Below are 71477 nucleotides of genomic sequence, written 5' to 3'. Positions count from 1 at the left end.
CTGTGGAATCTAAAACAAAAACGAAAACCACCGAACTCACAGATGCAGGGAACAGACTGGTGGTTGCCCTTGGGGTGGAGCGTGAGAGAACTGGGTGAACGTGATCCAAAAGGCCAAACTCTCAGTTACCAGGTAGACAGCCCCAGAGGAGGTACCCTACAGCGTGGTGGCTGCAGTGTGTGGTGTGGCATGTGTGTATTTGAAAGTTGCTCGGAGGGTGGATCTGAGCAGTTCTCATCAGGAGCAGTTCTTCCCCCAAGAACGGGGAAGAATGTGGTCTCCACACGACTGTCCCCCCCCCACCCCCCGCCGCCCCACGAGGGGCATCAGTTTAACTGCATTCCACGCTGCAGTCACTAGAGCATCACGATGGACCGGAGGGGGTCCTTGGTACAGCTGGCCAACCAACCAAGCTCTTAGGCTTTCCTTCTGTGTGTGCCCTTGCTGTTTAACCCACTTTGGGTGGCATTTTCTGATATTTTCTTTCTTGCTTCTTTTCTTTTCACTTCTTTTTCTGTAGGTGGCGGGATTAATAAGCAAGCGTTGTCTTGGGCAGCCTAAAGACGGTATATCTCCACATCCACCTGCCAAGATCTTAAAGAGTTTTTTTCTTAATGATTTTTATTTTTTCCATTATAGTAGATTTTCTGATAGCTTCAATCAAAAGCAAACTGACTGAATCAGAAGCTGCCCACAGATGCGAAGGGGAAACCCGTCTGTTTCAGGATGGGGCGAGTCAAAACTCTAGCCTCCTCTTTCTCCTGCCTCATGCTGCGAACCTAACGAGCAGTGTGTTCTCATGCCTGGGGGCGATGAATGAGGGCTGCTTGCTCCCGGCAGGGATGTTCCCCTTACTAAGACAGTTTCTTGTTTTTAGATGCATACCACTGACACTAGGGCAGGAACTTTGTTTAGCAACTATCAGGGGAATGTCTTGCTCTCCCTTCTCTTCCTCCTCCTTTAATTTTTAAAAGTTGACACATACCTTACAATATACTGCACAAGGAGCTCCCTGGTGGCCTCATGGGTTAAGGACCTGGGGTTGTCACTGCAGTGGTGCAGGTTGCTGCTGTGGTGCGGGGCTCAGTCCCTGGTCCTGGAACTTCCCCATGCCACGGGTGCAGCCAAAAAAATATCCGCGCTGTGTGCACATCTTCAGTGTACACATAAACGTGTGTGTGCTTACTCTCAGCCACCCCCGTGAGGACAAAATTAGCAACCTCCTGGAAGGTGCCTGCTTGCCTCCTTTAGTCCGTGCTCCTACTCCTTTTCTGTCACCGTAGATGACAAGGACCTGTCCGTGGGCTCCATAGAAAGAGATCACAGAGCTTGGACCGTTTCACTTGTGATTTCTCCTGCCTGCCACCACGTCTGCGGGAGTCTTCTGTGTGGGTGTGTCCATCATAGTTTATTGCCTTATTGCCTCCCTGGTGTGGGCTGCTCCATGCTTTTTAAAAATTTTTATTGGAGCAGAGTTGACTGGGACGTTATGTGAGTTACAGCAAAGTGCAGCAGTTACACATATCACGATTCTTTCCTCCCGTCCAGGTTATTCTAGACCATTGAGTAGACTTCCCTGTGCCAGACAGTAGGTCCTTGTTAATGACCTATTTTATACACAGTTGTGTGTGTGTGTTATTCCCACCCTTTATCCCTCTCACTGCTCCATTCTTTAATATCCCATTACTTTTTAATGCATCCGTTCTTCCATCAGGCATTTATTTGGATTATCCTGTTCCAGGGGGTTATAAATAAAGCTGCTATGAGCATCCTTGTACCCATCTTGTGGTGGGTCCGGGAGTGCATGTGTGTCGAGCAGACACTTTTAGATTCACACACACACGAGGGGAGATGCTACATCATGACACGTGCCTTCAGTTTTGGTGGAATTTCCAACAGTTCTCTGGAGCGGCCACCCCCATTCCTATCCCACTGGGACCGTCGGCATCTTTGAGTTGTTTTACTTCTGCTTGGTTGGCACCACGGCCCTTTTAACCTCAGCCTTTGGTGCAAGTATAGGGATGGTCACTGCAGCTTTAATTTGTGCTGCAGTGATGACGGAACTCGACGGCCAGCATCTCTTCAAGACTCTTTGTCTGTTGGGATGCTTGTTAACGGCCTGTTCAAGTCTTTTCCTCATTTGGTGAAGCAATAAAAATGAAATACAGTTGGGCTGAGTTTTGTTGCCATTTCGTAGAATTCCTTGAATATTCTGAACCGAGTGCTTCATCAGACATACGGATTGCGAATATTCCTGGCCTGTCCGTGATGAGACGTTTAGCTTTTGCAGTGTCGTCTTTTGTTGAGCAGAGGTTCCTTTTTGTTTTTTGGGGCTTTAAAGTTTTTTTTGTTTTTTGTTTTTTTTTTTACTAGAGTGTAGTTGACTCACAATGTTGTACCAACTTGTGCTGTACAGCAAAATGACCCAGCCCTCCATACATATACGTGCTTTCCTCACATTATCTTCCATCACGGTCTATCCCAGGAGACTGGGTAGAGTTTGCTGTGCTGCACGGCAGGACCTCGTTGCTTGTGCATTCTAAATGGAATAGTTGCATCTCCTAATCCCAAACTCCCCATCCATACCGCTCCCTCCCCCTCCCCCTTGGCACCCACAGGTCTGTTTTCGACATCTGAGAGTCCATTTCTTGAACAGAGCTTCTGACTTTTAATGAAGATCACTTAATCTTTTCCAGCACGGCTATTGCTTTTTGTGTCCTATTAAGAAATTTCTGCCCACTGATAACCCTACAATTTGGGTGCACCATAAAAGACCCCCACTAGCCAAAGCAAGTTTGAGAGAAGAGAGCAAAGCTGGAGCTATCAGGCTCATTGATTTCAAGCTATGTGATAAGGCTAGAGTCACTAAGTGCATTCTTTATGTAAAAAAATCCTGACTTTGCAGATTTTTTGTTCCATGTTGTTAACAGATATCTGGCCCCCTCCCTCCCCGTGTCATCCAGTCTTATGAGCAGCAGAGCTGAGATCCTTCTTCTCCATTCGCCTCGTACTTCGGTATCATCTGTCAGAGGACTTCTTGTTTACAGCTCTCAGGGCAGGGATCCAACCTGCAAAGCTTGCCCGACTTTTTAACTTCGGCATGATGTCTAGACTTGGTGAAAATTCTGCGGCACATGCACACGGTCCAGTTAAGACAAGATGAACAACGAGCCTTGTCCTTGTTCCAAGTTCATTATTCCTGCCTCCGAACAGGATGTCATTTCCCTGCCTGCTTGCAGGCTTGAGATCTTCCCTTTCTTTGGCCAACTGACCGACACACTCTTGTCTGTTTTCTGACCTTCAATATATGCGGAGAAATAGTACCTGGGAGTGAGTCAGAGGAAAGAATGAGTATAACATGCTTATCGGGGTACCAGGTGAAATAAATGCTTAGTAAGTGGCAGCCATCATTGTCTGCTCAAAGACGATGCTTGTGTCCCTTTGTTCTAGAAAAATGGGTGCGGGAAGGAGGTGCCTCAGCCAGTGCTATACGCTTTGTCGCCCTAGCCGCATGGGATGGCCCCGCCCTTGAGATGTGGCCATCTGAATCGAGGTGTGCTGTAAGTGCAAAATTACCGCCAGGTTTTGAAGTCTTAGTTTGACTTTTTACAAAAGAAAATAAAGGGAGTTCCCATTGTGGGGCGGCGGAAACGAATCGGACTAGGAACCATGAGGTTGCGGGTTGGATCCCTGGCCTCGCTCAGTGGGTTAAGGATCTGGTGTTGCCGTGAGCTGTGGTGTAGATCACAGGCGAAGCTCGGATCCTGCATTGCTGTGGCTGTGGTGTAGGCCAGCAGCTGTAGCTCCGATGAGACCCCTAGCCTGGGAACCTCCATATGCTGTGTGTGCCCCTAAAAAAAAAAAGAAAAAAAAACTCAATAGTTTTAATATTAACTACATGTTAAAATAATGATATTTTGGATGTATTTTGGATGTATTAGCTTAAAGGACACAAACGCGTGAAGTTACTTTTACCCCTTTCTTTTTACTTTTTTTAATGTGGCTACTAGGAAAAAAATGAAACTGGGACTCGCCTATAGCCCTGGTTAAGGACTGGTTGCGGCGATGCCACCCGAGACTTGGGGGGACGTGGGAGGCTGCGCCTTCCACCCACGCACCTGTGATCGCGTGAAAGGTCACACCGCCCAGCAGAGTCAGCCCCGCGCCCCCGCTTTGGACTAAATACCGTGTGTTCTTGCACTGCGTGGTTCAGGCCTCAGAGAAGCCCCCTTTTACATCCTAATGTGTGGAAGGTGGGGGCCCCCTGCTGACTCCGGCCGTGGACCTTGCTCCAGATTACTGGGGGCAATCGAGGGCCAGGATGGGTGGGGGGATTAGGTTTTTTTTTTTTTTTAAGATTTGTAATTTTTTCTATTATAGTTGATTTATAATGCTGTCAATTTCTGCTGTACGGCAAAGTGACACATGCATTGCATATATATATATACATTCTTTTTCTCACATTATCCTCCATCATGTTCCATCACAAGCGACTGGATGTAGTTCCCTGTGCTACACAGCAGGATCTCATTACTTATCCACTCCTAAGCAATAGTTTGCATCTATTAACCTCATGCTCCCAGTCCATTCCACTCTCTTCCCCATTCCCTTGGCAACCACAAACCTGTTGTCCATGTCCACGAGTTTGTTCCTCTTCTGTAGAAAGGTTCATTTGTGCCGTATATTTGATTCCAGATAGAAGTGATATCATATGGTATTTGTCTTTCTCTTTCTGACTTACTTCACTTAGTGTGAGAGTCTCTAGGTCCATCCATGTTGCTGAAAATGGCAATAGTTTGTCCTTTTTTATGGCTGAGTAGTATTCCACTGTGTGTATGTACCTCATCTTCTTAATCCACTCATCCGTTGATGGACATTTAGGTTGTTTCCATGTCTTGGCTAGTGTGAATAGTGGAAGGAGTATTTTGATAAAAGACGACTAACTCAGCAAAGGCTTGCTCTCAGTGGGCCTGTGATGGGTTTGGTGTAACATAGCATCCCTTCCCAGATGAGCACTGTGCTGCCCTCCTTCCCGACCTCGGTCTGTACCGATGGGAATTGCACAGATGCTCACCGGGCGGAGGAACCTGGTGATGCTCAGGCCCCCAGACACCCTTCCCAAATGCATACTGTCCCCCGCCTGGGCGCTGTGGCCATGGCAGGTTCTCACACCTGGCAGGTTCTCACACCTGGGACCGTCGCTGACACCAATCCTCTGGATCCTGGGGGTTCCAGAGCCCCCACAGATGTGGCCAAGGCTGGACTTGACCTAATGCAAGAATTTTTAAATTTACTCAATGGATTTTATTACATTTATAGTTGTATAGCAATCAGCACAACCAAATCAAAAATGTTTTGCAATATTCAAGTGTGTGTGTGTGTGTGTGTGTGTGTACATAGCATGTGAAGCAGCTATCAGCTCTACGTTAGCAGCTAGACAGGCATCAAACACTAGACTTGTGATGGCTTGACTTTTGTAAATATTTAGTATTTATATATGTATATATCTCTACATCCTTTTTAATAATATTTGATATTAATGAAATTTTGGAAAGAACAGGATTTTCGGCTTTATTTTGGATTAAACATTTTGATATTAGCTGACTATAATTTATATCTTGCCTTTATTTATTTTCATTATTTTTTTGTCTTTTTATCTCTTTAGGGCCGCGCCCTTGGCATACAGAGGTTCCCAGGCTAGGGGTCTAATTGGAGCTGTAGCCACCAGCCTATGCCACAGCCAAAGCAACGCCAAATCCAAGCTGCATCTGCGACCTACACCACAGCTCATGGCAACACTGGATCCTTAGCCCACTGAGTGCAGCCAGGGATCGAACCCTCAACCTCATTGTCCCTAGTTGGGATTCGTTAACCACTGAGCCATGACGGGAACTCCATTGCCTTTACATTTTAATGGCTTTTTTTTTTTTTTTTGGCTGCACCCACAGCATGTGGAAGTTCCTGGGCAAGAGGTCGAATCTGAGAAGCTGCTGCAACCTAAGCCACAGTTTTGGCAACATCGGATCCTTAACCCACTGTGCTGGGCCAGGGGTTGAACCCTCATCACCTCAGAAACAATCCTGGATCCTGAACCCACTGTGCTACAGCAGGAACTCCAATAGCTAATTTTTATAATTATAACAAAACTAACAATTTTGGAAAATGTATATTTAGGTAATTTAGTTTTTTCTTTTCTTTTTTTCTTTTTTAGGGCTGCACCTGCTGCATATGGAGGTTCCCAGGCTAGGGGTCGAATCGGAGCTACAACTGCCAGCCTACACCACAGCCACAACCATGCAGGATTGAAGCCGAGTCTGAGACCTACACTACAGCTCATGGCAACACCGGATCCTTAACCCATTTCGGGGAGGGGGGGGCAGGGATCAAACCCACAACCTTGTGGTTCCTAATCAGCTACGTTTCTGCTGCACCACAACGGGAACTCCTAATTTTTTCATTTACTCTTCATTGTAATCACATCTATTTAAAATTTTCACACTTTGACTACAATTACACTTTATTTTTTATCCTTTAGATGATTATTGTGGAAAAATACAAAGTGTGTAAATATGGCTTGATAAAAAACTCGAATAGTGATGTTTGGACTTGAGTCCAAAAGATAAAATAAAAATCCTGCTGTGCGGCGCTGGGAACTCTGTCTGGTCCCTTATGATGGAGCAGGACAATGTGAGAAAACAGAATGTGTATATGTGTGTGTGACTGGGCCACCTTGCTGTGCAGGAGAAAATTGACAGAATGCTGTAAACCAGCTACATGTATATATAATTGAAAAAAATCATTATATGTATAAAAAATAAAAATCGTAACTCTGCACGTATTTTTCTATTCTTCTGTTATGAAGCTATATTGACAAGGCAATGGATAGAACATTTTAACTCTTGATTTATGATTTTGAAATAGTGGATGAGCCTCTGTTCCCTTGACTGCAGATCTGTACATATCAACTCGTGCCAGTTTGCAGGCTAGACAGACTATTGACTTTTTTTTCTTTTTAGGGATGCATCTGTGGCATATGGAGGTTCCCAGGCTAGGGGGCACATTGGAGCTGCCGCCACCGGCCTACGCCACAGCCACAGCCACGCGAGACCTGTGTTGTGCCTGCCTCCTACACCATAGCTCATGGCAGTGAGCGAGGCCAGGGATCGAACTCACATCCTCATGGATCCTAGTCATGATTGTTAGTTGTTGAGCCTCAAAGGGAACACCCCTATTGGTTTTTTAAGTCTGTCCCATAAACTGTTTTATAAAGTGCATTAGGAGGAAACAGCTCCTTTTGAAACGCCTCGATACTTCCTTGGGGGGTTGGTGCCTTTCTCCCCAAATTCCTACTTGCCTGATCCACCTGCCTGATCACTGCCGTCGGCATCCTGAGTCATGTTGTCAGGGGTGTCCTGGCGGTACATTGGAAATAGCAAGGTATAGGAGTTCCCTTTGTGGCTCAGTGGGTTAAGGACCCGACATCGTCTCTGTGAGGATGCAGATTCACTCCCTGGCCTCGCTCACTGGGTTAAGGATCCAGCATTGCTGTCAGGGGCAGTGTAGATCACAGGTGTGGCTTGGATCCGTTGTTGCCACGGCTGTGGCACAGGCTGGCAGCTGCAGGTCTGATTCGATCCCTAGCCCGGGAACTTCCATATGCTGCAGGTATGACCATTTAAAAAGAAAGAAAAAAGAAGGGGAGAAATAGCCAGGTGTATTTCTGAGAATGTGCAGTGCCTACATTATCTTGGTAATAAATTCCCCGGGGAAGCTACTTTGTGGTTTCTCCTGCTTCCTGACGTCTGCCCCTTGACAGCACACCTGTGGCTGTTGAGGGGAGCACGAGGCAGAAAGCCCGGACACCTGACCTGATGCTGCGAAGTACCCCCATCTCGCCCTGGTCTCATCGAACCCCTGCAGGCGCTCTGCCTGTGTACGCAGGGTATTCGGTGGAGTCATTGCTCCATCTTCTGAATTGTCCTTGTTCGAGGCCCCCGATTTCTAAGCTCCTTGAATTGGGAAAGCTTGTTACCTAAGAGATCCAATCCTTTTCTGATACATGGTTTCTTGCCTCTCGTAAGATAACGCTTGTCTCAAAAGCTGTGCAGCCTTGTCCTTAAAGGGATACCCGTTATAAATATCAAAGTTTAGGCAATAACGCATGAAAATATTCCAGCTCAGGGCTAATCACAGCTGAAGCAGAAACACTGACAAGCCCTTAGGGAAGTATGTCGTGAGCCTGTTTCTCAGAGGCGGCCCGATCCCCTGCTTTTAGGCCGACGGTTGAATGGTTATGTGGTCACCGTTTTCCTTCCATAGGCAGTGAAAGTCACGGGCCAGGACAGGTAGCTCATGATTTTTTTACCCGAGGTACTTGCCCAGTGACCCTTCCCAAAGCATCCCAGTAAAAACGATGTATTATCATAATGGCCACTAGCCAGGCGGTGGCTCCCGGATGTGGCAGGCTTTTCCTCCGTCCCCAGGTGCTTTGTGACAACACGCACGTGCGCGCCAGCCCGAGGAGAGTGGCTCCTTAGAGAGATTTGTGCGCAGGTTCGTGGGTATCTTCGTGGGCGTGTGATTTCGGAGAGGAGTCCCTGTTTGTTTCGAAGCATCTTCTTTTTGAACGTTTTATACTTGACATTATCCTGAAGGCTCACGTTGAATGTTAACAGACACGTGTCAGCTCAGGTCTACGGGTAGAATCAGACCTGACACTCCTTTTCAGAGGGAACTGCAGGCCCATCATTCAGCAGGCAGGCCTGTCCTCTCCCTGGACCTGGGGCCCCTTGGAGCAGCCTAATGACTCCCCATCTCCCATCAGCTGCAGCACCCAGGGAGCCCGGGAGCTGCCTCTTCCTCTGCTGGAGGGACGCCCCAGGCGGGGTTCCCCAGCCTATGCTTGGAAATGAGGAGAGTTTTACTGGGCATTTAATGATGCCATCTTCCCCAGAGGCAGGGGCAGCCACAGATGGCCCGAGGGAACCTGCCGGGCAGAGTGATGAGGTTGTGCTTTCAGGGCCGGCTCAGCCTCTATTGCCCTCAACTTCCAGGCTATGCTGTCTCCAAATGCCGCTTGCATCCCAGAGGACGCATGTTGAGGCAAGAGTGTAGTGAATGAGACGGGTGTTTTTTCTTAACACATTTGAACTTAATAGAAGCTTGCTGGGTTGCTTTGGTTTGGTTTGGTTTGGTTTTACGGCCACAGCTGTGACTTACGCCACTGTGCTGGGCCAGGGATCGAACCCTCAATTCTGCAGCAACTTGAGCCACTGCAGTTGGATTTTTTTTTTCTTCTTTCTTTTTAGGGCCACACCTATGGCATATGGAAGTTCCCAGGCTAGGGGTCAAATCAGCTGCATCTGAGGCCTGCACCGCAGCCATGGCAATGTAGGATCTGAGCCGCATCTGTGACCTGTTCTGCAACTTGTGGCGACACTGGATCCTCAATCCACTGAACGGAACCAGGGGTTGAACCTGCATCCTCATGGAACAGTGTGTCACGTTTGTAACCTGCTATGCCGCAGTGGAAACCCCAGAAGCTTACTGTTTAAGTCTCTTGGAGTTCCCTGGTGGCTCATCGGGTTAAGGATCCAGGGTTGTCACTGCTGTGGCTCAGGTCACTGCGGTGGCGTGGGTTCGATCCCTGGCCTGGGGATTTCTGCATGGCATGGGCGAGGAGAACAACCACCACCACCCATCTCTTGATGTTTCTCCCCCTCTGAGTGATAAGTGTGCCGTGTTGTGACAGGTCCCCAGCCCGTATCTCTCACTTGGTACCTTCTTTTCTCTCCAGTTTGAATGAGCCAGTTCCTGGCAGATATGTCTACCACAGCTCAGTAAAGTGGATTCAAAAAAACAAGTGGTTTTTTTATGATCAGGCCCAGGATCAGGATAGCCTCCTCTTCAATTAGATGTTTAAAATGATGTGTGTTTTCATCTTTGATTAGTTATCATTAACAAATATAAAATTGAGGGAGTTCCTGTCGGGGCTCAGAGGAAACAAATCTGACGAGCATCCATGAGGTTTTGGGTTCGATCCCTGGCCTCGCTCAGTGGTTTAAGGATTGAGCCTTTCGGTGAGCTGTGGTGTAGGTCACAGATTTGGCTCGATCTGATGTGGCTGTGGCTCTGGAGTAGTCTGGTGGCTACAGCTGCGATTGGACCCCTAGCCTGGGAACCTCCATGTGCGAGAAATGCAGCCCTAAAAAGACAAATATATATATATATATATATATATATATATATATATATATATAATTTAAAATTAACTCTTATGATTTTTTTGAAATGTTGTTTAACTTATAATAGCTATTTTTCCACTATATCATTATGTATTCATTCCTGACTATTGAATATAAATGCTACTGTGTAGAGATCTGAAATTTTGGATGAAAAAGCTATTTTCATATTTGAAATATGTCAGGAGATACAAAAGTCATAGTTTGGAAAAGGTAGAGAAAGGTCAATAAAATGAATGATTTTTCTAGAATTATTTTCAGAGTCCAAATTTAAAATATCTAGGAAAAAAATAGATCGAGTGAAAAATTTTCTTTTTTTCTATTTTATTACTATATACACTACGTGTGTTTTTGTGTATGCTTTACTTTGTCAATGTACAATACGTTCTACTTTATATATAATATAAATACATAGCTATATAATAAACATATAACCGCATAAAATAGATCACAAATACATCATCTTCAAGTCAGACCGGGAAGTCACATGTTAATTATATGAATTTTATACTCAAAAATATACCAACTTTGATCTTGGTACCTAATGTAGCTATGTATCTAAATAATTGACAATCTGAAATAATTGTTTAAAAAAATCCTTTTTAAAAGGTCCATTCCTACAAAGAAGATTAATTGGGAGGGTCAGTTCCTGTCACAGAGAATTCATTACAGAGCATCTTTAAATAGTGCTCTTCACAAATACAAAATTCAATTAAAGGTTAAAAATGAGATCGTTACACACCTTTTTAGGGGCGCATACATCATTTCAAGAATGTCGGGAAAAGCTAGTGCTAAGAGGCTGTGATGAAGATGGGTGATGAATTTTCTGCCTCATTAAAAGGCAACTGGGGTTTTCTTTCAGAGAAAGGCAGCGCCGTGAAGCCGTGTGCATGTGTGAGTGGATGGCAAAGCTGATTCACAAAGACGCGAACACCGTCCAGCTTTTATTCCGTAAGGATGCTGCTCGTGGACACTGTTCACGGGGGTGGAGTGGCGCTGAGTTGAGACCTCCGATTCCATCTGTAACTTCGTTCTCAGACTTCCCAGAATTGGTGAGGATTGTAATCCCGCCCAGGGACACGGAGGCCTTTGAAGCAAGGCTAGACTGGGCAGCGGGAGGTCGTTTCTGCTGGGCAACTGATCGGTCCATTGCACGGGGGTGGATAGAAAACCGTGGTTGTGGTTGGCAAGCGTTGATTTTGGTGGGAAAAAAGGCCATCCCGCGTAGTCTGCGTTGGCGTCTTGTATGGCTGAATCGGAGCCTTCAGTCACCGTGGTTTCCAAAATAAAAGGAAGCAGAAATCAAATGTCTAATTGCTACCCCTTCCCTCTCCCTTTTGTAGAATTTTCTCTTCATTTCAGGGCTTTCCCCAATGACAGGTTTGAGTGCTTATCTGTTGGCGGGCCCACGATCTGCAGAAAGCCTCTCCCCTTAGAAGTCTTATGCACAAATAAGGCAGAAGGAAGTCGCTTCTTCTACAAAAAAGCCGAATACGAGAAAATGAAAACTTCAATCACGGGCTGTCAGGCTGAACTAACAGCCTATTATTTTGGGCAATGGTGTTGAATTGCCTGGTGGCGTTGAAAATGGTGCAGCTGTGGGTATGAACCGGTCCAAAGAGAGAGACGCACAAAAATGCTATGAAAATCAGCACACGTGGGGACCCCATGACAAGAGCGGAGAACCCACAGAAGTTTTCCCGAGGGTTGGTTCAGCCTGAGGACTAGACATCCTGGTTTGGCCTCATCACCCAGGCTGGGAAACATCTCCTCTGAGCGAGGATAGGCCGTGTTCACGGTACAGTGTGGGCTCCAGTGGGTGCGAGGAACCCATCCTAAGTTAAGGAGTGTTTCTTAGGTAGCACACCAGCATCCATCTTTGCGGGGTTCTGCTTTTAAGATTAGTTTATGTTGAAAACTCTGAATAGGGGATACAGTTACAGGGTTCAACCTCCTGAAATGTAAGAACCTAAAGGATGCAAGCCACCCTCCCACCTCTGTCCCTTGGACATCCAGCCATCACCACCTGTTGCCTTGGTCCCCTAGTCAACCATTGAGACAAGTTTCTTACCTGCCCTCTCAGAGTATTCTTTTTTTTTAAATCTTTTTGCCTTTTCTAGGGCCACTCCTGCGGCATATGGAGGTTCCCAAGCTAGGGGTCCAGTTGGAGCTGTAGCCGCCAACCTAAACCACAGCCACAGCAACGCGGGATCCTTAACCCACTGAGCGAGGCCAGGGATCGAACACGCAACCTCACAGTTCCTAGTCGGATTCGTTAACCACTGAGCTATGGACGGGAACTCCTCAGGGTATTCTTTTTTGAAAATTTATTTTATTGAAGTATGTTTGATTTAGAAACATTGTATTAGTTTCAGGTGTACAACAAAGTGAGTCAGTTACATACACATATATATTCATATTCTTTCCCATTATGATTTATTGCAGGATATTGAATGCTGTTCCCTGTGCTATATGGTAGGACCTTGTTCAGAGTGTCCTTGTTTATCTATAAACCACTGCAGATCCATATATTCTTCCTTTCCGCCCCTTTTTTGCTTTATACAAACAGTAAGCACTATGTATCCTCCTGAGAACTTGGCCTTTTTGCAGAAACATTTCCAGGGAACATTCTGCTGTCATTATACAGAGCCCATTCCTGTATAGTGAATACAGGATGCATAGTGAATCAGCTCATCAGCTCTTCCTTGTTAGATGTTTGGATTGTTTGGGGATTTGGGGTTTTGCGGTTTTGCTTTTAAAAACAATACGGAGATGGAAAGCTTATATAGATAGAATTTTGCACTGGTGCAGCTATGTCTGCAGAATAAAGAGCCAGGAATAGAACGGCCACGTCAAAGATGCATTTGGAATTCTCATAAATGTTGGAATTCTCGTAGACGTTGGAATTCTCGTAGATGTTGGAATTCTCATAGATGTTGGAATTCTCATAGATGTTGGAATTCTCGTAGATGTTGTCAACAGCCTGCTCTAGAGCTGGTATCAGGTTACTCCTAAGAGACCTGTATGAAACTTGCTTTGCCCACAGGCTCATCAGGAGTACTTCAGAGTATTTCTGTTTTCCTACCAGATAAATGGACAGTGATTTCTCAGTGTTGTCTAATTCGCATTTCTTTTATTGCAAAAAAAAGTTGAGCATCTTATGTTTAAAACTCTTTTGGATTCCTTTTTCTGGTGTCTGTTCTTCTGGTCCCTTTTCTGTTGGGTTGTTGGTCTTTTTTTTTTTTTTATGGCTTTCTAGGAACTTATTATTTTATCCCCACTTCATCTTAAGCCATTACTTCTAGTCTTTCCATAATATAGGATTAAATAATTTTTTCCTGACTTCTGGATTTTAAGTTATAAATAGAAAGACTCTTCCCACTCCATCATGATAACAAATTCCCTTACATTTACTTCTAATACTTCCATGACTTCATTTTAATGTTAGTTTATTTTTAATATTTATTTATTTATTTATTTTTCCTTTTTAGGGCTGCACCCACAGCATATAGAGGTTCCCAGGCAAGGGGTCAAATTAGAGCTACAGCTGCCGGCCTACACCACAGCCACAGCAATGCCAGATCCGAGCTGTGTCTGCAGCCTACACCACAGCTCACCACAACGCCGGATCCTTAACGCACTGCGTGTGGCCAGGGATTGAACCTGCAACCTCATGGTTCCTAGTCTGGTTCGTTTCCACTACACCATGACAGGGACTCTAACTTCCTTTTTACATTGAAATCTTTTATTGTATCTAAATCTTTTCATCATTTGGAATTTTTCCTGGTACATGTTAAAATGTGCAGCTGTTTTCCAGAATGCTACCTGCTGTCCCCAAATGATTTATGAAATAGTCCTTTCCCCCCACTGGTTTGAGATACATTTATTGTAATTTTTCATAAGTATGTATGTATATTTTTGCACTTTGGTTTAATTTCATAGGTCTTTCTCTTCATGGTCTAGTACCACAGCTTTTTTTAAAAATTAGTGATAATCTTATGTTTTAATATTTGCCTTTTTTTTCAGTGTTCCCCTCCTATTCTTGTTTGTTTTTCACCACGAGCCGTAAAACTGGTCTGTTTCATTAAAAAAGGAGCAGCAACAATAATAGCAACACGACATTAAAAATACTGTTGGCCTTGAACCTGCGAATTCACCAAGAACGAACTTGGTCGTGATGTTGAGGCTTCCCATCCGAGTACATGCATGTCGTTCCATTTAAGTCCGCTTTCGGGGCTTTGGAAGCGTTCTTTATAGGACTGCAACCCCCAAAATGGGTTTTTCCTTTTTCGTGGCTGTCGTGCTTGGGTGCTGTATCGGTAAGGGCTCCCGGAAGGAAAGAAACGACCCCGTTTAAGTGGATAACTCGAGGCCTTGAAGGAGAGAAGGGTGTTGGCTGTGGGAGTGAGAGGGCAGAGGAGTTAGAGCCTCTGGGTGGGAGCAGCAGTCCTCGGGGCGTCGTTGGCACCCCAGGGGGCAGTGGTGGAGGGCAGGGAGGAGCAGGTGTGTCCCCCACACAGAGGTCCTCGGTGGAGATAATGACCTTGGGTCGGAGGCGTGACTCCGCGACGTGACAAAGAATGGAAGGAAAAGACGGGCACCAGAGAGTGGCTGTAGACGGGCAGTCTGTACAGAGTCTTGTGACTCTCTCGTGACCCTTGAGGCAACACGAAAGAGGACAACATCAAAGCATGTGGCATCTTGAAAACAAGAAGCACTGATGCTGCTGATGGGAAACCATCCGCCCTGACCCTCTCAGGGCTGGAGCCTTGGGGGATTTAGGGGAGAGGCCAGAGATGGCTGGAAGCAAACAACAAATTACGGCACTTTGTGTGCTTAGGAATGACTGTCCTGGCATATCTTGCTTCCAATAAGTTTGAAGTAAAATACCGATGTATCCCCTGCATGTACAAGGAAGCAGAAAATAGTAGATAAAAACCGTGCGTGGGCTCAGAGGGTGGCTATTGCCTCTGGAAGGCGGTAGCCGCGGGATCCCCACTCTATTTCTGTGTCTCTTGCTTCTTATTTCTGACGAGCAGGCCTTGTCAACCTTGGACCAGGGACCCCACCGTCCTGCTGTGATCCCACCGAAGACAACGCGGTAGAAGAGGGACGGAATACACCCCTCCCCCTCCATCCCTTGCTGGGCTTTCCATGGGCCAAACCCAACCAGAGGCAAGAGGCAAAGTGAGCCCATTGGTACAGAGCCTCCCTGGGCGGAGTCAGGTGCTTCTACTGACTTTTCATTTTTCCGTCTTTTTATGGCCACACCAGTAGCATATGGAGGTTCCCAGGCTAGGGGTCTAATCGGAGCTGTAGCCCCCAGCCTACGTCATTGCCACAGCGAGGCTGGATCCAAGCTGCATCTGCAACCTACACCACAGCTCACACGCAGTATCCTTAACCCAATGCGGGAGGCCAGGGGTGAACCTGCATGCTCGTGGATGCTAGTCAGATTCTTTCCACTGAGCCACAACGGGAACTCCCTACTGGCTTATTTTCACATTTGAAAGATGCTGATTGCTAGATATGGATTTGGGGGGCATCTTTTAAGGTAGATTTGGGGGAGTTTCCATTGTGGCTCAGCAGATTGAGAATCTGACATAGGAGTTCCCGTCGTGGCACAGTGGTTAACGAATCTGACTAGGAACCATGAGGTTTCAGGTTCAATCCCTGCCCTTGCTTAGTGGCCTGGGAACCTCCATATGCCACAGGAGTGGCCCTAGAAAAGGCAAAAAGATCAAAAAAAAAATCCGACATAAATAAACAAACAAACAAAAAAAAACAAAACCAAAATAGAATCTGACATAGTGTCCCTGAGGACACAGGCTCCATCCCTGGCCTTGCTCTGTGGGTTAACAACCTGGCACTGCCACAAGCTGCAGTGTGTGTGGGTCACGGATGTCAATTGGGTCTGGTGTGGCTGTGGCTGTGGTGGAGGCCTCAGCTGTAGCTCCTATGCAACCCCTAGCCTGAGAACTTCCATATGCCACAGGTTTGGCTATAAAAAGGAAAAAAAAAGAGATAGATTTGTATTCAATAAAATTCAAAAATTGCTATGATTTTGGCAAAATAGGCAATTATGCAAACCCCACTAAAATCAAAATACTGCTATGTACTCATTTAATTATTGATAGGACTTATTTTGTTTGCCACTTTTTTTTTTAATCAGATCTCCCTCTTTTTAATGGCCACACCCGCGGCCAAGGACTGAATCTGAGCCACAGATGCAGCCACACTGGTTCCTTTAACCTACTGTGCGGGCCTGGGACTTGAACCTGCTCCACAGAAACCAGATTCTTAACCCACTATGCCACAGGAGGAACTCCGCATCCCATCTTTTTAAATCACTCTAGTCCTTTTTTTCCTGCCTTTTATTTTTTAATTTTTATTTTTATTTTATTTTTTTGTCTTTTTGCCTTTTCCAGGGCCACTCCCGTGGCATATGGAGGTTCCCAGGCTAGGGGTCCAGTTGGAGCTGCAGCTGCCAGCCTATGCCACAGCCACAGCAACATGGGATCCGAGCCTCGTCTGCGACCTACACCACAGCTCACAGCAACACTGGATCCTGAACCCACTGAGCGAGGCCAGGGAGCGAACTTGCAACCTCATGGTTCCTAGTCGGATTTGTTAACCACTGCGCCACGACAGGAACTCCATGCCTTTTATGTTTTTAAACAGATTTTTTTTTTTAGTAAACTGTTTAATTATTGACTTTTTACTAATTTGATTTTTAGTGATTGTCCTAGGATTACAATATTTGTTTTTTAATGTCATTTTCCATTATTTAGTGTTAATATATAGAAATAGAATAATGATTATAGAGTCTTTTAGCCCTGATGGTATCTGGGGCTTTGCACCGTCTTCCTGAGCTCGCCGCCTTAGACTGCTCCCTTATTTGGCACTTTTGTGGTGGCCAGGGTTTATGTCGGGGGGTGTCACGTTCAGGGGCCTTAGTGCCATTTTATTGTATTTTATTTTTTATTTGTTATAGCCATACCTGAGCATGTGGAAGTTCCCAGGTTAAGGGTCAAATCGGAACTGCAGACTGAGCTGCATCTGCAATCTACGCCACAGTTTGAAGCAATGCCAGATCCTTAACCCAAAGAGCCACAATGGGCTGCACCTGCCGCATATGGAGGTTCCCAGGCTAGGGGCTGAATCGGAGCAGCAGCTGCCGGCCTACACCACAGCCACAGCAACGCTGGATCTGAGCTGCATCTGTGACCGACACTGTAGCTTGTGGCAACGCCAGATCCCTAACCCCCTGAGTGGGGCCAGGGATGGAACTCGAATCCTCATGGATACTATGTCAGGTTCTTAATGTGCTGAGCTGCAGTAGAAACTTCTTTAGTGTCTTTTAAAAAAGCTGCATATAGGAGTTCCCGTTGTGGCACAGTGGTTAACGAATCCGACTAGGAACCATGAGGTTTGCGGGTTCAATCCCTGGCCTCGCTCAGTGCGTTAAGGATCCGGCATTGCCATGAGCTGTGGTGTAGGTCACCGATGCGGCTCGGATCCCGCATTGCTGTGGCTCTTGCATAGGCAGGTGGCTACAGCTCCGATTAGACCCCTAGCCTGGGAACGTCCATATGGCGCGGGAGTGGCCCTTGAAAAGGCCAAAAAAAAAAAAAAAGCTGCATATATATTTATTCCCAGAAGATGCATTTTTCTCTCTCTTCTCTCTCTCTCTCTTTTTTTAAGAGCATAATGTTCCAGTTTTCCTTATGTTGCTGCCTTCGTTTGCAATCCAGCCACAAAAACCCTCCCTCATTTTCACAATCTGTCAGCATCCGCTCAGCTTATGGAAGCTTTACCTTGTAACTGAGATTACGTGTCTGAGATAACAACCCGAAGCAGATGGCCTTAATTATAGACCATGGGGGGCTGAACCCATCCCGCAGGGCCCTCGATTCTGGCCCAGGATGTCGTCAGTGTATGGATGAGTGAGCGAGAGAAAGAAGGTATTTAAATCTGAATTCCATGTTCTGTGTTGTGTAAAAGGAAGATCCCAGCAAACATATGAGATGCTTCAGATATGACGTCGAGGGGTTCCCGTCGTGGCTCAGCGGAAACGAATTTGACTAGCACCCATGAGGATAAAGGTTCGATCTCTGGCCTCGTTCAGTGCGTCAAGGATCTGGCGTTGCCACAGGCTGTGGTGTAGGCTGGTGGCTGCAACGCCAATTTGACCCCCAGCCTGGGAACCTCCATATGCAGCCCTAAAAAGAAGCTTTTAATAATGATATGGGAAATCATTTCATTATTTATCCATTTCATGATGAAGACTACACAGCAATAGAGACCAACTCCTAATACCCGGTATCGGTGAATCTCAAAAACAATACCCTCAGCGAAGGATGCCCGGCACAAGGCAATAGATATTGCAGGATTCTGTTTTGTTGAAGCCCAACAATAGTCAGCATTCATTTGTGGAGATGAAATCAGAATAGTGGCTGCTTCTGGTTGGGGAGGAGGAGAGACTGGAAACAGACTCAAGGGAGCTCCCTGCTCTGTGTCTTTATCAGGGTGATAGTTACATGGTGTTTACACTTGTCAAGGCTTATCAAACTGTACCTTTAAGACTTGTGTGTCTTGGAGTTCCCGTCATGGTGCAGTGGTTAACAAATCTGACTAGGAACCATGAGGTTTCGGGTTCGATCCCTGGCCTCGCTCAGTGGGTTAAGGATCCTGTGTTGCTGTGGCTGTGGCGTAGGCCGGCGGCTTCAACTCTGATTCGACCCCTAGCCTGGGAACCTCCATATGCCTCGGGAGTGGCCCTAGAAATGGCAAAAAGACCAAAAAAAAAAAAAAAAGTTTGTGTGTCTTACTGTAGGTGATTATACCTTCATATTTTTTGGCCAAGCGCATGGTGTGCAGAAATTCCCAGGCCAGGGATCTAACCTGTGTTGCAGCAGTGACGTGAATTGCTGCAGTGACAACACCAGACCCTTAACCCACTGCGCCACCAAGGAACTCCCTTTTCTCCCTTCCTTCCTTCGCTTTTTAGGGCCAAACCCGCAGCATATGAACATTCCCAGTCTAGGGGTTCAATCTGAACTACAGCTGCCGGCCTACACCACAGCTCACAGCAATGCTGGATCCTTTACCCACTGAGGAGGGCCAGGGATCGAACTTGTGTCCTCATGGATACTAGTCGGGTTCATTACTGTTGAGCCACAGTGGGAACTCCCTCCCTATACTTTCATTTTTAAAAAGATGAGGCGTTGCCTGGTGGCCTAGTGGTTAAGCATTTGACTTTATCACTGCTGGAATATGGGCTCAATCCCTGGCCTAGGAATGTTCATCTGCTGTAGACATGGCCAAAAAAAAAAAAAAAGAATTGCATTATTCAGTTCCCTTAAGGCTTTATGGGGGAATTTTCAGTTTACTAGGAAGTGTTTTCGTAAGAGCAAGCTTTTTCTCTGAAAATTTTCCTTAATGTATCTCATCATTATGAACACATGGAGAGGCCAAGGAAAACGTGTCAGTTTAGAGGGAAACCCCTTTCAACCAGCCATGTGAATCTGGCCAATGTGACGTGATGCCAAGAGCTGTGCTTTTGTCCCACGTATACCGGGGAGGAAAAGCGAGAGATCGCGGGCCTGCTGAACTGCAGACTGAACTACACACCGGAGGACCCGAGGCGCACTGCTGGTGCCCAGGGAAGGGGGGCTATAGCCCTGGGTACAGCCAGGGAGCACGCAGGTTGCATTTTCCTACAAGGGCAGAGTTTCGGCTCTAAAGAAATCTGCTTTGTGTCTGAAACGGTCTCACAGAGATCCAGGGGTTTTGTGTACTAACGTGGTGGCTCACCTCCAGGCTGGGCTTGGCAGAAGGTGGAAATGGAACTCTCCCGACCTAGATCAGAGCCTCCTCCGAGGTCTTCTCACAGCTCCACGCCCCTCTCCACGCTGCCGCTGGACGGTGCCTCTCAGAAGGCACAGGTGCTGGGCTGGCCCCGCTCCCACCCATCCTGTCCGAGAGTTCCCGCAGCCCAGAGGCTCCCGCTGCCACGTGGGCCAGCAAGGCTCGGGGCTGGCCCACCTTTCCTGCGTCGCAGGCTCTCAGCAATGAAACTGTACTTTCAATGTCTGTCACTTGATGCTGTCGACAAAACAACACTTGGGGCACCCAGGTAAGGCTGGCCCACCGACCCTGGAGACTTTAGACACCCCCAAACCGGGTAGTCCAACAGTCATGGGTACCACGAATTTCATGAGGGCACCGCTTTCAGGCACAACTGCCAATCCTCCACCCCTGCCTTTCCTCCCCCTTTCTTTCAAAATAGCTATAATTTTAAACTAGATTCACTCTTCACAATATCCTGTTTACGCAACTACTATTCACAAAGGAATATTTAGTGCCCCGTGAATATTCTTTTCGTTTTCCTGGAGTCAGTAATTCCCTGGCTTATCCACCCATCACCCATGTTCCTCATTGCCTCCAAAAACCATCTGCCGAGGCCATGAAGTTCCGGTGGTTCTTGGCCACAAGCCTCCTTGGGGTCTCATGTCCTCCTGTTGGGGTGGCCCTGCTAGGGCTGCTGCAGCTGTCACCTGGTGGGTCCTGCCCTCTTCTGGGTGCACCCTCGGCCCCCGGATCTCATGGCTTCCTCATCTGGCTTTCGTCCCTGTTTTGAAGGAGCTCCCCTCCCGGGGCGCTCTCGTTAGGAGCAGGTGCATAGGCAGACATGATGCTGAGCAACCAAGCCCCAGGGCCATGCCGCCTGGCTCCATGCCGGGAGCAGCGTCACCCTGCATCCCCACAGCCCTCCCCAGAGAGCCCTCTGCTGCTTTTCTGTCTCATCCAGTTACTTCCTCATTTTGGTGGAAGACATCTTTAAAATAGTTCCTATCTGTGTTTATTTTAGAAGGGAAACGGGGGCTCCAAAACCAGAGGACACTCCCCCTCTCAAGCTGGCACCTGCTGAGCTGGACCTCAGACCTGTGCCTTTTCCTGACCTAAGGGATGCTCTAACTGCAGCATCCCGGGGAGGGGGAGCTGGCAGCATGTTGGTCTTGGAGACATGGACACTGCTGAACGGTGCAGTAAACAAATTTAGCGCACGTGCAAAAGCACAGCCACTAAGGGAAAGCTTATTAACGGCACCTGATTTTGCTCATTAACCTACGTCACCTTCCCTAATAAAAGGCGTGTGGGCTAAAGCCTAGGCGCCTTGGTTCTGCAGAATGGAGGGCCTCCTGGTCCCCCACTTTCTAGATGTAAAAGAGGCTTGTGTGCTTTAGTGTGCCGCACCATCCCTATTCCAGGATCTCCCATGGCCCTGCAGCGCTGGCTGCGCCATCTCGGGACCAGGCAGCCTGATGGCGTGGGGCTGAGGACATCTGGGCTAGGCCCTGGGTCAGCCATGTGGGCTCCCAGAAGTCGTAGGTGACTTGTTTTTGTTTTTGCTTTTTAGGGCCGCACCTGTGGCATATGGACGTTCCCAGACTAGGGGTTGAATCAGAGCTGCAGCTGCCAGCCTACACCACAGCCACAGCCACGCCAGATCGGAGCTGCTTCTGCAACCTACACCACAGCTCACAGCAATGAGAACTGAGCAAGGCCAGGGATCGAACCCACATCTTCGTGGATACTAGTCGGGTTCTTAACCCGCTGAGCCACCATAGGAACTCCTGTTTTGTTTTTGTATATGCTGTTTTTAAAAAATCTCTTTGGCCACACTGTGGCATGCAGATGTCCCTGGGCTAGGATGGAACACCAGCCACAGTGGCAACCTGAACCATAGCAGTGACAACGCCAGATCCTTAACCCACTGACCCACCAGGGAACTTCTGCTTTTGTATTTGTAGTTGGTGATTTGGAAAAGGGGATTATAGTAGACTCGCACTTCAGCTCTCGGATTTAGCTGTGGTTGGGTCCCAAAGCAAGGATGGCTCCTCATACTTCCTTCCTTGGCTCAGACTCCAGCATCAGGGCCACCCCACTCACCCCATGGTTCACTGTCATTACCCATCTCTGGGGTAAAGCAAAAGGGGGAACCACCAAACCACACGGGCCGTTCCAGTGACAGCACCACTTCCGTGCAGCGTTCTTTTATATTTTTAAAGGAGAATGTAGACAGGGATAAGATGTGGACATACAAGTGGCTGAAAAGCAAGGGCGCTGGACCAGCAGACGGAAGCCCTTAAGGGCAACGTGGACCTGCATCCTGCACCTGGATCTTGTATGTTCACCTCTTTCTGCGTTAGCATATTTTTTCTACTGTAATTTTTATGACCCTGTAAGTGCAAGAGGGCTTATCTCAACGGGAAACCTAGAGGGAAAAAAATAAGCATGTGGTACTTGGAGCAGCGTAGCCAGTTTGTACAGCCCATGGACAAACATCTTCTTTAAAGAAATACGGCTTTTCTTCCCCTGTTTCCTCTATGTGTGTGTGTGTCTGTGTGTTTACTGCTCAGATAATTTATCTATTTTCTGCCTTCTTCTTCAATCAAGGATGAAATCGAGAGGAATCTCGCCTGCATCAACACACAGATTATTTTAGCAACTTAAAGACTCAGTGACTTCTTTCAGGGGATCCAGTGACCCTCCTCTTCTTAACAAAATTTGGGGACCGGCTCAAAATGTTGGAATGTTTTATTTGAAAGGGACACTGCCAGGAAAATCTAGAATGTGGGGCTGCCAAGAAAAGAGAGAAGAAAAAAGGCAGGGCTCGTCCAGGTGACTTTAGCATGAGTGCCATTTTCCTGTGACCGCTCTTCTTTGCATTTATACTGATCATGGTATTAATAGTAGCTGATATTTATATCAGCGCCTCCTCTAGGCGGAGCCTTGTTCTAAGCCTTTACATGTTAATTGATTTGCGCCTCGGAGCAGGGTGAAATGGGTTCCACTGGCATCCTCATTTCACAAGGCAGGAAACCAGGGCACAGAGGGGTTAAGCAACTTGCTCAGAGCCACACAGCGGGCTGGTGGCAGGGCCTGAAGTGCCGCCCCCTAGAGGCTTTCCGCCTTTTCCATCTCCCCGGGTCTTCTCACCCTCCTCGGTCCCCTCCCTCTCTCCTACCTCCACCTCCCCCAGTCCAGTCTCGTCTTTCAGGATATCGTTCAAATATCTCTGCCCTGGGAAACTTGAGTGGACAGAAGAGCTTGCCCAGAATTTCCATAACACTCACCTGTACGCACCTTTTGTCTATTCAGTGAAGCCTTCGAAGTGAGCACACTCGATGCCTGATGTCTTTCAGACCTGTGGGCCATGGGTGGTCCCTGCCTGCAGGGACCCACAGTCTGGGGAGCAGGGAGGGGCACAGGGGAGCCAACAGGCGGTTGGCATTGGGGTTGGTGCTGGGCCAGAGGCGCAGAGGGGAGCCTGGCTGTGCCACTGCCGGGGTGGGTGGCTGTGCTTTTTTAGCTGACCGGGGCGGGTGGGGGCGGGGGTAAAGGGTTTTCAGGCATCGGGGCCCCCACGCCCTGCAGGAATGTTTGGGAAGTGAGCTCACGCAGGGCAGGTTCAGAGAGAGCCCCCAGCCACAGGCTTGCTGCATATCCCCAGGATGGGCCGGTGGGAGTTTATGCACATGGCCCACTGGGCCCCCAGATCTCTGGAGGCCTCCTGGGGTGAGGGTCTTGGGACGGCAGCAGCCTAGTGAGATCCAGCCGGCAAGGGGCCCTCGGAGGATGGGGGGGAGGGCCAGTGAGGGGTGCAGGTGGTGAAGGCCTGGCTGGGAGCCCTGGCTCACACCCCCACTTCAGTCCACCAGCTCCAGCCACGCTCCATCCGAATCTGGATCCATTTCCTCCCGCTCCCGGGACAGGAGGATGGCTGTCTACACCAGGGAGAGCCTGCTTGCAAAGTAGCTGAGTAGCTCATGGGCGCACTCCCAGCCTCCCCTCAGCCCCTGTCCACCGGCAGCCCTGCCCTCTTGGTGCAAGATGACAATAGGACTGCTGTGCTCCTTGTCCCCAGGCTCCTGGAAGTCTGGACCTCCAGTGCCACGGGTCTCAGGGATCCATGCGCACCTCCCGGCCCTCCACGCTCTACCGTGGAGCTTTTGCTCCGGACTCTTCCATCGGACTCATTGTCCTTTAAAGACAGGTCATCTAATGACTCGAGCTGGGGGCAGCATTGGGCACCAAACCAACATGGATGCTCTGTCCAGGCCCAGGACGCAGGGCAGCGTCAGTGTGTCCCACATTCTGAGAGTCCTTTGTGAATACACTATTGGTATTTCTCCGTAGTAACCCCAGCCAGGAAGCAGAAGCCCAGGTCTGCTCCCCGCAGAGCTTCTTAATTTCTGAAGCTTCAGTTCCCGGGGGAAGGTCACGGACACTCAGTGTCTTCTCCTTATAAGCTGATGAGTATGGAGAAACCAATCCTACCTTTTGAAATTTGTAAATCATTTCAATAAATGTCTTTTGAGCATGCGTCAAGTATTCTAGGAGCTGAGAATGTAACAACAGAAGAGTCAAAAGATTTGTCTTCGTGGTGCTTAGTTCTAGTAGCGGGGAGAGGGAGTGAGCAGACCAGAAAACAAACATTATGTCCAGAGGGGGTAGGTGGGGCAGAAAATGTAAATATGAACCGATTGTGCATGTGTGTGTGCATGCATGTGTGCATGCGTGCGTGTGTGCATGCACACGTGTGAGTGTGGTTAGTTTACAACTGTCAATCAGGCTCATCTCTGAAAGGGTGACAGTGGCCTGGGGACCTGAAGAAAGTGAGGTGAGCTGGGCTGCTCTGGGGGGAGAGTTCCAGAAGGAGAGCCAGAAAATGCATGAGGCAAATCGGTGCCTTCAGCTTTCCATTTCCATTGCTGAGTCTTTACTCAGCCCGTAAACACCTCCTAACTGACTGTGCATCCTCCTGTATTCCAGAAACAGAAAGGAATGAGAGCAGACTCCTAACGTGTGAGTTCATACTTTGCAAAAGGAAGCTGGTGATGTGTCCACGGACCCAGCAGAACAAGCCTCTGCACCTCTCTTCGGAGCAAAGGCCGCAAGGTAAAAGCGCTCAGGGAAAGCCTTCGAGAGCTTTCTCCCGTCAGGCAGCCCAGGAATCTTGGGCCTCATGGAGCGGAAATCGCAAACCTCAGAGCCATTACTTTTTTTTCTGAAGTGAAGTCTGGGGATGCTGACCTGAGCACCTGCTGCAGGTGACCGCAGGGGTTCCTCACTGGCCGGGCACTGATACGTTTTATCTCCACTCACATCTCCTGTATGAAAACACCTGTGTCCTTTCAGGACGAGTTGGCTGTCAAGGATGACATCCTTGCCTATGTGTTCTGGGTGGGAGGTTGAGGATTTATGAAAGAATCGAAGTGACTTCCGCTTCAGCAAACCAAACAGACAGATGGACAGACAGACAGGATCAGTTCATGACGACAGACCCAGAGTGCTGGGCTCTCCATATTTACAGTTTAAGGGGATTTCAAAAGAAAATAAGATCAGTTCAGCAGCACAGGTCACTAACTCTTTGTTGGGCTGACGCCGGGGAGTGAGCTAGCCTGAGGGCGTCGTCTGAACTTTTGCGAAGGTGTCTGCAATTCAGAGGTCCTTCAATTTTAGGTTCAATGCCAAGAAAGAAAAAAACAAACCTTAAAGTTAGAAAGTCAAGGAGTTCCCGTCGTCACTCAGTGGTTAACGAATCTGACTAGGAACTATGAGGTTGCGGGTTCAGTCCCTGGCCTCACTCGGTGGGCTAAGGATCTGGCGTTGCTGTGAGCTGTGGTGTAGATCGCAGACGTGGCTTGGATCCCACCTGGCTGTGGCTGTGGTGTAGGCTGGTGGCTACAGCTCTGATTCAACCCCTAGCCTGGGAACCTCCATGTGCCTTGGGAGCTGCCCTAGAAAAGGCAAAAAGACCAAAAAAGAAAAAAAAAAAAGTCAAGCATCTAAAAAGGCTTCTGTAAATGGGCTGAAAAAGATAAAGGTGATTTAAACAGAAAAGGTGCACGCTAGAAAGACAGACCATCAAAAATCTGAAAACCTGGTGGAAGAGACGGGTGAACCCCTGCAGTGGGAGCCTGTTTGGGGAGGCATTTCCCCTCGCTGCTCCCGCCGCTCCCAGCTCAGGTGCGCACACCTGCCTTTTGGCTACAGGGCGGGTCCCCCAGTCTCTGCCATCAGGCTGTGAATTCCCGCAGAGCTGGAGCTTGTAGCTCCTAGCTCGGTTCCCATGGACGGCGCCCAGACTCTGGCACAGGGTTTGTGCGGACTCGATGCGTATTGAGCGAATGAGTGGAGATGGACCGTGAGCAAACAGCTCTGTTAGAGGGTGTGCTCAGGGCCCATTAACTGCCTATCAGAGTGAGTAAAAGTGTGCCCGTGTGTACAAGGCAAAGTGGATATAAGTAATCCCCTTATTCCCAAGAACAGGCACAGCTTAAAAATCGAGCCTGTTCACAAAGGATTTCAAGAAGCTAATGGGTGATGGGTTATCTGAAGGAAACCAGGACAGGAAAAGATCACACCCGTCACTCAGATACGTGGATCCAGAGAGGTGACAAAGGTGATGGTGCCAGGTATGCAGAAGGTGCTCACTAAGAGCCTTCCCACCTTCCTTTGTGGCTAAGGGCGAATAGCCTGAGTCAGCTGGACGCCCTTCCCAGCCGCCGCCGCCTCCTCCTCCTCCGGAGCAGGAGCAGAGCCAGCGAGCTCGGTCCATGAATCTGCTGACTCCCCTGCCAGGGGCTGAGCCGCGCAGCATCAGTTCCTGGATGGGCAGCAGCTGTGCTTGTTTTGCTGCTTTCGGTCCCGAGGCTGCCCAGATCGGAGTCCTTACCTCCGACCTCTCGGACCACACCACCAGCGCCTCTGGGGGGGCGGGTAACAGCGGTCCCGGGATCCTGTTAATCAGAACTCCTCTGCCTTGAACTATCGGCTCCTTTGAATCTGGTGCCATCACCTCTCCCCACTCTTGGGGTCCCCATTCCCACCCTGGCCTTCTCCCCACCTCCCCTTCCAGGGCTGGTGTCTAATCCCTCGCGTCTCCAGCGCCTCCCCTCCCCACCCCACCCCCCTCCCTGGCCCCGCCCCCGGCCCCACCCCCGCCCCCCGCCAGCCAAACACCCTCCCACCCCCCCCATCCACCTCCACCCTCCACCCCCGCCTCGTCATCTAGGGGAACTTTCAGGAAGAAATCTGCCCTTCCTCAGCAACCTCTCAACCTTGCAAATGTGTTTTATAAATAAATTCCAATTTACGAATGAAGTATAGGCTGCGATTCATATTGCAAGTGGAGTCTTGGCCTTATAAAGCAATGTTTGACAGAGTTCTTTAAAATGTGTCTTCTTTGGGTGAGAAATTACCCTTTTTCAGTGAGATGTAATTGGCATGTAACAATGTTAGTTTCAGGTGTACAACATAGTGATTCACTATACATAGATATTGCAGAATGACAGCGGCAATAAGACTAGTTAACATCCACTGCTGCACACAGTTACAAGTTTTGTGTAATGCAAAACGTGGCTTTTAAAGCCATATTGCAACAATTTAATTTACAGAATTTAGATTTACACATATATGTTATCTTCCCACTATTTTTTTTTTTTGGTCTGTTTTTTAGTGCTGCACCCTCCGCACATGGAGGTTCCCAGGCTAGGGGTTGCATCAGAGCTGTAGCTGCTGGTCTACACCACAGCCACAGCAATGCCAGATCCAAGCAGGGTCTGTGACTTACACCACAGCTCATGGCAACGCTGGATCCTTAACCCACTGAGTGAGGCCAGGGATCGAACCTACATCCTCATGGATGCTAGTCAGATTCATTTGCACTGAGCCACGATGGGAACTCCTTTGTGTGTGTGTGTGTGTGTGTGGGTGGGTAGGTTTTTGTTTGTTTGTTTTGATCTTCTCACTATTTTTTAAATGTCCTTATGGACAGTTGCTCTTTTGAAAAAAAAAAAAAACTCCCCAGGTGCCTGGCTTCTTGCCATACACATAGTTAATTGATAAACGGTGAATGAACCAGTGGGCAAAAATCACAGAGGAGAGTAACAAGTTGTTATGTTTTCAATAGCCACAGAGCAATGTGAACAGTTAATACTTTCGGAGAAATCTAACAATCCTTAAGGGTTTACTAGGGGTGAGTTTACTACGCAACTGCAGTTTCAGTCTCCCCTCTCCCCGCTCTGTGTCTTCTGGTGGACTGAGGCAGGCTGTGCTGGGACAGAGCAACAAAACCAGGAGAGGATCCTGGACTGCGGTGATTACACTCGGCATTGGTGGTTGGTGATATCGTCAGGTCTTGTCGGTTTTGTTGATGTGCTGCCTTCTCTGGGGCGCACAGTGAAAAGGATAAAAAGTGACTTTAATTAGCGTCCCAAGGTAACAGGCTTGTTTGATGCTTAGAATAATTTAGGACAGCAGACTTATATCTTCTCATTTAATTCAAGTCCCAGTAAAGCGCTGGAGCAATTTGCCGGCATCATGTTACATTTGGAAATTTGGAGGGATCCTCGCGTGTGTATTGCTGTGGGCATGTGGCTGAAAGGTCTTCGCGTATCATTAGCCTAATAGTACTTGGGGATTAAGTTGGGAATCCCGGGAGGGGCCACCATGCAGTTCCGTGTGTTTCAAATGTGGAAGACATTTTTATCCAAATGAGTTACCCAAGGCTGATCTCAGAAGCTGAGAAAAGAATTCACAGGAGTGATGACTGAGCCAAATCTCATAGCGAAGAGATTTCACAGTCTCTGGCAAAGTACTGTGTCCATTACAAGATGTGCGATCTGCAGACAAGTGGGTGTGTTTAGCGCACGTGTAAGAGTCCTCTTTGGGGTGGGGCTACTTTCGCGAAGTCTATTTGGGACCACCGGGTGTGACACTGACCCCAGCTGTCTGTCCTGGGTCCCAGCGTTCCCGATTCATGGGGCTGTGTGGCAGGGCAGCCGTTCATCCTGGCTGGACCTGCCTGCCTGCCCCCTCTGCCTCTTCAATCTCCTCCTCATCCTTTGTGGGAAGGTTGATGGCAAACCCCTAAGCACTGATGAATTTACAGCCAGGGCCAGGAACACGCGCTCAAAGAGGGCCCGGAGCGAAGATGGGGAAACACGTTTCAAAAGTGCCCACACAAATCAATACAAGGAGGAGAAGGGCTGCTCAATAGGCCAGCTGACAGGGACTGAGCCTGCGCACAGGGGTCGGAGCTCTGGATTCGACCAGAACAGGGGGGCCTGGCTGTCCCTGGGCACGCAGCGATTGTATCAACTCTTCAGAAGTGACTAGAGCAGTAAGAGAAACCATGCTGTGTGTCGTTGGGGAGAAAACTGACCTCTCGGATCCTCTTCTGAGTCTGTACAATGGTTAGAGGTAGGTGCAGCAGGGACCTCCGTGGGTTAGCCTGTCCCCGCAATCCTCCTCTGCGAGGAGAGAACTAGAGCTAAGGGTCAAGGTTAGAAAGCTAAGGGAGTTCTCATAATCCAGCAGCCACCACTTTCATTGATTGATTGATTGATTGATTTTTACGTTGAATTTTTTTAATTTTAATTTTTATTCATTTTTTCTTTGTAGAGCCGCACCGGTGGCATATGGAGGTTGCCAGGCTAGAGGTTGAATCAGAGCTGCAGCTGCCGGCCTACACCCTAGCCACAGCCATGTGGGATCTGAGCCTCACCGGCAACCTGTGCCAGGCTTGCGGCAACAGCAGAGCCTTAACCTGCCGAGTCCAGGGATTGAATCTGCATCCTCATGGATACTAGTTGGCTTCTTAATCTGCTGAGGCACAGTGGAAATGCCATTTATTTTATATTTTTATTAATGTATAGTTGATTTACAGGGTTGTGCCAATTTCTGCTATACAGCAAAGTGACCCAGCCCTACATATATATATATGTACATTCCCTTTCTTATATTATCTTCCATCGGGGTCTATCCCAAGAGACTGCATATAGCTCCCTGTGCTGCACAGCAGGACCTCGTTGCTTGTCCATTCTAAATGCAAGAGTTTTCATCTACGAACCCTAAACTCCCCATCCATCCCACTCCCTCCCCTTCCCCCTGGGCAACCATCAGTCTGTTCTCTATGTCTGTGAGTCTCTTTCTGTTCTGTAGATAGGTTCATTTGTGCCCTATTTTAGATTCCACATATAAGTGATATCATATGGTATTTGTCTTTCTGTTTCTGACTGACTTAGTATGACAACCCCTAGTTGCATCCATGTCACTGCAAATGGCATTATTTTGTTCTTTTTTATGGCTGAGTAGTATTCCACTGTGTATATGTACCACATCATCTTAATCCATTCATCCATCAATGGACATTTGAGTTGTTTCCATGTCTTGCCTATTGTGAATAGTGCAACCACCACTTTCAAAGGATGTGCCATAGGGGTGCCCTCCAGAAGGTGAGAAATTATGATAACAGCTAGCCCTATTATTTTATTTTATTTTATTTTGTCTTCTTAGGGCCGAACCCATGGCATATGGAAGTTTCCAGGCTAGGGGTCAAATCAGAGCTGTAGGCATGGGTCTATGCCACAGCCACAGCAATGCAGGATCCAGCCCCATCTGTGAACTACACCACAACTCAAGGCAATGCTGGATCATTTAACCCGCTGAGCAAGGCCAGGCATTGAACCTGCGTCTCATGAATACTATTCTGGTTCGTTACCGCTGAGCCACAACATGAACTCCCCTAGCCCTATTATTTTAGCACCCCTCATTTAATATTCTCTGAAACCTCTGAGGTGGGTATTATTAACCCTGGTTACAACAGGAGCAACTAGACTTGGAGGTGAAGGGCCTTGCCTAGCAACCTGACCGCAGCATCCAGGCATGGACCAGCCAGCCACATGGTCGGACCCTCTGCCCCTACCCCGCAACCCCCGTGCCATCAGTATGACAACCTTCCTTGCACACTGAATGCTACTGAAAACACAGTCTTTTGTTTGTTTGCTTGATGAAGAAAGAGAACCGCAGAAGGGCACCCATATACACAAGGTCACAGAGCCCGTGACCACAGCCTGGCCCTAAAACCCCATCAGAACACTGGGACTTGGTCTCAGGGGCTTCCATCCAGGAAGTCACACACCTCTATACTCTCTGGGCTTCCAGCACCTGCCTGTCTAAATGGCTTTGTTTTTGTTTACAGCAATGATAACTCCCAGACTCTGTATCGGTTTGCTTGCAGTATGTCCTGCACTAGAAGGATGGCTCCTAGGGCAGTGCCCTGGGCTGTTGCATTGTCATCTGTGTCCCCAGTGTCTAAGGCCATACCACCCTGAAAGTGCCCAATTTCATCTGTCCCCAGGGCCTACCATCCACCAGTCGACAGGCACCAGTGAGGACCCGCAGAACAAGTGGGTTTTTAACATGCCTAAGTCTCGCCACCTGTAATTAGTGAGGGTTAACTAGTGTGGTCGCCTCTGCCAGCTCCCAGTTATATCTCATCAGGGCTTTTTCTATCGGTCTTTAACACAGAGGAATAGACAGCATGGTGGCAAAAGCATCATGGCAGGTTGTGTGTGTCGGGGGGTTAGACTGTTTATAGCACAATTTCCACCTCTCTTCAATGCCACCTTCTCAAGGAAGCACCTAGACTGTAAGGGGCAGCTGGATCTGAATTCCACGATGTAATTTAGTGATGATTCGCACAGTGGACATTTCAGGAAGGGAAGAGAGGCATCCTGGGGACCACTTGCTCCTGGGGGGGAATGGCTCCCCACCAGTGGCTTTCAGTGTGTCTCAATCAGGCCGTCCTTGTCCCCATGGGAACTTCTGTGGCCTGCCATTTTCCTCTGGCTATTTTTATTTTCTGAAGATGGGTTCCCACTGGCAACGTAATTGCTTATAAATCAGAAAATCTGTTTTTTTTTCTTTTTTTTTTTGAGATAGCAGAGGGCAGCGCCACATTAAAAGCAGACAATCCACTGTGACGAAATTCAGTAAAACCAATGCAACCAGTAAAGTCTGCATATGTCATTTTTAACTGCTCTCTTTGGAATGAGGAGCACATAGGTCAAGTCATCTTTAAAAATACCTGCGCCTCCGCGCAATCCTCGAAATAGTCTAACACTATAATTAGGGCCAAGGAATTGAGTCAGGACCGCCTTGAAGTTTCCTTTGCTCAATTCAATGGTGTGTGTGTGTGTACTGTTGCCTGAAGGTGGGGGAAGAAACTGGAAAAGGACTCCTCTATTTGCTTATTTATATTACCACTCATTCCCCCACCCTGTCTTCTTCTCAGTGTTTCCTTCCAGATCGAGTCGTCCCCACTTTGCCTCGGCTTTCTCAACCCTGAAGATTCAAGAGATGGAAAGCGGCCCCGCCTTCTTATGAATATGCAACAGCAAGGGGCTGGGAGGAGGTGGGAGGCGGCAGGAGACGCAAACCCTGCAAGAAATTCAACCTCCGTCGGCCTGAAACGGCTCTCGGCCGCTCCCACCGTCCGCCACGCCCTTCAAGGACCGCAAACAATAGCACAGCGCTGGTCCCGAGGCGTGCTTGACGCTGCGCTGGAGCCACTGCACGCTCATCCGCCTGGGGAACGTGGCGTCCGACTACCCCTTCTGAACTCTGGAGCCAACCTGAACTTTGGCCAGGAAGGTAGCCGCGGGACCGATTCGCCGTCTCCAAACCGAGTGGCCTGAAGGTCCCGCCCTTTGTCGTGCAAATGAGGAGGGCGCAGGGGCCCTCGCGGCGGCACCCGCCGGGGCCGAGTTCCCCGTCTGCTGCTTCGTGACTTCTTTTCCATTGGAGCTCGGAGCGGGGTGGTCGATCCCTCCGGAGACCCCCTGCTAACGCGGAGGAATGCTGAGAAAGGTCAGTGGGTTTTCTGTGCGGGTGGTCACCCCTCCCTCACTTTTGGGGAGGCGCCTACCAAGCAACAGGTGGCCGAAGCCTGCGTCCATGGAACCCTTTCTAAAGAGAGGGTGAAAGGAGGCGAGGGCGAGCAGTTCGGCGTGAGAGCGCGGGCAGGTCGGCGGGCGAGCTACAGGTTTGAGAAGTTGCCGTCGCCGCAGCAGGTGCAGCGCAAGCGCGGAGCTGCGCCGGGGAGGCTCGGGCACCCGCGGGCTGCCCGCGTCGCCATGGCAGCGGGGGAGGGGGCCGAGCGGCGGCGTGCCCGGGTTGCCGGGCGACGGAGGCGCGGGGAGGGGCTCCTGGCGTCCCGGAGCACTTCTGCAAGGACCAGCCAATAAGTGCGGTGTTTCTTTGACCCTTGTCTCGCGCGGTCGGTAACTCCAGCCTATTTAGCAGCCCCTTCGGAGAGGGAACCAGGCTTCTTGGCGGCCGCCTTCTAAATGCCGTAATACTCTGTTTTCAAAAAGACTTCGGATTGTGGTCGCGTGGAAGATGTGAAAAAGTTCATTGCTACTCCTTTCCAAAGCATCAACAAAAAAGTATTCTTCCTCCTTTTTAAGATATTCCTTAATTGTTACTCTTTTTAAAAACTAAAATGGAGAACCTGGTTTGGATCCAGATTTGATTTGAAAACGAGTTGACCTTCAGCCTTACCAATATATTAACCAAAGCCTTTGCAAAAGAAAGGTGCACACAGCAGGCACAGTATTAAAAATTCAGACAGTTGCATCTTAATGTTTTAGAAAGCCATGACTCTGCCACAGCACGCGAGAGAATTAACCTCATTTCACTAGGTATTTTCTGGCATGTAAAGTGCAGCCAATTTTGGCTTATTAAGATTATTTGTTTTAGGAGTTCCTGTTGTGGTGCAGGGGTTAACGAACCTGACTAGGAACCATGAGCTTGCGGGTTCAGTCCCTGGCTTTGCTCAGTGGGTTGAAGATCCAGCGTTGCCGTGTGAGCTGCGGTGTAGGTTGCAGACGCGGCTCGGATCCCGCCTTGCTGTGGCTCTGGTGTAGGCCGGTGGCTACAGCTCCGATTAGACCCCTAGCCTGGGAACCTCCACATGCGGCAGAAGCGGCCCTAGAAAAGACAGGAGAAAAAAAAAAAAAAAAAGATTGTTTTAGTTGTACACTACAGAAAAAAATTAGCAAGAAATCTGAGTGACCTTTCTGCCGTGACTGACAGCTGCAATAGTTACTCTTCCCCTTTTTTCTTTTCATCCTCCTCTAGCTAAAGGTCTCTTTCGGTGTTTTTAATCCATTTCTCCAGATTTAAATAGTTTGCCAAAGAGACAGACCTGTTACTAGTTAAGGTGTATTCCACACATACTAGTTTATTTCTTCCTCTGCCTCGGTTTTATTTATTTGTTTTTTGGTTTTTTTTTTTGTCTTTTCTAGGCTGCACCAGTGGCATATGGAGGTTCCCAGGCTGGGGTCTAATCGGAGCTGTAGCTGCCAGCCTACACCACAGCCACAGCCACACGGGATGGGAGCCTCGTCTGTGACCCATACCATCGCTCACGGCAATGCTGGATCCTTAACCCACTGAGTGAGGCCAGGGATCAAACCTGCAACTTCATGATTCCCAGTTGAATTCGTTAACCACTGAGCCACAGTGGGGAACTCCTGCCTCCGCTTTAAAATTATCTGTTCCCGTCATGGCTTAGCGGAAATGAACCCAACTAGTATTTACGAAGTGGAGGGTTTGATCCCTGGCCCAGCTCAGTGGGTTAAGGATCTGGCCTTGCTGTGACCTGTGGTGTAGGTCAGCAGCTGTAGCTCCGATTCGACTCCTAGGCCTGGGAACTTCCATATGCTGCGGGTGCAGCCCTAAAGACAAACAAAAATGATCTGTTACATTTTTATTCATGCATTCATCTGACGTGTCTTGAGGTGCTGCTATGTGCCAGGTATCTTGCTCCTTGGCAGTAAATGGTGAGAGGTTCAGAGCTGAACTAGAAAAAGTCACTGTTTAGGGAGAGGCAGAGGCTAAGACAATCAGAATCCACTGTGATACATTCACATTTAGACGTTCCCCCAGGATGGCCCCTGCTGCTGGCCAGGAGAGGTGCCTGGATGGCTCTGAGCTTTGTGCTTCATTGTGTCATCACCGTTGTCCTTTCAAGGCAAAAGTACCCATTTAAAGTATAAGGAAGATGACACTCAGGAAGGCACAGTAATTTGCCCCAGGACTTAACAGTCTGTAAGCGGCAAAGTCGGGATCTAAATGCGAATGTGGCTGCCATGAGAGACTTGCTGCTGAAGGATTAAACCATTTCATCCCTATGCCCCTACTAACCAAATTGCCCTATTTTGAATTTTGTGAATTCCCACCCCCCCAAAATATCCACTGTGCAGTTTTCTTTTTGGTTAAGATGTTTCTAAAGTCAGGTATCAACAGCATTTCTGGAGAATGAAGGTTTTCTTGTTGGAATGTTGCTATTGTCAATAATACTTTTTCAGGGGTTCTCAAGAAACTAATGAGAAAATTAAGATGTGTTTATTCAAATCATGTTTTAAGAATATTGGAGGTCCTTATGTATTCAAGTGTTGTACTGCACAAATTATTACAGAATTAGATTTTGTTAAAACAAAATACACTACTTAGCAATCAGGTTTTTATTACCTTTCCTGAATTTACATCTTTTAAATCAGTTTTGTTAGCGTCTCCTGGCATTGACTTTAGGTTGGTGGTAACCGGAAGTTGCTATCTTGTCCTAGAAAGTTCAGGTAGGCACCTGGCTTGCCCTGCCAGGAGATTGGGCTTTTATACCCCATCCCAGCCCTGAAAACCACTGTGAACCAATTTTTTGAGTGATTTCCATTGTTAAACTTATCTTCCCCGATAGATTTCAGGCTCCATGAAGGCTGGAACCAGAACTTCCGTGTCTTTAGACTCCTCCTCCTAATACCTAGTACAGCACTGTCACTCTTTATAACTATTAACTGGCAGGAGAAAACAAAAACAAATTTTCTCAGACCAAAGAAATAACACTTTAAAAGACATCATATGCAGAGTCACAGAAGTTCTAGTCATTTGCTGATTTTTTTTTTTTTTTGGTCTTTTTGCCTTTTCTAGGGCCGCTTCCACGGCATATGGAGATTCCCAGGCTAGGGGTCTCTGGCCTATGCCAGAGCCACAGCAATGCGGGATCTGAGCCACGTCTAGGACCTATACCACAATTCACAGCAATGCCGGATCCTTAACGCACTAAGCAAGACCAGGGATCGAACCCACAATTTCATGGTTCCTAGTTGGATTCGTTAACCACTGCGCCACAACGGGAACTCCATGCTGATTTTTTTTTTCATGATCCTATACTACAAAATTCTAGGTTGTACCTATTCTGCAGATAGAAAAACTGAGCTATGGTGATTAGTATTTCAAGTCTTTCCCCGTGTATTCTCTCAACTGACCCTCACAAAGCCCATGGAAGTGCAGGGGAGGAAAATGGTTTCCTCTGCCCTTCTCAGTTCTTTGTCTGGTCTAATAATTAAATTGGCACAGGACCATTTAACAGGAGAACACATTTAATTATGCAGGTAAGGGAGCCCCAAAGGTATGAGCCTCAAGGGCAAGGGGGGCTGGCAGGCCTTTGCCATCCTGGGGGTGAGGGCCCGAGGCCTCCAAGGGGTGGAGGGCCGCTGGCAGGACAATACCAAGACAAGGCTGGGTAATTGGATGTTTGCCCGCCGTACAGATAGGTCATTCTGATAAGGGTTCTGTCTGCCAATAGCGCTGGCTCTCGCTGAGTCAGGCCCCAGTTCGAATTCCTTGGGGGGGTGAAGGGGAATAAAAAAATCTCCTCCTGCATCTTTTGGGCCCTGATCGGCTTCAAGGCAAGACAATCCCAGGCCAAGTCTGTGCATTTGGGGGAGGCTCGCTCTGAACCCCTTCCCAGGAATCTGCAGCCCTGTTTGTTAAAAAATGTATGAGAAAAGAGCAGCTCAGAGAAGTGGAGTGACTTGGTCGGGGTCACCCAGAAAGGGAGCATCAGGTCTTCGGATGAGTTCCAGTGGCTCTGCACGATGCCCTGGCAAAGCGGGCACGCGGGCAGCTCTGGGTGCAGGACACCTTCTCTCCCTCTCACCCCCCAGTCCCTCTGTCTGGGGAGAAGGAAGGAAACCTCTTTTAAAAGACAAGAGTCAGAGTAGAAGGAAGGAAGAGGTGGAGAGGGGCTCTGTGGAGCAGAAGAAGGCGGGAGTCGGGGAAACAGCGCAGTGAAGTTGAGGGAAGAAGGGGATCAGGCTTCAAAATCGGTAGTGGGGGGACCAGAGGGGAGGTGTGCTGGCTGTCAGGTTTTTATTACCTTTTATTTAATACTTATTATTATGTACTACCTTTTTATTAGACGACAGTGTCTGTGTCGAGTCCCCTGTTTTATTACCCTAACAGAGCGCCCGGGACTGGCCATCTCAAGCCACAGGCGTTTCCTGGGTGGCAGCTCTGGAGGCCGGAGGTCAGAGGGCTGGTGTCTTCGGAGACCTGGCTCCCTGGCTGGTCCACACATGGTCTTCCCTCTGTGCGTGTGTATCTCTGGCCTCTTCTATTCCTGTAACACCTGTCATACTGGGTTAGGGCCCACGCCTATGGCCTCATTTTTGCCTCATTGCCTCTTTAAAGACCCCCATCTCCAAATACAGTCAAGTCCACAGGTACTGGGGATGAGGGCTTCAACATAGGGATTTAGAGGGAACTCCTTTCAGCCCATAATAGAGAACAAGGAAAATGAACTTGGTCTGCGACGCCGAAGACAAGATCTGCTTCTACTGCTCTTGCTGTGCGGTTCTCATGAGTCTTCTCCCCCAGCACAAGTTAATGTTTGGGGGCAGTTGTGGCCACTTTTTACATCAGTATATTCCACTGGGTGTGTAAAGGAGAAAAAAAAAAAAAAAGATTCAGAACTGAACTCTTCTGTATTTTGCTGGCTTCAGGCTCCAGTTTTCCCTTTCACCTCCTTAGTTCCAGCCTCCGACCTGGTCAGGGTTTGCCAGGGGCAGGTGCAGCTGGTGGTGGCCTTCATTTCCAGTGACGTGCGGCCCATCTCTGCCTTTTGTCCAGCTGGGGAGTGTGATTTGAGTCCCACGTGCTGTGGTCTCTGCACGCGGGTGGAAAAAGAATTTTCCGGATTCAAAGCAGGGGGTAGAAAAGACACGTTTATTGAGGCAAGAGACACTGTTACCACAGCAGGCCGACCTCCTGATCATCAGGGAGGTCGTGTCTGTTTTTATAGCCCAGAGACAAAGGGGTGTGAGGAGCGGTCTTGCCATGCACCTGCTGACCTGCTGATGGCTTGGGGGAGAATGGGGTCACACACTTGCTGTTTGGTTGGGGAAGGATGGGGTCTTCTGATACACTTGCTGGTTGTTTGGGGGTGTGTGTTGCCCCTATAGGGGCAGGGTAAGGCATGGGCCACAAACCTTTCCTAGTGGAGGGCAGGAAGGTCCTTAGGAATGCTGAAACAGTGACACTGAGACAGGTGAGCTGATGCAGGTCTGCTCATTCTTATCTCAGCCAGCGGCCTTTTCGAGTTTTATCTCCTTGGAGGTGCCTTGAAGTCCCACATGAAGTCTCATACTATGTACTGCCTGTGTAGCATGATACCTCTAATAAAAATGAAATAATACTGAAAAGACAGGGAGGCATAGATGTGACAGCCTTCGTAGCTTTGAGGATAAGCTGGGCAGGCTGTGCTCTGCGTGGCAGTGCCATGCTTATTCTACCAAGATATGCCAGGCACAGCATTTCAGACGGTGGTAGGGAGCCAGAAGGGCTTGAAGGTTTTCTCGGAGGCGCTGAACATCTAACAAGGTTGGAACTGAAATGTGTCACAAAGACTCCAATTGTTGAAGTGCTGTGGTCAGCCGATATTGGGAGCAGGGGGAAGCCTCCTGGTCTGGTGGCCGCTGCCTGGCCCTTGGCTGGACTACCCAGAACCTGCTTCGTAAAGGCAGGAATCCACATGAGGCTTCAGGACGGCCCAAGAAGGTTCCAGAGGCTCCTGCCGTAGGTTTCTGTTCACTGTCAGAATCTCAGAGGACTTTGCTGTCTCCTTGACCAGCTCCATCCTGCCTCTTAGAAAAGGTAGAACACGGCTGCTCGCTTTTTCACAAGGAATAGCTTGTCATTTGCTATTTTAACAGGCCACGTCTCAGCTCTTTGGGGCGAGGTGAACGGAAATTCCATCCATGGGGAGGGGTGTGTTTCTATCCCAGTCCCAGGAACAACCCCCTCACCATCCTGAGTTGTGGGGTTGTTATCTCTGTCTTCACCAAACTTCCCTGCGTCCTGAGCATCCTGGCCACGTCTAGTCGCAAGGCCCTGGACTAGATGAACTGTCCTCGCTGAGGAATGTGTAACCACATACTCAGGGCAGTGTTTTCAAGGAACAGCAAAGGCTTTCGAAATATTCTTTTTGGGGGCGGGATCCAGCAGCTTTTCACGACGGGTGGTTTCAGAAACAGGTTCTTGGGTGGAACAGCCATTGTTACCCCAGCCGAGAAAGGAAGCCTACTTCTCAGAGTGAGGCAGCCTTAATTAGCGAGGGGACTGACGCCAGGGCCTGGCATTTGAAGTCAGCCTTGAGCATTAGAGCAGGTTCCTGGAGGGCAGGGCTATATATTTGCCCATCTGATTCAAGCCAGACGTTTGTCTCACCGGTCAGTTGTGCCAGTCAGCTGGCACGGACCCAGGAGGCAGGCTGGTCTGTTCAACGGCTGCTTCTGTAACACCTTTTAATTAAAATCTCACCTCGGAGGCACTCCCCCAACTTAGGAGAAAAGCCAACACAAATGTATGCAGAGTGAGGAAAAACTACGGTTCACGGCTGCTCGTGACTCCCCAGGTGTGGGTACAGTGCAGAACCCTTCCCTCCCCTGTGCTGCTGGAGGTCATGACCTTGATGCGGCTTGAAAGTCCCCAGGCTTTCAGTCAAGTGTCTGTCATCCCTCACCATCTCCTCCAGGCCTGAGAAGACATGTCCCGGGCTCCTCTTCTTCTAGTTCAGGGTAAACAGACGTGAAGGCATGAGGCACAATTAAAGGCTCTGTCCTGCCCACCGTCATGGCCGTGCACGAGCCACCAGGAACAGCTCCTCGAGGGGGGCTCAGCGGCCAGAGATCTGCACCCCGTTGCTCGCTCTGGCTGCTCAGATGCAGACCTCCGTCAGGTTCCCGCCACTCCCGCCCGAGCCTGGCCCTTCCCTGCTTTTCCAGTGAGGACGCTCAAGAAATCCTCTTGAACGTGTTTAAACCAGGCTGAGTGTGGCCACAGCATGTGAAGCCTTTCTGCTCCTGGCGCAGCTGCGTCAGGATCCGAAGGAGATACAGGAGGGACGCGGCGGGGGCAGCGGGAGAGAGAGCCGTTCTACACCCTTCTCAGCATCCGCAGAGCTGCCAAGTCCTTGGCAAGCCGCAGGAAGGCTGCCGGGGTGTTTGTTTCAAGCACAGAAGGGCATGTAGGCAGTAAAAGAACAGGAGGAGTCCGTGTGGCGGCCACAGCAGGGCAGAGAGGAGAAAACCACGGGTCCAGACCCAAGGTGGTGGCAGGAGGCGGCACGGTGACACCGGGTCCTGACCCGGAGATGGAGGGAGAACATGCACATGGCGGCTGGGAAGGCGACCCCGGATGCAGGCCGGTCCCCTGGCTTATTCCCCAGACGCCCCACGCTCCTCCGGCTCACCCGCCGGGGCCCAGCGCCCCCTCCTCAGGAGCAGCAGCGACGGGGGCCGGAGGGTTGGGGGGAGGGGGCGGGGAACCTCTCCTTCCGCTGTTCGCACTTCCGGTTGGCGCAGTGCATTCTGGTGTAGGCAGGCGGGGCTGCAGGTGATTTTTCGCCCAGCCCTGCATCCTCTGCTCCTTTAGGTACCACGGGCCGGCCGGGGGCCTCGCTTTCTATCCCCATTTTCTAAGGGGAGACTGAATTCGAAGCAAAGGAAATGCATTTTCGTCGCAGCGGCAAGATCAGGGCAACCGCGGATTTTATTTGGAGCCAAGGCATTAGAGGAGGGTGGGAGGCCTGGGAGCAGGTTTTGCCTCTAATAGTTAACCCACGTCCAGCCAGCCTGATTCCCCAGTTATGTGTAAGAGGAGGAGCTTGACTAGGTGATTTTTAAGGTCCCTAGTGTTCCGGAATTCTGCTCTTTCCTAAACTGGCATGTGTCATCTCTAAGGAGCCCCAGTGCTTGTCAGGTCCCCATTCCTTGCCTTTTATCCACGAGCCTCCTCGGGTCCCCATGAGGCTGTGATCACGGATGATGTTACCCCATGTCCACATGCAAGGCTGGGCAAGTCCCCCCAGGATATAGGTTTAGAGGTGAGCATTGATTGCTTTTCCTTGACTTCTTTTGTTTTATGCCTTTGCAAAAATAAAGTTGCCTCCAGATGCGCTTGGTTTCCAGGTGGGTCTCGGCTGTGACATCTTAGCTGTGAGAAACCCCCAGGCCACCTGTCAGTCTTACTGCCATAAGAATGTCATGGACTTTTGAGATTGTTAATCTGTGATACCCTTTTTTTTTTTTTTTTGGTCCTCCTTGTCTTTTTAGGGCCACACCGTCAGCATATGGAGGTTTCGAGGCTAGGGGTTGAATCGGAGCTCTAGCTGTCAGCCTATACCACAGCCCCAGCAACGCGGGATCTGGGCTGTGTCTGCAACCTACACCACAGCTCACAGCAACACTGGATCCATAACCCACTGAGGGAGGCCAGGGATTGAACCCGCATCCTCATGGTTCCCAGTTGAATTCGTTTCTGATGCACCATGATGGGAACTCCTATTCTGTGACATCTTAAGAAGGAGAGCTTCACAGGATGCAGCCCCTGCCAAGTGCCTGTCCTTTCTTTTAACTGGATACATGGAAGCATCTCCTTGGGGTGAATGCCAGCCTGTAGGAAGTGAAGCTCCATTCCTGGGCGTTTTACACTACATAGGAAATCCTAAAGAATGAATTTGGGTAGTTTGGATTTATATTTTAAATGAACAAAGGAATCCAACTGAATGAAACCTACACTCTGAATCTTAGTGAAACTTGATCTTTTCGTTTCAAGAATTTATCATTTGGGGTCTTATTTATCAAATTTCTTTGTCACGGCCATGTCTCTGTTTAGATAGTAAATGTGATGTTTCCAGAAATGTTTTCCCTTTGTAATTATATATTTATTTACTTCAAAAGGAAAAAGAGGAGTTCCCATTGCTCACTGGAAATGAGCCTGACAAGTATCCGTGAAGATGTGGGTTCGATCCCTGGCCCTGCTCAGTGGGTTAAGGATCTGGCGTGGTTGTGAGCTGTTGTCTACGTCACAGACGTGGATCAGAGCTGGTGTTGGTGTGACTGTGGTATAGGCTGGCATCTGTAGCTTCAACTCAACCCCTAGCCTGGAAACTTCCATGTGCTGTGGCTGCAGCCCTAAAAAGCAAAAACAGAACAAAACAAACAAAACAAAAAACAAAGAAAAATCCACACAAACATTTCCTAAAAGCTTCCAATTAGGCAAATCTTGGGAAAACTGCATATTATGGTCGGAGATGCATATTAATGTTTGGTTTATAAGAACGTCTCATCCACACGAGAAGTAGGTACAGTCTTCTCTTTGAAAACGTTTCTGCCCACAATCCAAGCAGTGGGTCCCTACGTCCTTTCCCTGGCTCCATGGAGATCTTTAAAGGGAACTCCAGCTCTGTGCTTTGCTTACTTTCTCATCAAAGGTAACTAATTCCATCTCACATGTGTTCCAACCAGACAGTAGCATTCTGTAGTATTTCACAAACCAAGGGACGGAGAAATGGGAGTTCCTGCTGTGGGGCAGTGGGTTAAGAATCTGCCTGAGGCAGCTTGGGTCCCTGTGAAGGCTGAAGGGTTCCATCCAGCCTGGCACAGTGGGTTAAGGGTCCAGCATGGCTTCAGCTGAAGCATAGGTTGCAGTTGCAGCTGAGATTCAGTCTCTGGCCCCGGAACTTCCATATGCCATGAGTGTGGCCATTAAAAAAACAAAGAGGAGTTCCTGCCATGGCTCATCGGAAACGATCTGACTAGCATCCATTAGGACGCAGGTTTGATCGCTGGTCTTGCTCAGTGGGTTAAGGATCCAGTGTTGCCATGAGCTGTGGTGTAGGTCACAGATGCAGCTCACATCTGGTGGTGTTGTGGCTGTGGTGTTGGCTGGCAGCTACAGATTCAATTCAACCCTAGCCTGGGAACATCCATATGCTGCAGAGGTGGTCCTAAAAAGCCAAAAAAAGGAGAAATAAAAATTCCAACTATGTTGGTTGCAGTTTTGAGAAATTTGCTTGGATATACTTAATTCTTAATACAAAAGTATGTCTTTGGGAGTTCCCATTGTGGCTCAGTGAGTTAAGAACCTGACATAGTGTCCGTTAGGAAGTGGGTTCGATCCCCGGCCTCACTCAGTGGGTCAAGGATCTGGCATTGCTGCAAGTTGTGCTGTAGGTCACATATGTGGCTTGGACCCATTGTTGCTATGGCTGTGGTGTAGGCTGGCAGCTGCAGATTCGATTCAACCTCTAGCCTGGGAACTTCCATATGCTGCAGCTGTGGCCATAAAAAGAATAGGAAAGTGTTAAGACTTTTGTTTTATTTAAGGGAAGTAACATTCACGACCACTGCGAACCAGACACTGATATCTTTATGGTCTTTGGAGCTGTTGTTATTTTTGTGTTCGGGGTTAGTTACACGAGGCCTGGAGAAGTTATATCAGCTGTGCAGGACACGCGGAATAAATGGCAATGCCGAAGACATTTTAAAAATTAAAAAAAAAAAATGGCAAATCTGTTGTCCAATCTCAGAAAAAAAAAACCAGAAAACAAATTCCTGTTTGGCTCTTAAATTTGTATGTGACTTGAAAGCAAGAAACCGTATTATCTCTAAGCTCTCCGTGTGTTTTTGTGGGATGAAAGATAGTTTGGAATCACGCGAAAATCTGCTGTTCCGCTGATGGTGGGAATATATTTCTGGGGTAAAGTTTAAGCACTTCTATCATTAAATATTGTAGTAATCACTATTAGCTCTGGGAATTGGCCCGAACAGATCATTCTTCCCGCAGTGTTGTGTTCAGCCAGCTGAGGCCATCAGCCACTGAAGGAGGCATTTCTTCCCCTAGAAGCCGTGATTTGACCAGTAAGAATTTGGTTATGCAATGAAGTATTGGCAAAGTAGGAGATAAAACTCTGGATTTGGAACGTTTGGTAGTTTGATGCTGTAAAGTATAAACAGCCCCCCTCCCCACATGATAAGTAACAGCTGTACAAATTTTAATTTCAAATTGGCTGATCTTCAAAGCTACACTGCAAAGCAGACATTACGATAGGCAGATGATTAGCAAGAAAAATTCAAATGCCACCAGCACTGAGAACCTGTTTTATTTATTTATCTATTTAGGGTCGAACCTGCGGCATATGGAGGTTCCCAGGCTAGGGGTGGAATCAGAGCTACAGCTGCCAGCCTCCACCACAGCCACAGCAGTGCGGGGTCCGAGCAGCGTCTGCGACCTACCGCACAGCTCAAGGCAACGCCAGATCCTGAACCCACTGAGGGAGGCCAGGGATCAAACCTGCATCCTCAGGGGTACTAGTTGGGTTCTTAACCTGCTGAGCCACGATGGGAACTCCCTAGGTCTTCTATTTTTATTTAGTCATATATTTCAGAGATTATTCCCTGCCAGTACCTAAAGTGCTTCTTCATTCTTTTATTTCTATCAGGGTAAACTGTGCATAACGTGACACTTGTGCAGCCATCCCCACCATCCATCCTTAGAATTTGCTCATCTTCCCAAACTCATACTCCGAATGCATTAAATAATAACTCCCCTCCCCCAGCCCCTGGTAACCACCATTCTGTTTGTGACTCTAAGAACTTGCCTTTTCTAGCTATGTCAAAATAGGTAGATTCATACCAATGTTAGCCTTTTGTGTCTGGCTTGTTTCTCTTAGCGTGATGTCCTCGAGGGTTATCTATGTTTCAGATAGCAGGCTTTCACTTCCTTTTAATGGGTGAATAATATTCCATTATATGTGTCTATCCCCATTTGCTTTAGCCACTCATCTGTCAGTGGAGTTTTGCATTGTTTCCAATTTTTTCAATTCTTTTTAAGGGCTGCATAGTATTCTGCTCTGTGGCTGTAACATAGTATATAAACCCATTCCCTGTTGATGAAGTTTACTTTATTGCCATGCTTCCGGGAAAGAAATACACATGCTTCAGCCATTTCACACAGGCGTGTGAATATCTAGGAAACAAATTTCTTGAAATGGATTTGCGGAAACAAAATGTTACAGGCATGATACATTTTGGGCTGTTGCTGACTCATCCTCCATGGACCTTGTCCCCATTTGCTCTTCCCTTGAAGACTCCCTGCCTCCCAACCTCCTCACTGACACAGTGTCACCAAACTTGATCTTTGCTCACCTCCCGGTGGAAAATGCTGTCTGTACAGTGGTATTTCTCTTATGTAGAGTAAACTCTGAGTGTGTCAGGGCCATTGGTTTTTTTGCCAGTGGGGCTCTCTTCCTTTCCTTTGTTCATGTCTCAATGGGGCTGCTGAGGTTTTTTCCTCCCTCTTCTCTGTATTGGCTGTTGTTGAAAAATTTGCTTTTGTTTGGCATCCTCACCGCAGCCTGGGGGAGGCTTTTGGAACTCAGCTGTGAAGCGGGAGCTTTGTCTAAGAATAGTGAAACCTGCTTTTCCACACCATCGACCAACTTCTGGCTCCATGACAGTAACTTTCATTAAGGGGACAGACCATCTGACGCTGTAGGATGCTTTATGGAAGCAGTTCTATTCCGGAGAAAGATTTTGAGAATGTTATAAAAATTTCTACTCTCGCAACATATTTTAATGTTATTTAGGACTTATTCATCTTTCAGAAGGTGAGTGTACAAACACAAGATAAATAAACAGCTTGGGGATGTATTAAAAAAAAAACCCCAAATAGCATATTGTTAAATTTGCAAAGCCTTGGGTACCCCAAACTCAGCATCCCTTACATCCCGTGACCCTCCTTGGTCCCTGTGTCTCCCACCTGATTGTCCCTCTCTCTTTCACGACCAGTATATCGTCAGCCCATCCCGTCTATCACACGTCCCTCCAGTGTGTCATCTGTGAGAAATCCTATGTTTGCAAAAGGTCGTCCCTGAATTGGGACTTTGAGTCAGATCGGGATGCAGAACAGTGCGTATGAGAAAGGCCACAGTTGAGGCAAATGCAGCGTCTATACCTGCAACACCCAGGGTGGTGGGGTCCCCTCTATGGGTGGGCAGAATGCACCAGAATGCGTGTGTCTGTGTATGCACATGTATACATAAACATACATTTGTGTACATGCTCACACACACATAAGTATGCATGACAGAATGTACCAGAATCTATACATAGACCTCCTCATCCAAAATAATTTTAATATAACTTATAGAGGGGGGGTTGCTGTTGTGGCTCAGCAGTAAGAAACCCGACTAGCATCTAGGAGCTCGCAGGTTCAATCCCTGGCCTCACTCAGTGGGTTTAAGTGTCTGGCGTTGCCGTGAGCTGTGGTGTAGGTCACAGGCGCGGCTTGGATCCTGTGTTGCTGTGGCTGTGGTGTAGGCCGGGGGCTGCAGCTCCGATTTGACCCCTAGCCTGGGAACTTCCATATGCTGCGGGTACAGCCCTAACAAGAAGAAGAAAAAGAAGCTTCATATAATTTATAAATTAATAAATCAATGTGTACAGGGATTGCACAGTTTTAGATGTTTTCCGTATCGGGAGATGTTATTGTAAAGGCGTGTGGCCATTTGTCTTGCTGGGTGGTGCCCTCAAAGTGCAGGTGACGGTAGAGTCATTTAGTGTTTTATGTGCAGACGTTTCAAGGGAAAAGACAGCAAGACATTGTCTGGACCACGATGCCCAGATATTGGGTTAAACGTTATTCTGGGCATTGCTAGGAGTGAGTTTCTGGGTGAGAGGAATATGTGCAGTGGTGGGCTGGGTGAAGCAGACAGCCCTGCCCAAGGTGGGGGCCTCCTCCAACCCCCACAACCTGAGAAAGGCGTGAATAGACAGGCTGAGCGTCTTCCAGCCAGACGTCGGTCCGCTCTTGCCTTTGGACTTGGACTCGAACTAAAGCACCAGCCCTCGTGGGTCTTCAGCCTGCCGTCGACGTGCCGACCTCCACGGCTGTGGGCCTGTTCCTTATGACGTATCTCTAGCCATCACCTCTTCTGCTTCCCCAGGGACACGGCCCCTGGGCCTCCTGTCATCTGCAGCTGAGCCGAGCTCCTGGGCCCTGGCTGCCTGCACAACCACCAGGGCTTAGGTTCCGCAACCAGAGATTCTCACATAGTTGGCATTTTTTCAGACGCTCCCCTAGTGGTACGGGTGCAAATTCTGGCATCGCAGGTGTCAGTAGCATGATGTGTCAGCACGGGGACGGCGCCCCCATCACAAGTGTGGCCTCAGGGTGGTGGGTGTGCAGGACGGGGGAGGACACAGCCACTTGAGTGACGGTGACACACCCTCCCACCTGGTGCTGGGTGAGGGGGATTGGACCTGGTTCCGGGCTGGGAGCTGCAGGCAGGAGAAGGGGGCTGAGAGGCTGCCGCCTTGCATGACCTTACCTAATTCACAGAGCCTCCGCTTATCCCTCTGTATAATGGAGAGATTACAGACAGAACCTGCCTCCTGGACTTGTGGCGAAGATTTGGTTAACCCGTAAAAGGTGTTGAGAGTGGCCATGAATTGTCACCTGCACAGACCCCAGAGCTCTTAGTTACTGTCACTGAGACGTCAGTCTCCTTCGTGTACCTGTGTACCTGCCCCAGTGTGCGTTCTGGCCACGCCTGCCTTTCTGACCGCGGCTGCTTCTTCACTGTCTGGGTTGGGTCAGGTCTTTGTCTGTGTTCTCAGGTCCCACGGGCCGAGCCAGGAAGTCCATCTTAGACCTAAGCCGACTGTGGATGTCTCTGCTCTGAACCAGTCTGCGTTCATTTTTTAAAAACTGAGGTGCACTTGACTCACAATGTTGCATGAATTTCTGCTGTACAGCAAAGTGGTTCATTTATGCATGGATTTACGTGACTTTTTATGTCTTCTGTGTTCGTTTGTAAAGAGCAGTTTTCCAGGGTATCCTCGTCTGGTTATATTTCTCGCTTTTGCTCATGTTGCGTACTGACCCTCTGTGATGCGCTGTCACCTGCGCTTTTGGGTTGGGCTGGGAACACAGAAAAGAAGCGGTTTAAAGAGTCAGCAACCTGAGTTGTGCACGCAGGGGTGAAAGGTGCCAGTGCAGCCCCTGGGGCAGCTCCAGGTCCTGTGCCTGCTGCCTCGTACCCGCAGGACCACAGCTGTGGCCTCACACGGAGGGACAGAGCATCCTGCGGCCCGTTCGGTGACCTCACAGTCCAAGACTGAGGTTTTCTAGGGACAAACTACCTTTTTATTGATGGTTTTTGTAGGTCCTCTGCTAACTAGTCTGTGACCCGTGGAAGAGGGGTTAACTAGCATGCTATTATTTTCATCGAGGTGTGTATAGAGTCAAATGTATTCCCTTGTCAGCGCGTTGATGACAATAAGCCCTGCCTGCAAATAAGAGATAAGACCCCCCCACCCCAGGAAGGCTGGCTTCTCCTAGATGCCACGTGCTTGATGCCAGATTCTGCCAGTGACACTCTCAGCCATGGGGACAGACAGACAAGGCAGCCAGCATCCCCACTCCCCACAGACCTCCTGCGGTGCCTGCCTGGACCACAGGTTTAAACCCACAAGGCTGAGACCAACAAGCTGTACGCCTGAAACTGACACGACTTGGTAAATCAACTCTACGCCGTTACATTTATTTTCAAAAAGAAAGAATTTACCCAGAAATGCCCATCTTTTGGCAAGAAGAAGAGAAACCAGCTGGACTTCTGTCTCAAGGCGCTTTTTCTTTCTTTTTTTTCTTCTTGTTGTCTTTTGTCTTTTTAGGGCTGCACTTGCGGCATATGGAGGTTCCCAGGCTAGGGAGCATCGGAGCTGCAGCTTCCAGCCTACACCACAGCCACACAGCAGTGCCAGTTCGGAGCCGAGTCTATGACCTACACCACAGCTCACAGCAACGCCAGATTCCCTAACCCACTGAGCGAGGCCAGGGACTGAACCCACAACCTCATGGTCCTAGTCGGATTCGTTAACCACTGAGCCACGACGGGAACTCCTGAGCCAGAATGGGAACTCTGGGCTGCTGGGCATTTGGTATTGTGCAGAATATATAGGTCACTTGGGGAAGATGTGATATCGTAGCGCAGGCTGGGAGCAGGAAAGAGGAAGCTCCTGGGGGAAAGTGTGCAGAAGCTGCTAAGATCGTCATGTTTCATCATTGAACCTAAGCGGATGTGAGGATTCTTTTCTTTTTTTCCTTTAAATTATACGCATGTATTTTATGCATTTTTAGTAGGCGGTCTATTTTAGTAGGCGCGCACACACACACACACTCACACACACGACAGTGAGTTAGGAGACTTGGGCTTTAGTCCCAGCTTGGCCCCTCATAAGCTGAGCAGCTTTGGGCAAACCTTTTCTTGGTCCAACACATGTTTTCTAAGTCGTGAGGTCCCCGTGCTGGGCTAGGCGCTGGACCGCAGGGCTGATCGAAAGTGGTTGTGATTCGTGCCTTGATGAGCTGATCCTTCAGTGGCCGAGGTAACCACTGGTCACATAGGAAACATAGGCCCGGGTGTGCTGTGGCGGAGAAGGACCTCGTGCTGGGAGCAGACGCAACAGGGAGCCTGACCTGCTCTAGGGCGGGAGAAGCTCTCACCGAGAAGGCGAGAGAGTCGGGGCTCCTGAGGCATGAGTAGGAGTTTAACCCAGCCACTGCAGATGGAAAAGCAGAGCCCGTGCTGGAGGAGTCGGATGCAGGAACCGCCTGCAGCGTTTGCAGGTCTGCTCAGGTCTCTGACCAGGAAGGAGCTCTGGAGGGCACCGGCCAGGAAGGCCTTCCTTCAATGTGACCTGTAAGCCAAGGGCAGAGTCACGACACAGTGCATGATTTGAGAGACATGTTCAAGGACCTGGACTTGGCTGGGATCTGGAGCCGTAGAGACACAGGCGGGGTTTGAAGAATTAACCCTGTGCTTCTGGTGTGTGGGAATATGATTTACCGAAATAGGAAATCTGGGGTTTCTGTTTGGTTTTGTCCAGGTTGGTAGCAGAGGATATAAAAGAACAGAGTTAGCTTTTATTTTTATTTATGGCCTCACCTGCAGCATATGGAAGTTCCCCAGCCAGCGATTGAACCCGAGTCCCCAAAGCCACCAGAGCCGCTGCGGAGACCCCACCAGATCCTTAACTGCTGTGCCATAGCGGGAACTCCCAGATTGAGGTTTTAGCAATGTTAGATTTTGGAGTTCCTGTCGTGGCGCAGCGGAAACGAATCCGACTAGGAACCATGAGGTTGCGGGTTCGAACCCTGGCCTCGCTCAGTGGGTTAAGGATCCAGCGCTGCTGTGAACTGTGGTGTAGGTTGCAGACGTGGCTTGGATCCCACGTTGCTGTGGTGTAGGCCAGTGTCTCCAGTTCTGATGTGATTCCTCACCTGGGAACCTCCATGTGCCACAGGTATGGCCCTAAAAAGCAAAAAAAGAAAAGAAAAAAAAAGGAATGTTAGATTTAGACCGTCTTTAAATTTTTAAAATTTATTTAACATTTAATATAATTTTCAAAGTTCACTTTCCATTTACAGTTATTTTAAAATAGAGGCTCTGTTCCCCCGAGTTGCACAGCACAGCTTGGGCCTCTCTCACACCCTAATAAGATGTACAGGGTCGTTTTGCTCTGCCGTTAAAGATGTCAAGAAATTGGGAGTTCCCGTGGTGGCGCAGTGGTTAACGAATCCGACTAGGAACCAGGAGGTTGCGGGTTCGGTTCCTGCCCTTGCTCGGTGGGTTAACGATGCGGCGTTGCCGTGAGCTGTGGTGTAGGTTGCAGACGTGGCTCAGATCCTGTGTTGCTGTGGCTCTGGTGTAGGCTGGTGGCTACAGCTCCAATCGACCCCTAGCCTGGGAACCTCCACATGCCACGGGAGCGGCCCAAGAAATGGCAAAAAAAAAAAAAAAAAAAAAAAAGATGTCAAGAAATTAGAGTTCCTGTCATGGCCCAGTGGTTAATGAATCCGCCTAGGAACCATGAGGTTTCGGGTTCGATCCCTGGCCTTGCTCTGTGGGTTAAGGATCTGGCGTTGCCATGAGCTGTGGTGTAGGTTGAAGACGCGGCTCGGATCCCACGTTGCTGTGGCTGTGGTGTAGGCTGGCGGCTGCAGCTCCAATTCCACCCCTAGCCTGGGAACCTCCATGTGCTGCAGGAGTGGCCCTAGAAATGGCAAAAAGACAAAAAAAAAAAAAAAAAAAGGATGTCAAGAAACCAGTTAAAATCAGGGACCTGCAGGGAGAGCTCTGGATTCGAGCTGTAAATTTGGGACTAGATGGTGTGTTGGCAGCTCTAGCAAAGGGCTACAAACACCCTTATGGCTTCAACAGCGCACAGGAACTGTCTCAGTCCTGGAGATGCTGAGGTCAAGCTGCGGGCCAGCCGATTCCTTCCAAGGCCCTGGGGGAGGGGCTGTCCCAGCTCCCAGCTTCTCCCTGCGTCTCCTCAGCTTCCCTCCTGCGTGTCTACCAGGTTCCCCTCTGCATAAGGACACAGTGGTACTGGGGAAAGGCCCGTCCTGGGGACCTCATCTTACTCTGATGACCTGGAGACTGCGTGCAGACAAGGTCACGTCCCCAGGTGCTGGGGTTTAGGGCCCACATTTGGGGGGACACCGTTCAACCCTGAGATGGCGGGGGGGGGGGGGGGGGGGGGGGAGCTGTGAGGCAGGTGAGCTCACCTGGGGGTGGAGCGGGGTGTGACAAGCCTGGAAGAGCTGCCGCAGGCAGGGCCAGATGGAGATGGAGCTGGCTAGGCAAAGTGGGTGGTCCCGGAAGCAGTGCAGCTCAGTAATCTTCCTTTTCTGACCCTGGGGGTGAACACAGAAAATTGCTGTTGCTTCTGCTTCTGGTGATGCTCCCGTGAGCTCAGGCCAGGCCTGTGTAGGCAGATCCGGGTACCCAAGGCCATGGGCTTCATCTTTAAAACTACAGCCTCTGCACAGTTATTCAAAATCCTGTTTGTCCGGTACTATGTCGTCCTGTTTGTGGCATTTCCCCGCCCTGGTCTGCAAATGCAAGTCATGGAGCTCCCGTCGTGGCTCAATGGTTAACGAATCCGACTAGGAACCATGAGATTGCGGGTTCAATCCCTGGCTTTGCTTAGTGGGTTAAGGATCCGGTGCTGCCGTGATCTGTGCTGTAGGTTGCAGACGTGGCTCGAATCCCACGTTGCTGTGGCTCTGGTGCAGCCTGGTGGCTACAGCTCCAGTTCGACCCCTAGCCTGGGAATCTCCGTATGCTGTGGGAGCAGCCCAAGAAAATGGAAAAAAAACAACAACAACAACATACAAATGCAGGTCATACGTGTGTGTGCTCACACATACATGTATGAACAGAGAGGGGTATGCCTCAGACACCCAGGGCAAGAGGAATGAACTCACAGCAAGTTTCAGCAACAGAAATCTGAAGCTAAGCGTGGCTGCTCTGACCCAGTATCAAGGTCATCACTGGACCTGCGCGGTGGCAGGTGTCCAAGGAAGGGTGTGGCGAATTAGACTTTGGAAAAGATGGGCAGCCTGAATAATGAACGGGTGACACTGGAAGGACAGAGTCGTGTGTATCTTCACGGAGAGCCTGAGTCAAGCGGGAGGCATGTCTCAGGATGTGATTCTTGGGAGCCAGGAGGGGATTTTTTTTTTTAATTTATTTATTTATTTTTCTGCTGTACAGCATGGGGGCCAAGATACACTTACATGTATACATTTTTTCCTTTTTTCTCCCCCACCCTTTGTTCTGTTACAATTTAAGTGTCTAGACATAGTCAGGAAGGGATTTTGATGACAGCAACTCTCTTTGGAGAAAAACCTAGAATTAAAAAAAAGCAGCTATTCGGTTTAAAATCTTCACCATGAAATCAGCTCTCTTTATGCTCTCGTAACCATACATGCACATGTGTTGAGTTGCCTGTGGTGCATTTCAAGCAATTTTGGATGAAAGCAGAATAGAAATGATTCATGATGGGAGTTCAATCATTTTACGTTAGGCATCAGCCATTATGGACGCCGTTAGGGTCTTAAAATACTTTTGTGTTGGATGCAAATCAGGAATGTCATACAAGCTTAGAGAAATTCAAAAACGTGTGAAGAAGCGCAGTGCACACGTCTGTGTACACAACCCGCATGAAAAAGAGCCAGTACAGGTGAAAGCCCTTCTCAGGCACAAGCTCCTGCCTCCCCACTCTGTCCGTTTCGTACATTTACTGTGTGTACATGTTCGCATAAGCAACCTGTTTTACTGTCATTTTAACAGAGGGATTGACTTTTGTCATCTCCGTAATGCCTGCTGCGCAGTCCAGAGTTCTGGTCTACCCCTGAGGGCCTTCAGGGATGCGGGCTGCTCCAGGGCACCCTCCCCTCCAGGGCAGAGCTTCTTTGTCTTTGGAAAAAGGACGGCTTCCCAAAACCTCCTAAGCATCACGAACTCGTATTTTGTAAAAATCACAGAATTAAAGACAAATAATTAGGAAAATGAAATTTGGAGTTCCTGTGTGGCACAGCAGAGATGAATCCAACTGATAACCATGAGGTTGCGGGTTCGATCCCTGGCCTCGCTCAGTGGATGAAGGAAGGATCTGGCGTTGCTGTGGCTGTGGTGTAGGCTGGCAGCTGTCGCTCTGACTCAATCCCTAGCCTGGGAAGCTCCATATGCTGCAGGTGAGGCCCTAAAAAGAAAAAAAAAAAAAAAGAAAGAAAGAAAGAAAGAAAGAAAAAGGAGTTCCCATCATGGCTCAGTGGATAATGAACCCAACTGGTATCCATGAGGATGTGGGTTCGATCCATGGCCTTGCTCAGTGGCTTAAGGATCTGGATTGTCATGGCTGTGGTGTAGACTGGCAATCGTAGCTCTGATTCAACCCCTAGCCTGTGAACCTCTATATGCCGAGGGTACAGCCTTAAAAAAAAAAAAGAGAAAGAAAGAAGGAAAAGGAAAATTTAAGAAGATACACCCAATACCGCTCTTTGGCCATAACTAAACAGACCTGGGAGTGAAATGGCGAATCCTGTGTGCACAGCTTTGGAGAGATACCCTTTATTTATATCAGGGTCTCGAAGTTTCAATCATGGCAACAGATATGCTGCCTTCTTGCTGGTCAAGCTAATCCAGTTTAGGCTGGATCGACGTCCGTAAGTTCACGGGACGTGGGAGCTGGTGCCACGGCTGATTTATTTTCAGGCTGTGCTGGTCTAAGGTTTTTGTTTTCTTTCCTTTTCTCCCTTCCTCCCTCCCTTTTTCTTTCTCCTTCCTTCCTTCCTTCTTTCCTGCAGTGCCCACGACATGTGGAAGTTCCCAGGTCAGGGAGGGAACCTGCACCCCAGTGGCTACTGGAGCCACTGCAGGGACAACACTGGATCCTTCGCCTGCTGTGCCACTGGGGAGCTCCGGGGTCTTGGGTTTTTTACCCGTTGGCCACCCAGGGCTGTGGCGCTCCCCTCAGGGAAGACGATGAGGGGTCTAGGAGACGGGATGTCCCCTTTCGTGACGGTCCCTCCAGCTTTCCTCGGGACTGGCAGGGGGCCGGGTAGGTGTTGCCACAGGGCCTGGAGTCGGCCTGAGCGTCGCGTCCATCACATCAGTTCCAAGACGACTGTGTCACACGACCTGCACTCTCCCTTTGCACCGTGTCTCTCCTCCCAGTCACATTCTCCAAGGGGAGCTGCCAGCGGTCCTGCAGGGAGACAAAGCCAGGAGTAAAATGCACATGGGTACGCAGATAGCAAGCCCCCCCACCCGGAGACCCCGAGTCAGACTACAAACCCCTTCCCACCATCAGATCCCCGGCGAGAACTCAAAGCCCATCTCCTGACTTTAGCTTCTCTGTTATCATCTCGGCCCACCGGGTGCACTACAGCAACACCGGGTCCTCAACCCTCTGGCCACAGTGGGAACTCCACACCCAAGGAATCAACTGATAGGCGTTGGAGGCTGCGTCTGGCTTCCCTTTTCTATCACTGCCTTTTGCCAACGAATAAATTATCTCTGCTGACTTGCTTCAGTTTTCAAAGCTCTAAGGTTTTCTCAAAGGCGATACTCTTTCAGAACCCATGTTTGAAGAGGGCTCCACTTTGTAGGCCTCTCGAGGGGCGGAGCTCAGGGTGGGAAGCTGGCATCGGCATTTCCCCTGGGACCAAGGTGTGCTCTCTGGCAGCCCGTGTAAACTGCCCACGGCTCAAAAGTGGTTTCAGTCCTAAGTTTTTAGAGTGTTTCGTAAGTCTGGAGGGACCTACAAAACCATGCTGCTAAAAAAATGCATGTGTTCAGAGGCAAGACTCAGGGATGGCTTTGGTCCAGGGGAGCAAAGGCCACCAATGGCCTGCGGGTGGGTCCTGGGCAGGAGCCCAGACTCAGGCCGGAGAGGGAGAGTGTGTGCAGTTATAAGGTGAAGACAAGTTTAAGGGACTAGTTGGTGAAGAGAGGCAGCTCTGTAGCTTTCTTGCCTCGTGAAGGAGCACACTCGTGGGTTTTTTTTTCTTTCTTTCTTTTTAGGGCCACACCCCTGCCATATAGAAGTTCTCAGGCCAGGGGTCAAATCGGAGCTGCAGCTGCCCACCTACACCCCAGCACGGCAACGCAGGATCTGAGCCACAGATCCCAGCCTACACCACAGCTCACGACAAGGCGGATCCTGAACCCCCTTGAGCAAGGCCAGGAATCAAACCCGCATCCTCATGGATCCTCATTGGATTCTTCATCTGCCGAGCCACAGTGGGAACTCCGAATTCATGGTTGGGTCACTTTTGGAGCAGGGGCAGGGAGCCAGGGATGAGAAAGGGTTTAGTTCATGGAACTTTAAAAAAATTTTTTTCATCCTTTTTTAGAGTTTTATTGAAGTCTAGTTGATTTATGATGCCGTGACCATTTCTGCTGTTCAACAGAGTGACACACTTACACCTATAGAGAACCCTGCTCTCAAAGAGTCCCTGTGAAGCAGAACAGCTGCGAAGTGTCACGAGCAGGGTGACACAGCCTTTAGAAGGGCGTTTCCCCGGGACGGCACATTCTTGGAGGTTTGGAGACACAAGAAGTAGCGGCATAGGCATTCTTGTCGCTGGGGGAGTGGGTTCCTTGTTCTGCGCCCAGCGGCATAACTGACATTTTTTCCCTTCCTCAATAAAGACGTCCCTCCCTTGACCTTTAGAGTTGACCTTCCAGGCTGCCGAGCGCTGTTTCTGGCACACAGATCACCTGCTTCGCGTGCAGTGAGCCTGCAGGCTCGCACTCCCTTCGGGAATAGGAGATGCTCGCGCCCCTGGGCTGGGCGCCCCGCGTGGCTTGGCACTTGTGCTGCGGAGAAGCCACTGCAATTTGTGAGTCACAGCCACAGCTCCGTTAGCCCGAGATCGATCGGCCCTGGGCGTGGTGAGGTGTGTCGTCGAGGAGGGGAGGGTGAGCTCCTCGCTAGCGTCCAGCCGCGCCGTTCCCGCCCCCGGTGTCTCTGCGCCGCCACCGTCCAGTCGAAGGGGACCAGCGACTGGCTGGCACGTGAGTATCCCGGCCTTCCTGGCACCCTTAAGCCTCGCATCCATCCGGCTTCCTGGGCGGGAGAAAGTGACAGAGGTCTGTAAGTCGTCTCAATGAGCAGGCGTCAGACAAGCAGGGGGCACGTTGTCCCAGGCTGTCCCTTGTTCCACGCACTGTGGTCGTGAAGGCGGGACAGGCCAGGAGGGGCCCAGCAAGCCGCGGGGTGGGGGCCGGCGCCAGACCAGGCCAGCCCTGCCTCTACCTGCTGCCGCGACACCTGATGGTGGCAGGAATCACGATGCCTGATAACAGTGATGACGAGAGCCGCCGTGCAGTCCTGGGCTCGCAGCCCTGCCTGGTCCAGGACCGAGGGGACAGTAACCCCAGGGCGAGGGGACAGCCCTGGTCGCATCTCACGCTGAGAAGTTGAGTCTGGGGGCCGTGAGGTGGCCCCAGGAGTGCATCTGAAACCAGCTCAGCTCCTCGCACTCGGTCCTGTATCCTCAGCTCGCAGCGTGGACGATGCTCTGGGAGGGAGGGGATGGCTGTGAGCGCGTCAGGAGAGGATGGCTCTGAACACAGACACAGGCTGCCTCCATCCCTCCCAAGAGGTGGGGTCGCGCCCCCCCCCCCACTGTGTTCACCGCCCCCATCCTTACCTGTCCACCCCCCCCACCCCCCGACCTCCTGGGTCCCCTCAGCGTGAGGGCATCCGTCCCACCTGGGCTCCCAGCTGTGCCTCCTGGACCAGTCGCTTTCCTGCTTGTCCTGTAGCTGCTCTGCTGGTGTCTCACCCACCGTTAAGTGTCTTCTGCTTGTTCTGTGCTGGCCGCCCCGGGGTCCCCTGAAGCCAAGCAGTCGGGGGTGGTGGGGGGGAAGTGTTTGCTGCTGCTCCCGCTGTCTGGACACAGTTAGCCCTGCGGTTAGTAGCTGGGCCCTGCTCCCCCCAACCCTGGAGAGCTGTGTGGTCTGGGGAGGCTGGGGTTTGCATTTTAAGTTGAGGAGTAATAGTGCACCTTAGCTCACCTGTCCTTGTGGGATTCAATGGCACCTATGCTGGACCCATGGTGACACTCGTGTCATCATTGACAGTTGTCACTGTCGGTGTGCCTGGGCCTAGATGCGTCCCAAAGGGTTCCCTGAGTACCCTCAGGGGAGGCTGGCCTTGCTGCCCCGTCCCTGGGGAGCCTGGAGGCCCCGCTGCTGCTGTGAGTGTGGCTGAGGTGAGGCCAGAGCCCTGAGCACAGGAAGGATCTGGAGCCCCCGCTGCCTTGAGCCAGGTGCAGGCAGCCAGGCACAGGCACTGCCAGGCACTGCCAGGCACAGGTGGCTGGGTGCAGGCACTGCCACCAGGACCCTTAGATTGGACAACAAGAGACTGACCCTTTTTGCTTGCTGGGGTGGCTGACACGCTGGGCTCTGACTTCCCTGGGGGGACAGAGCTCCCCATCTTCAGCATTCGCCCTGGCGGGGACATCGTGACAGGGGCCTTCTCCTCTGGCCGGTCCCTCCAGGCACCTGGTCCTTCCCAGCCCTTCCCCGTCTGGGTGGCAGCCAGCAATGCCATCACAGGCCCTGCCGGGAAGGCTGGGGGGCCGGCCTCTTGCACCGACAGGTCTGGGGGGCCCTCAGGGAATCACGAGGGGCTCCCAGGCCAGAGGGCCTCCCTGGCCTCTCTGCCTTATTCCCGCCCTTGTGGCTGTGGCTGCCCACCTCCTCTTCCTGGACTGGGCGACTCACGGGGACCGGCCGGCCTTGCCTGCCACCGCGTCTGCGAAGAAACTTGGGGGTGAGAGGGTAGGGCTTTGCCTGTCCTGCGGAGCTGGCCTGTGGCCACTGCCTCTTGCCACGGGGCCCCACGGGAGCCAGGGACCCGGTCACCACAAATATGGCCAAGAAGCCAACTGTGCAGCTGGACTACGATGGAGAGTCGGTGCTGATTCAGTCACCTGCCGCCTCCATCCTGCATCCCAGCCCAACCCTCCATCCTCCATGGTGGGCACGGGGCCTCGAACCCCTCAGCAGGGAGCTTCTTCCCACTTTCCAACTGAAACACTGTTGGACTCTGAGGCCCAGAGCCGCTCGAGGACAAATCTCTCATCTGTCTTTTGTCCAAGGTCGTCCCTGGAAGGGACACGGCCTCAGATGGTCCCTGCTGGCCAGTGTCTAGGGGACCCGTAAGGGCCTCTCCTGTGTCCCCGAGACGGGTACAGAGATGACACCTGCTGGCTCTCAGCAGTGAGAGACCCAAGCGGGAAATGGACTGTCGAGGTGGGACGCTTGGCGGGAAATTGACCATCGGAGCGGGATGCTTGGCGTTGGCTTGGGTGACCAAGGTCATGGCCCTCCGATCTCCATGGCCCCCGCGGTCGACTTTCTCTGCTAGGACAAGCTGTGTCCCACTGTCTCCAAAACCAGTCCTCCGACCAGGGGCTCCAGGCTTCAGAGCAGCCCTGGGCACCGCGTGGGTCACCTGTTACAATACAGCCACGTCGCAACCCCCCACACCCAACAGCTCAGATGGTAGCATTGACTGAGCCCCTGTGGCTACAGGTTGGGCCTTGGTCCTGGCTGGGCTCACCCCAGGCTGGCACTGGCTGGCCGCTGGGGCTGCAGCTGGACCAGCACGTCCCCTCCCCCAGAGCCCCACCCGCTCTCAGGGTGACCCCAGAGGGAAAGGCCAGCAGGTCCAAGCTGTGCCGGAACTTTCCCAGCCTCTGCTGTGCCCATTGGCTCCAGCCACGGGCGGATCCTTAACCCACTGAGCGAGGCCGGGGATCGAACCTGCATCCTATTGGAGACTATGTTGGATCCTTAACCTGCTGAGCTGTGACAGCAGCTTCTGGTTATCTATTTTACACATAGTGGTGTGTATGTGTCAGTCCCAAGTTCCTCATTAATCCCTTCCTCCCTCCCCAAGTTGACTCTACTTAGAGAGAATTGCAAGTCCAGTGATGGCTTCTTCACTCAGTGAGACCCTCGTGAAGCCAGAGGCACAGCTGTGGCCCCCGACGCCCCAAGTGGGGGTGGGGCGGCGTCTTCTGATGGCACCGAGCTTGTCTAAGGATGCGCGCTTCCCGCGTCGTCCTCGGATGCGGTTACGTCCGACGACCTTGGTCTGGGTCTGCCACTCCATCCTCTGCTCGCGGCGGTTCCTCCGCTGGGACGGTCGAGGCCAGTGTGACGGCGGAGGTGCTTCTGCCCCTGGGAGCAGGCCTCCTCCAGTGATGTGGCCGGGTCACTCTTGTGCCCGGGGCTGTTCTTCTCCTCCTGTGGGGTTGTGGCTCCGCCCAGGGTCCCATGTCTGACGTCACCTGTTCCCTTTACCCGACTGCCCATCTCTCCTGGTTCTCACTAGAAGGACTAGAAAAACCCCTTCTTGGCACCTGGGAGGGAGAGTGGCACAAACTGTCCCCCGTCGTTGGGCTCAGCCCTGCCCCTTTCTGCCCACACCAGGCCAGGTCCCTGGGCTGACCTTGAGCTCCAGCCCTGTCCCCAAGCAGGCTCCATCTCCCGCTGCATGTGGCCCTCCTCCCTGCGCCCAGCCCCCACCAGCTGCCTCCAGTGTCCCTGCTCCAGAGCTTCACTGTCTCTTGTTGAGGGAGGGGCCCCAGGGGACAGGCAGCTTGTCCGGAGGCTGCAGGTCCAGCCCTAGGGGGGCAGGTCAGCCCCCACCGAGCCTGGGCCCTCGGCCCGATGACACAGATTAAATTCCGGGGGGCAGGGATCCAGCCTCCCTGGGCTCAGCAGGTAAATGGTGGGCTGGGCTCTGACCGTATTACCATCTGGCTCTGCAGCCTGTGCCCTTAACCGGCGTTCAGTGGATTGGAAACTCAGGGCTTACGGCTGTAAAATACACAGCCTCAGCCATGGAGCTGATGTGTAATCCTGGTATGTTGGGTAGAATTCAAGACCCTGAGCCATAAAAACCTGCTCCTGGAGTTCCCGGGTGGCCCAGTGGGCTAAGGATCTGATGTCCCCGCAGTGATTCAGGTGGCTGCTGTGGCGCAGGTTCTGTCCCTGGCCCGGGAACTCCCGCATGCCGTGCGTGTGGCCAAAACACAGAACCAAACAAAAACAGACAAAGAAAGAAACCACATACACAAAAAACTGCTACAAAGGCCATGAGAGCTAAGTGTGTATGTGTGTCTGTGTGTGTATTTACTCTCTCTTCCTAGACTTTTCCAGCACAGGGGGCATCTGACATTCTGGCTTAACCTCAGAGAAGCTGCTGCCGCTCGCCTGAGCACTAACCGTCCACTTTCTTCCTCTTTTCCAGAACTTGTCCTCCAGAGTCGCCAGTGCTCCGGACCTGGTAAGAGGGGCTTCCAGGCCCCGCCCCCACACCCCCCTACCACGTCCCACTTAGATTCGCGTTCTGACAGCTTCACGCTTTTCCTGACTTCAACATACCCCTTCTTCAGGCCCTGTGGGCGACATCTGCCTGTTTGAAGTTAGGCCTCCTCCGACCATAATTTTAGGCCATAAATGAAATGCCTTAATCTGCAGCATTGCCGCGAAATATTCTGCTATTGTGATCAGTTCATGCACTGGCCCACTTGGGCGTGATTTATTTTGGAAACAAAGGCAAATCAGTCACCTCACAACATGGAAAGCCAGGCATGAGAGTCTTATGTTTTCAGCTATTTCATTGTGATAAAAACCTGGGCGTGTGTGTGGTTTTTTTTGTTGTTATTGGATGAATATAAGCTTCAGGCTTAACGCATTTCAGAAGACATATCTGTGGAGATACAGAAGTATCACATATTTAATTTATATCCTGCTGCAAATGAAATTGTATTACCCACCACTTAATGGTTGTAAGGTCAAAATGTCTCTTCTGAGGGATGGATAGAAGTGCGAAAGAGGAGTTCCCGTTGTGGCTCTGTGGGTTAAGAACCTGATGCAGTGTGATCCCTGGCCTTGCTCAGTGAGTTAAGGATCCGGCACTGCCGTGGCTGTAGCACAGGCCTCCACTGTAGCTCCAATTCAGTCTCTGGCCCAGGACCTTCATATGCCGCAGGTGCAGCTGTAAAAAGAAAAAAAAAGAAAAGGAAATGTGTCTATAAGATTGTGCCTTTCATCTTAGCGTCCTTTGTAGCTGTGATTGGCCTGTTGGGTCTAACGAAGGGCTAGCAAGGAAAGACTCTAAGGAAAGCCCTTTAGGTCTTGAATGACAGAGCCTTTCACGTCGCATATTCTCCAGCTCAAGTGGGTGGCATCGTGTAGAAAGCTTTAGGTGAGCCCAACAATGTAAAATTTAGAAACTCCAACTTGAGATTTACACCGATGTGTCAAAAACGCAAAGAGGCCCGCTCCCTGACAGCCACCAATGACAATGACAGTACCCCTAATCCACCCAGCGAGCCGCTGGCTTCTTTGACCTTCAAACGGGGTCACTTACAGGTGCACCGGCGCCTTCCGTGAAACTGACATTCGTCTGCGGTTTGCTGCTGACAAGAAATAAAGAGGCTCTTTTTGGTTGTTGTTGTTCTGTATCTAGCCAACTTCATGCATGATTTTTTGGAATTTTTAATTATTTGCATTTGTGGAAAAAATTACGTGATGGCCGTTGGGTTGCAAAGTTTTGCATATTAGGTGTTAGTCCCATGTCTGTACACCTTCAAAAATATGCGGTGGACACGCGGGTGAAAAGCAGTTCTGTTTTACAAGGACGTTCTCCATCTTTAGGGTGAAGGAGCGTCCTGGCTGGATGTCAGGGGCCGTATCATCACAATTTGGGGGGTACTGAGGGAAAGCCAGTGCATTTCTAAAGCGGAAGGAGGCGGAAGTTTCATGATTTTGTGAAAGAGAAACACAGCGTATATTTTTATGACATACTGTATAGTCACTACAGATTTGACAACAGCGAAACTACTTATAATTTTGTCGTTTTTTGGTAAACTCATCATTAAAACATCTATTATTCAGCCGTATAGTCAGGTGCATTTAAAACATTTTTCGTGTCGCGTGCTAAGTGGTGATCAGACGGATCCGGCCATGGGCTTCCTTTTTTCCTCTCGTGCACCCTTCAGGACTAGAATAGATGTCATGAAGGAAAATGCTTCTCGGAGGTTAGATTTTATTTAGAAATAAAACTACAGAGGGGGAGTTGCCGCCGTGGCTCAGCGGAAACCATTCTGACGAGCATCCTTGAGGACACAGGTTCGATCCCCGGCCCTGCTCAGGAGGTAAAGGATATGGCGCTGCCGTGAGCTGTGGTGTAGGTCGCAGATGCGGCTCGGATCTGGCGTTGCTGTGGCTGTGGTGTAGGCTAAAGGCTGTAACTACAATTCGACCCCTAGCCTGGGAGCCCCCATATGCCGCTGGTGCGGCCCTAAAAAGACAAAAAAAAAAAACCAACACCAAAAAAACCAAAAAACCTACAGACGGAAAACTCTACAGCAATGTTTCTAGCCACGTGATGTTTGGAAAGAATGTAACTGGCAGAGAGTTCAGAGGTTCCGTGCAGCCAGGGGAGTCCTGGGGAAAAAAGGGACATTTGGGAACAGCTTCTGTTAAACAGAGTTTATTTTCCAAATGAGGCCACGTTGACAACGCTGGCGCAGATGCCCACTGCCTGCTTCTCTTCTGTCCTCTCTGGAGCCACCGAGGATGCAGGGGACAAGGTGTGCAACCCTGTGTCCCTGCACCCCTCCCCGGTGACCTCTGGCAGGTGGAGCCTTTGTCTTGGGACTCCGATTCTGTACCTTACGGAAGCCCCTGCCCTCACCGTGCTGGGTGGACTCCGGTTGCTCACCTAGGAAGCCCCTCAGAGGGCGCGGGCAGACTCAGCAACGGCAGGGCTGACCTCACACAGCTTCCCTGTGGCCTGATGCCCCCAGCACATGCCCTCGGGTTTGGACCTCCGCCAGCTGCACGTGGGGTTCAGAATGTTATCTGGCCCCTCGTTTTCCATTGCTTCCTTCCCGGCTTGAGCATTTGCTTGTCTAAGTAGAAGGCGGGAGCTGTTAACGTATCTGCAATTGATATTGTTCCAGATTATGAAAAGAGCAAAAACAGAAAATTATATATATTATTATATATTACATATACACACACACACACATATATATTCTCACGGAATCCCCAGATTTATTCATGTTAATCCGCAACAGTATATGTGACTTTATAGTTTTTGCACTGAAAAGGTGTATGTGAGTTTATGAATATTTCGCTCTTTAACCATAAGCAAATATTTTATGAACCCTTAAGTAAAACTACTAATATCTTTTCAAGTAAGTTTACAGTCGTCGAAGATGGAAATGATTGGCCTCAATTTCAAATATAGCTGCTTATGTTTTTTCTTGGCGTAAAAATGACACTTTTATAACAAGTAAAATTGACCATTCCGTGATAATCTCAAAACTGGACATTTAGACAAGCTTAAAACTAAAATTGATGAACAATCACTTGAAATTCAAGTTCCAAAAATAAATGCAAAATCTGGCTTGATTGGTAACTTTCATGGCCGGCAAATCCAATTTCCCTCAGAGGCCACCAGAGGGAGCTGTTGAATCGTAAATGAACTGTATTTGACCTTGAACAAACTTCCTGGTGACTAATTCAGATGATCCCGCCTGTGTTGCGCTGTAGTAAGTGGTAGCATCTTATGTATGTGATTTAAAACTTATGTCTGTGATTAAGAGATAGATACTGCAGTTAAATCCAGTGAATACTTTTGAGCCTATACTTAGAAGGCGTTTGTTTTAAAAGAGGATGTAGGAGTTCCGTCGTGCCTCAGTGGTAACAAACCCGACTAGGATCCATGAGGATGCAGATTCGATCCCTGGCCTCACTCAGTGGGTTAAGGATCCAGCGCTGCTGGGAGCTGTGGTGTAGGTGGCAGGTGTGGCTTGGATCCCACATTTGCTGTGGCTGTGGTGTAGGCCAGAGGCTGCAGCTCTTACTCGACCCCTAGCCTGGGAACCACCATATGCTGCAGTGCGATCATTAAAAAGAAGAAGAAAAAAGGAATTCAGATGTCTCTCACATGTGTGTACGTCTGTATGTAAGTACGTTTGCATCACAAGGTAGAACGGGTAAGATCCATAAAGAGGAAACCCAGTAGGATGGAGTTTCAGCGCCAGGAAGGGCAGGGTGGAGGGGGTGGGCCTTAAGAATGGCCGTGGGGGCCCGGGTGACACACGGAGATGGAAACGTTCTTCGTGCAGAACAGAGCGTGAGTCAGGAAAGCTCGGAGAACCTTGGAGAATCCCGTCGGCTTGGAGCCTAGGGTGCGTGAACCGTAGATGAGAATGAATACCAGGCAGAACAGCTAGGTGGCGCTGCATTGTCATGGCCCGTAACCGAGGCCCCGTTTGTACCTTGGGGCTTCGGATGTCAGGGTGTGGCCAGGGGACCCCCTGGCGGTGGCGGCAGCCCCCTGGGTTGGAAGCACGTTCTCTGCTGCCTCTGGCTTCCCGTCGCCTCTGATCGGCTCGGGTCTGGAGCCTGTAGAACATCCCTGGAGGGTGTAGAGGTCAGTGCGCCTAGATTGGGAATTAGTCATGTTTCCTCCAGTGCGTGTAATCTTCTGACTTGTGGGGTTGAAGTTATGAACCACAGCTGCAGCTGGTGAAGTCAGCTGGGGGTCTTTTTAGACACAAGGTCCTCTCTCTCTTTTCCCTTGACTGCTTTTAAACCCTTGACTTCGGCAGTCTTCAATTTTTTTTTTTTTTATTAATGCGAGTGGGGTTTTTTTTGGTATTCTTTCTGCTTCTGAATTCTGAGGATTGACACCCACTATAAGTTTTGGAAAATTGTAATTTCCTCTTTTTTTTTTTGTCTTTTGTCTTTGTTGTTGTTGTTGTTGTTGCTATTTCTTGGGCCGCTCCCGCGGCATATGGAGGTTCCCAGGCTAGCGGTTGAATCGGAGCTGTAGCCACCGGCCTACGCCAGAGCCACAGCAACGCGGGATCCGAGCCGCGTCTGCAACCTACACCACAGCTCACGGCAACACCGGATCGTTAACCCACTGAGCAAGGGCAGGGACCGAACCCGCAACCTCATGGTTCCTAGTCGGATTCGTTAGCCACTGCGCCACGACGGGAACTCCCTCTTTTTTTTTTAATTCACTTTACCGTCTGTTTCTGGAATTTCAGTGGAATGTTTATTGGTTCTTATTCAGGCTTTGGTGTTTAACTTTCCTCCGTATTTTTCTGTCTCTTTCTCTGGCTTGGACTCTGACCTCTAGATCACTGAGTCTTTATTCAGTTATGAATAACCTGCGATTAATCAGTTGCTTTGAGTTTTCCATCTCAATAATTATATTTCTCTATTTTAGAGATTTATACGTTAATGTTTCTGGTCATTTAAAAAATTCTCCTTGCTTATGGTTTCAGTTTCCTCTTCTATTTCTCTAAACATGTGAGCATTTTCTATTTTCTTTTCTTTTTTGTCTTTTTGTCTTTTTAGAGCCACACTTGTGGCATATGGAGGTTCCCAGGCTAGGGGTCCAATCGGAGCTGTAGCCACTGGCCTACACCACAGCCACAGCGACACGGGATCTGAGCTGCGTCTGCAACCTACACCACAGCTCATGGCAACGCCAGGTCCTCAACCCACTGAGCAAGGCCAGGGATTGAACCTGCCACCTCATCATGGTTCCTAGTTGGATTCGTTTCCGCAGCACCATGACGGGAACTCCTATTTTCTGTTCTCTATATTTCTGTCTATTTCCTGATAATTCTAACATCTAAAATCCTGTCGAGTCTGGCCCATTATTTTTTCCTGTGGCTCTTTTGTTTCCTTGCGTTTTTTTGGTTTTTGATTATACTTCTTTGGAATCTATTTGTGGGCATTCTTTGAGTCCTGGGATAGAGATGCATTTTTACTGGAAGACTTTTTTCCTTTTACCAGGCATGTAGGAACAATAAAAATTTGGATCTATTTACTATAAACGTTTTGACCTACCCCCTCTGAACAGATAATGTGAATTTGAGACCCAAATCCATGAGAAGACTGGCACACAGCCATGGATTCTTGGGGTTGCCGTAAAAAACAAAAAAACAAAAAAACAGATGGTCAGTAAAATTTGATTTTCAAATAAGCAATGAATACTTTTTTTTCAGTAAGAGTATGTTGCTTATATAAAATTGAAATTTAACTGGGCCCCTGGTTTTTTTCTTTAATATATATAGATTTTGTTTTTAGAAGACTTTATTTTTAGAGCAGCTTTGCATTCATAGCAAACTTGAGCGTTCCGAGCAGGGTTCTCACGTTCCCTGCCTCCCCCACCATCAGCATCCTGCGCCAGAGGCTGCGTTTATTACAATTAATGACCCTACCTGGACACGGCATCATCACCCAAAGCGTAGCGCTTCCATTAGGGTTCACTCTGCGAGTCGCTCATTCTCTGGGTTTTGACAAATGCGTAATGTCGTGTGCCCATCCCTGTGGCAGCCCATGGAATCGTGTCACTGCCCCAGAAATTCGCCAGCACCGTGTATGTTTATTTGCTGTATCTGACACCTGGCTTTGGGGATCAATGGGAGACTTTTTTCCTTCCACTGAAAGTCAAACCAAGACTGTCTCCCGCTTAACACCTCTCCGAGGGCAGAGCCTTTTCCGAGTCTTGCCCCTCTCCGTCTCTCTGGCTCTCCTCCCAACCCGCCTCCTGCCACCCTGGTTCCGTTGTGGTTAAAGTTCTGTAAGTTGTATCATTTGGATTAGACTCTGCGTGTCAGTGATCTCACAGGATCCTTGGACGGACACACTACCATCGATATGCTAGGCGGGTACCAAGGACCTACAGCAGAGCACAGGGAAATTTGCTCAATATTGTGTAATAACCTCTATGGGGAAAGACTCCTTGAAGGCGTGGGTCTGTGGATGTGTAGAGCTGGGGTACTTTGCCGCATGCCTGGAATGAACACAGCTTTGTAAGCCAACCATATTCAAGTAACAGTAAAAAAAAAAAAAAAAAAAAAAAAAAATGAAAGCTCTCAGCCCTCGGGGACGGGAAGATGCCTCCGGGCGAGGAGAATTCTCAGGAACCTTTTATTTCCCTGCGTCAGTCCTTCCTACGGCTTCATTCCACAGCAGTGTCTGCTGTCTTGCTCCTTATGCATACATTTTTTTTTTGTCTTTTGTCTTTGTTGTTGTTGTTGTTGTTGCTATTTCTTGGGCCACTCCCGCGGCATATGGAGGTTCCCAGGCTAGGGGTCGAATCAGAGCTGTAGCCACCGGCCTATGCCAGAGCCACAGCAACGTGGGATCCGAGCCGCGTCTGCAACCTACACCACAGCTCACGGCAACGCCGGATCGTTAACCCACTGAGCAAGGGCAGGGACCGAACCCGCAGTCTCATGGTTCCTAGTTGGATTCGTTAACCACTGCGCCACGACGGGAACTCCTCCTTATGCATACATTTTAAGAGACATGTACAGAGTTCCCGTTGTGGCTCAGCGGTAACGAACCCCACTAGGAATCATGAGGTTGCGGGTTCAACCCCTGGCCTTGCTCAGTGGGTTAAGGATCTGGCGTGGCCGTGACCTGTGGTGCAGGTCGCAGATATGGCTGGGATCTGGCGTGGCTGTGGCTGTGGTGCAGGCCAGTGGCTGCAGCTCCAATTGGATCCCTCGCCTGGGAACCTCCCAATGCAGCGGGTGTGGCCCTAAAAAGAAACAACAACAAAAAAGCATTCTTGGGAATCTATAGTGGGAGGATTTTCCGTTTCGTGTCTACTTTGTTGCCGGCAGTGGAAGGGCTGATGGAGACCTTTAATTTAAACTTAATGAAACAGCTCTTCTTATCATCTCACTTTCACGTAGGAAACCGAGATTCCGAGACATTCAGTGAGTTGCTTAAATTCACAGAGTGACAACCCCAGTTCAATCCTGGCTCTCCGGAGCTCCACGCTCTGCGCTGTCACCCCGTCTGCTGTGTTCTCTTTCATGTCCCAATACCTTTTACCATTCACAGCGGCCCACAGTGGGAAGGCTGATTTCTTATTGATTGATTTAGCTGGGATTTTCCTCTATCAGACCTGCGGCCTGTGGGAAGCCCTCGGTGGAGGCTCCTGGTGCTGGAGGCAGGCCTGGCCTGTGCCTGAGGCAGGACCCTCTCTGCTGCGGTCACCTGAGGGATTGAGCCGAGGCTCAGATCTGCCCTTGGCTTTCCTGGTTTGGAAACTTGATCATATCAGTATACCTGGAGCTCATCTGCGCCTAATGAACTGATTCATGTGCGCAGATCTCAGAGGCCAGGATTCTGGAACAGGTGTATCCACTTACAGTGGGGAGGGGGACGGGGGGGGGGGGTCCCTTCTAGGGACCAGAATCCTTGCGTCCACTCTCCAGGGCCTTTCCAAATAGCCAGGCGGTGGGGGGACATCTGTGAGCAGACGTTTGCCGGGTGACGTCTGGAATCAGAAGAGGGAAAATGAAGCGACCTACGAAAATTCCATGGCCCTCCGGCTGTGGAGCAGCCGAGAAAATGAACGTTTCTAATAACGGCGATTTCCACCCAGCGGAGGTCACGGGATGAGCGTTCCCGGAGCGCGTGCAGACCCCGTTCCCTGTGGGCGCAGAGGTTTCCTGGGAGCTGACACCTCGGGTCCCTTCCCCCTCCGCCAACACTGCAAAGTGCTCTTCTGCCCGTGTGCCCGGTTCTGCGGTGACTCGGGGCCTGGGAATGGACACCCACGTTTCCACTGTGCGGACAAGCGTCTCTCGAGACAGGTGGCCTCCGTCTCCAGGTCATTCATCACACGCATGTGTCCTCTGGGTGCGGAGTGCTCGGGGCTCAGCTTCTCCACGGGGACCTGCAGCCCCGGCTGGAAGGGGTGGCTGCTGGGGTCAGTCCCGGGAGCCGTGACAAATACCCTGAATGTCCTTTTTTAAAAAATTATTTTGCTGCCCTGTGGCATCTGGAGTTCCCGGGCCCGGGATCAGATCTGGGTCAAAATAGCTGCAGCAACACCAGATCCTCAACCCACCGTGCTGCGCTAGGGATGGAACCCGCGTCCCGGTGCGGCAGAGACACCGCTGATCCCATTGCGCCACAGCGGAAACTCCTAGGTCTCCTTTTGTGCGTGTTCACTGGGCAGCTGACCCGGGAAAGCCTGCTGGCTTATTTCTGGAGCGATGAAAAGCACAGAGGCTTTGAGTTGCAAATAGAGTTTTGGGCAACACGAGAGCGTCTAGTTCACGAACAGATTCATGTCAGAATAACCTGACACTGGAGACAGACGTTTGCCCCAAGCAGGAGGAAGCATGACTGTCCCCGCCCCCTTAGGTGGCCCTGCCCTGGAGGGTCCCGTGGCTCCTGGCCTGGTTCACGTCCCCAAAGTTCTGCTCAGTTGAGTCAGGAGGCCTGAGGCTCCATCTGGGTTTTCTGGGTCCTCCAAACCAGGAGTACTGGGGCCTATGATATAGTTCTGGCCATAAGGTATTTGGCTCAATTTGATGGCTGGAAAGGTTCTCTGGACAAAATACTTTTCTTTCTTTTTTTGCTATTTCTTTGGGCCGCTTCCTCGGCATATGGAGGTTCCCAGGCTAGGGGTCCAATCGGAGCTGTAGCCACCAACCTACGCCAGAGCCACAGCAACGCAGGATCCGAGCCGCGTCTGCAACCTACACCACAGCTCACGGCAACGCCGGATCGTTAACCCACTGAGCAAGGGCAGGGACCGAACCCGCAACCTCATGGTTCCTAGTCGGATTCGTTAGCCACTGCGCCACGACGGGAACTCCCAAAATACTTTTCATGGAGAGAAAGAAGAAATCACATTTTCTAAGTGCACTAAAATGACGTCAATTTCATCTTTCAAAGATAGTTTACTCTTGGGGGACCTTTGGGGTTGGGCTGGACCACCTGGGAGCTAAGACCATGCCCCCAACCTCCTCCACACTGTGTGTGAAGCCACTGATTCGAACGAAAACTGCCTGGAAGGAGTTCCCTGGTGGTTCAGTGGGTTAAGGAGCTGGTGGTGTCATTGCTGTGGCTCGGGTCGCTGCCATGGTGAGGGTTCGAGTCCTGGTTTGGGCACTTCTGTGTGCCATTAAGTATGGTCAAAAACGAAACAAACCAAAAAGCTGCCCAGGAAATAGAATTTCCAAGAGTGAATAAAAACAAAGTCCAGGGCAGTCATGTTGAGAGCCTGCAGAAAGCTGCTCCCTCAGACCTGTTTCCCAGAAGGGCAGGGCCGTGAATGAAGGCCAGACCCTCAGATATCGGAGAGAAGCTCGATTCCACTCACGAGGATGCTGATTTGATCCATGTACACAGGCATTCTGGCACCTTCCCCAGACCTAAGTGTTGTGCCAACTTCCTGGGTCCCACTCAGACTGGTAAGGTGACTTTGTAATTGAGCTGCTGACGGAGGGCGGCGGAGACAGGTGACCTAAAGCCTCCAATGCGGCCGCAGCTTCGGGGGCAGGTGAGGCTCTGGGTCCCTGGCCTGGCTGCCGAGGGGCTGCGGGCGCCGGTGTTCCCCGGGCTCAGGCCGGGTGAGGGGCAGCCGCGTGGAGGACTTGGCCTCATGTGTTGCTGGAGAAAAATGCATCTGTTGGCAGGTGACTCCTCTGGATCCACCCACGGCTTTCCTTGATTGAGACCAGGCTCCTTACTAAACAGGAGGGCGCATCCGGCTTTGCTGTCGCAAGTCCTTATTTATGCAAGAGGGGACTGTTGATGGATGCTGACATTCTGAGAATTCCGACCGAGTTCTTGCCGCGCCGCTGTCAGCCTTGCACCCAGGCTCGGGGTTCCCCCGCCCACGGAAAAATTCCTTTGCGGAATCAGGAGACGGTCCACACGCAGCAGCTGTTTGAAAGGCTGTTTGGACTCCTGGAATGATGCCGGGAAGTTCTGGGATTGATGGTCTGGGGCAAAAAGGG

The 71477-nt window shown here is 49.9% G+C and overlaps 1 long non-coding RNA gene across 1 annotated transcript; it reads left to right on the top strand.

Annotated features, from left to right (window-relative positions):
- The first annotated feature begins 32420 nt into the window (after window positions 1-32420).
- Window positions 32421-61672, top strand: LOC125113599 (uncharacterized). The gene is made up of 2 exons (XR_007131511.1): window positions 32421-32966; window positions 60914-61672. It is a non-coding gene; the product is annotated as an uncharacterized LOC125113599 (long non-coding RNA).
- The last annotated feature ends 9805 nt before the right edge of the window (window positions 61673-71477 follow it).

The sequence above is a fragment of the Phacochoerus africanus genome, chromosome 13 (assembly GCF_016906955.1).
Source record: "Phacochoerus africanus isolate WHEZ1 chromosome 13, ROS_Pafr_v1, whole genome shotgun sequence".
In the NCBI taxonomy this organism is placed as follows: domain Eukaryota; kingdom Metazoa; phylum Chordata; class Mammalia; order Artiodactyla; family Suidae; genus Phacochoerus; species Phacochoerus africanus.
This window is presented reverse-complemented; position numbering and strand designations above follow the sequence as displayed.